The sequence below is a fragment of the Onychostruthus taczanowskii genome, unplaced genomic scaffold (genome assembly GCF_017590055.1).
Source record: "Onychostruthus taczanowskii isolate IOZ18803 unplaced genomic scaffold, ASM1759005v1 scaffold17, whole genome shotgun sequence".
Classification (NCBI taxonomy): domain Eukaryota; kingdom Metazoa; phylum Chordata; class Aves; order Passeriformes; family Passeridae; genus Onychostruthus; species Onychostruthus taczanowskii.
The window spans coordinates 9,988,694-10,060,782 of NW_024498906.1; the positions used below are offsets into that span (position 1 = coordinate 9,988,694).

Consider the following 72,089-nt stretch of genomic DNA (forward strand, 5'->3'; position numbering starts at 1 on the left):
ACAGAGCCACTTGACAAACCAAATCATCCAAAGCCTGATGTTTCTCCTGGGTACCACTTCCTCAAGTGCTTCTTGGAGCCCTGCAGCAGCAGGGAAATGGCACTCAGAGACACTCCCCCTCTCAAAGTCACTGCTAAAATTCCATGACATTTTGCCCTTGGGCAGATGGGGCTGATCTGTGTTTGCTCAGGCCCTTTCTGCTGTAGGTCAGATGAATGGATCACTTAGATTTGGATGAGGCTTTTTCTCCCCCCACAAAGCTGCAGGGATGGTGGGAAGGAGTCTACACACAGCCTGTAGATGTCAGAGTAAATGGAGCTGGATGGATATGGATTATTTTGTTAGGGCTGTTCTGCTAAGAAAGGATTAGAAACCTTGCTATCAGAAAACTCACTGTGCACACAGCAAAAAACCAGCCCTGGAAGAAAGCTAATACCTTTTGCTACTAAATTAGAAACAGCATCTCACTTTCTGTCAAAACATGGGGTGAGGCCAGCTTGGACTAAAAACAACTTGGTTGGTTTGCCTCTTTCAGCAGCGCCAGGAGGAATGGAGAACTGGGATGAGCCAGCTTGGCACTGGATACAGTCCCAGAGGATGAAGCAGTGTGTGTTTCACAGGTATTTTGACAGCAGGAAAGACCTGGACCTGCTGGTGTGGGCCCAAGGGAGGGTCACTAAGCTGATGGCAGGACTGGGGCACCTCTCCTCTAAGAACAGGCTGAGAGAACTGGGGTTGTTCAGTCTGGGAAAGAGATAGCTCTGGGGAGACCTCAGAGAACCTTCCAGTACCTGAAAGGGCTGGAAAGGGACTTTTTAGCAGGGCTTGTCATGGTAGAACAAAGGGGTTATACTAAAAGAAGATAGATTTAGATTAGATATAGGGTGAAACAAGGGAACTGGTTGCCCAGAGAAGTGTAGATGACCCATTCCTGGAAATGTTCAAGGCCAGGCTGGATGGGGCTCTGAGCACCCTGGTCGAGTTGAAAATGTCCCTGCCCATGGCAGGGGGTTTGGGCTAGGTGACCTAGAAAGATCCCCTTTCCACACCCCCTCCAACCCAAACTATTCTATGAATTTTTTTTTTAATTATTTTTTGAGCTTTTTCTAGCTTAGCTTCAGAATAGCTCATTGCTACTGACTGTACAAATCTTGCACACTAAAATCAACTTACAAAGCCTCTTACTCAGGTGTATTTTTTTACAGCTTATCTTGGCACTCAGCTGCTAACTGAAGGCTTTTGTAGCAAACTCTGCTAATGTTATGACTAGAATATCATGGCTCTGTTTCCAATGACAAGCAAATTCATGTCCAGCCTGCCTGGGTACAGGAGAGCTGTGCATTAACACATTATATGTGCAGATATTAACATGAAACATGTTAGACTCACAGAGCCCACATCATCCCTGGTGCATTTCTTCAAAGCTCAATGCCCAAGAAGTACCTAATTGCCATCAGCAATTGGTGGGAGGTAGAAGCTGCCTTGTTTGATACCCAAAGATCATCTGTGCCACAGGGCAGGGCTGGTTTAGGACGTTTCTCTTGGGGCTCTGGAAGAGCTGCCTCCTTTTGGGGCAGCAGCTGGAGGCTGAACAAGGTGCCCTCGAGTGTCTGAGAGGCACAAGGCGACTGAGTTTTGGCTCATGAGTTGCCCTCTAGGTGGGTAAATACGTGCTCCTGGCAGGAAAAGTGACATGCAAGTCAATTCCACCCAATAACTGAATTTCAAAATCCCTTCCATCCCTCCTACATGGACACAGAGAGAGAAGGACATGTCTGTAGGAGTCCTACAGTACCTGCATGGGTTCAAACAGCAGATGAGGATGAGGAGCCCCCTTCCACAGCCACACCACAGAGCAGGACCAACCTGAGAAAAAATGTGTATTTTTTCCAGCAGATACCAAGCTGTACTTTGGCTCTGCCATCCGAGGCCTATCATTCTTGGATTTTTGGTTTTTTCTGAGGCAATTCCACAGGCTCAGGGAGAATTTATCCTGCCTTGAGCCAGAAGGCAAAACTCATCAGTCCCTCCAACACTTTGGGATCTGCTCCAGATGAGCAATTGATAGAATTATACAAGACAAGAAGAAAAAATTATCCTCAGCTCTTGTAGCACTGAGTTTTGCATGATTTAGCCAAATAATTTGCACACACATCTGATCCTCTTCTAAACAATGAGTGGGATTTTTAATTGGTTTCTTGGGAAATCATATTTGTATCTTTTATAGATGTTAAACAAAATTGATTTCTTCTGTATTAATCTGTCCACATTAATTTTCTCTATGTTGGACTGATGGAAATAATGAAGCACCCCTTGGCTGATACAGTCTCTTTGAAATGCACACAAGCTTTGTAAATAACTAAATTAATAATAATACCATTTCAGTTATGTCCTCTGGGATGCTCCAGGATATGTCTGAACAAAGGGTTAAAAAGGTAGGTCAAATCTGACTACACTTTCCACCCCTCACTTCTGTGAATCACATATTTAACTATTTAAGAATTATCATTAAAATCCACATTCATCACACAACCTGCCCTCACATCAACAAAACCAACCAAACAAAGCAAAAGTTCCCCACACAAAAATCAAAGTAACATCATCACAACACAGAACAAAAATTGGCAATTTACACAAAATCTACCCCTTGTGCCTTCACCACAGTTACAGCAAAAATTCACCATGAACATTCTACTCTCTAACATTGTTCAATCCACATTTTGCCCAAACTTCCCCAATTACCATCCTTATCTGAAAATCCTCATGATCCTGGGTTTCAGCACCAAAAAGGCTGTGGGGGGTTGACCCTGGCTGGATGCCAGGCACCCAACACAGTCACTCTGTCACTCCCCTCCTCAACTGGACAGGGAGAGAAAATACAACAAATGGTTCATGAGTCAAGGTAGGACAGGGAGAGATCACTCACCAAATACCACCAAGAGTAAAACAGGCTGAGCTTGGGGATGGTAATTGGATTTATTAGCAACAAAGAGCAGAATAATGAGAAGTAAAAATAAATTGCAAACACAACTTCCTCCCATCCCTCCCTACTTCCCAGCTCTCCCTCCTCCCCCCAGTGGCACAGGGAGATGGGGAATGGGGCTATGGTCAGTTCATCACACATTGCTCCTGCCACTGCTCAGGGAGAGGAGTCCTTCCCCTGCTCCAGGGTGGAATCCCTCCCACGGGAATCAGCTCTCTATGGACTTCTGCAATGTGAGTCCATCCCACAGGAAACAGTTCTCCATAAATTGCTTCACTGTGGGTTATTTTCCATGGGGTCAGCCCTTCAGGCACAGCCTGCTCCAGTGTGGGTCCTCCACAGGGTCACAAGTCCTGCCAGGAAACCTGCTCCAGGCTGGGCTCCTCTCTTCATGGGTCTCCCATGGGTTCACAGCCTCCTCTCAGCATCCCTACCAGGGGCTGCAGGGAATCCCAGCTCCAGCCCCCGGAGCAGCTCCTGCTCCTCCCTCTGTCCTGACCTTGGTGTCTGCAGGGCTCTTCCTCTCACACATCTCACCCTGCTCTTCTCTGGCTGCAATTACATCTGCACTGTAACTTTTTTTCCTTCCTAAATTTGTTATCCCAGAGGTGTTACCACCTTTTCTAAGTGGCCCAGCCCTGGCCAGCAGTGGGTCCATCCTGGAGCTGTCAGGGATTGGCTCTGCTGGACATGGGGAAGCTTCCAGAAGCTTCTCAGATAAACCATCCCTGTAGCCCCACTTCTTCCAAAACCAGGCCATGCAAACCCAACAGAGCAGCAATGTTTTAGAGGCATAACCACTTGCTGGCTGCTTTGAGGGCTGTGAAATGCATTGCTGGTTCTGACACATTTCTTAGGGGACAGATGCTTTAGAGAGTATGTGAAGGATTAGTTGAGGGCATTTGCTTTCATTCTATTTGTGCTCCTTTATGACTTGTAATGCTGAAAGTTAAGCCTATACAGAGAGCACTGCACACTTCAGATGTTTTTCGCATGGATGGTTACACTTCCTCCAGTATTCATGGCCAACAGTTTTGTGCAACACGGGTCCCTTCCCCAAAGTGAATTTGTTCTTCAGCTCCATTATCTCTCTAGCAATGACACTGAGCTAGTGGGTGAAATTAGGTGACTTTGGTCTCTCTTTTCTTCTAGGGCTTTTATGTTTACATCACACAGTATTTGGTACGAGGTCTGTTTCTTCTTATGTTCAGTTTGAGCCATCTGCCCTATAATAATAAAAACTAGTTCTTAAGTGTAAGAGAGTTGGTCATCTATACTACTACCAAATGTGGTTTGATTTTTTATTTTAATTGTGTATTTAAGGGGTGGAATGGAGTTTTTTTGCACTGTTTTGGGGGGGTTGCTTGGGTGAGTTTGTGCTTTTTTTTTCTTTTATACTCTCCTTTTCTTTACAGAGCTTTATTTAATAAGAAAAGCTGAAGTTACCTCACAGGTTTCAGCGTGAAATGCAAAATGCTGTGTCAGTAAGTAATACCACTACAAGCAAGTCAAAAGGGGCCTCCACAAAAGAAAAGCCTCAAACAACACATGTGACATGACAATATTTATTGATTCTAATTAAGGTTAAAAAAATTTCACAGCTGTCAGATAAAAATATCTGCAGAGACTATTTAAAAGAGAGCTGAAGAAGGAAACCAAGGGAGACAGTCACCACAGAGGCACTTTAGAAAATGCTACAGTTATAAAAGGCACAAATTCATCACACACACAGCATATATATTCCTGCAAAGTGAAGTCACTCTTTTTAAATTTGTTTTCCAAAACACAGAGGCAGGCACCACTGAGCACTGAGCTGCACAGGAGCACAGCAGACACGCTACAAGCGGCAGTCTAAGACAACGCCTAAACGAATTCACTGCAGAGACACTTGGAAAGCCAGGCTGCTTTGGCTGTCTCATTTTTACACTCTGTTCTTCAACAGAAGGAAGATCAGGGTGATCTTATGGTGGTGGAGACAGGAGAGGGAATGTTAGTTCATTTGAACATAGGTCAGGGTTATTTGTGCATGTTTGTCACCTGTGATTTGAGGGGGTTTGCTTCTTGCCCAAGAGCAGTGGCAGGTCTGTTATTCAGCCTGACTCCCTAGTACTTCTGGAGGTCATACAATTCCTTTTTCCTCAAAAATATTACTTTTTCATGTCTCAAAAAAGGGGAAAAAAAATCTTAAAACTTCTGCACATCTGTGAAGCCTACTTCAGTAAAACAACAGTCTCAATGTGGACACAGAAAGATTTCTTTAAGCCCTATAGTTTCTTGTCCAGGCCATGGGTTCCAGTGATGGACAATGCTCAAAGAGGAACTTAATTACTTGATTAATGCCTTTGTATTGAGAGCAGATGTGCTATTTGGAATCAAGATCTGCACTGGGGAAAAAATGCACAAATTAAAGGGAAGACAAGGGGGCTGCCTCAGATTGCTCACATCCTTGTTTTTGTTGAGTAGTTTATGCAATTAGATTTCAAGTACTTTGGTTAACACAGATTTTTATGCCATGACCCATCATTCCTTGCAATGCACAGTGGCTATCAGAACAGTATACAAGAAAGTAAATTTCTTTTTTTTCTTTGTAAACTCTTATGAGCATTACAAAATATGCATGGTAACACAGTTCAGTTTGTAAGAGACAAATACAATTATTTCCATGGTTGTTCCTACAGTACATTTTACAAAGCTGGTAAACTCTTGGAACTTTCATGATAGCAGTTGTCTCATCAAATGTGTTAATAAATTAAGAATACAGCATGACTGGTTATCCATTAAAACAGACTTCATTCCTCTCTTCAAAGGGTTGGCATGAATTTTAATTTCAAAAATGTAAGCCAGTGCTAACAGTTCCCTCTACTCGTAGGGAAGCAGCTTGATTCTCTACCTCCATTTGTCAATTCCCTCATCACGCTGGCATCCATGTACACAAGGTGCCACGTATTCCTTTTGCGTGGAAATGTTGAGAAAACAGTGTCAAATCCTTTTTAAATCCCACAGTGGTGGTAAGTTCCACAGCACAATCATAGCAAGACATGGCTGTAAAGACAGAGAGGGCTTTCCAAAAGCTTTGGCAGTCTGAAAGGAAGAAGACAGAGATTTTAGAGTGTTAATACAGACATCACAATTCAGACCCTCCCAGCTCCAACCAGATTTGATTAGAAATTTCAGGGAATCCAAATTTATTTTTAATAAATTATTTTAAATAAATCCCTGTCTCGCCTACTTTAGTTGTGGCAGAATAAGATGAGAAATGCTTTGTGGGATTGCCTTATTTTTTTTTCCATTTTTCTTTCACTTTGAAATTAAGTATAAGAAAGTATAAATAATATTTTTCTTCAATTGGCCAATCTCATGAAAAGCTTAAGTTATGATTCAGTTCAGTTTTAACTACCTAATTTCTGGTTTTGATTGGAATTTCTCCCCCTGTGGCACACAACATGATCTTGTTAAACTGGGAAAACCTTCTGTGAGATTCAGGAGCAAAGAAGAGAGAAATACATTTTGGATGTGAATAAAACTGATTTATCCTCATTAGTTTCGTGAATTTGCTCCCCTTTAGAGAATGTGGAGCATTTCTAGGGCAGAAGCAGGACCTGAATTCCAAACAGTTTTGGCAGAAAAATCATCTGCAAATGCAGCAGCTCTTTATATGTAATGTATGTATTCACTGTCTAGCACTTACAAATATTGGGGCCAGGGCTTCAAAAATGTCTTCCCAAATTTAGGGTGCTGTGTTTATTTCTGGCCTGAGAATTGTGTGAGTTGCCAAAGCTCTGAACTTTCCATTCAGCTTTCAGTTCCTAATTCATGTAGTAAATAAATCACAGGGAGAGAAAGCCACATAGAAGCTCTCTGCAGTAGGCAAATGTCCCAGCAAATTAGAGCTCCATGTGATACAACCAGAGAGGCCATATGCACACTGCTGCACTCCTCCTCTGCCTTAAAGATCTTTATGCCTGAAAAGTTCCCCCATGCATTTTAAAAGGCTGTTATGAGGCTATTCATTTGTGATAAAATCCAAGCTGCTGCTACAAGATGATGTTTAACCAGCACATCAAGTTAAAAAGAACAAAACCTAAGGGCCAGAAAGCGAGGTGCTGCTCACAAATATTACAGCTTTCCAAGCAGTTCAGTGCATTTCCATGGGACTATTTGGAGAACAAAGTACTGCTCTACACAAGTAAGATCAGATGCTAGCCCAAAAAGTCTGCCTGGGACTGGTGATACAGCTCCTCCACCGTCTGCTCACACCAGTTGCTGATGTTATTATTATACTTCCCTCCACGGCTCTTTACTGCAATCCAATATTTTTTACGTATAAATTGCTACTCCTTGAAGAGAGAAGTGCAGCAAACAGGCTCTGAAAAATTCCAGACATCTCCAACTTCATGTGCAGCAGATCTTGTTCTCAGCCATACCTGTGTCTCCCTGTTTCATCTTGTGCACAGGTAACAACAGAAATATCTAGAACAAGGTACCAACACACTGACAAGGTATTTTGTCACTTCTGTTCTGAGATTTGGATCAAAACCTCAAGGTGATAACATTTGGTTACTCCAGAAATTCAACAACCAAGAAGTTATTGCTAGAAGTAGTCCTGGACTCTAGGAGTTCTTTTTAAATATGGATGCCTTTACTACATCCCTTCCCTCTTGCCTATTTTCTCTGTTGTTTTTACCTCTTCCTCAGATTTTGGAGACAGAAAAGTACATAACAAAAAAAGAAAAAAAAAAAAAAAGAGAGAAAAGAAAGAGAAAATCCCTTGGGAAAAAAGAGAAAGTCCCTCAATTGTGAGGCATTGAGTTGGCACCTTTTTTCAGTTTCGAACCAGAACTCCCTTTTTGTAGGCAAATAACCCAGCTGCAGCCACAGAGGTGAAGAAAGTGGAAAATCCAATCAGCTTTAGCAGTCCTGGCACAGATGGCAAGTTCCTCTCCCAGAAGGTTGTAGTGATGGGCAAAGCTGGCACATCCTGTGGGGAGAGCATCCATTACCCACATACCATCTCCACTGTGAGCGAGGATACAAATCAAGAGATCTCTGCAGCAGGAACAGAACTGGGTTGAAGCAGTAATATCTTATCAAGAAGGAGTATATCTAGATTTTCTGCTCAGTGAAAGGGAAGAACACACACAGGCAAAGGATTCACAGCCCAGTTAAGAACTGCAGCTCTTTCCATCCCTGCCTTACAGACTTTCAGATGGGTTTCAGATTTCTGTCCTCTTCCTTTTTTAGGGAAGGGAAATTTTGGTGAATAAGGGGAAGTTTATTGTGACTTTTCAGTGGACTTATATAAAAACAGACAAAAAAATTTATCTCTTCAGCAAAACAGCAGAAGAAAACCCCAATCCATTTTATCTGCATAAATACTTACAACCGATTCAGGTTCTGGCTTCCAAATTTCACTGTCTGGGATTTTCTTCATAGCAAACAGTATCTGAAAATAAACAACATTCTCAATAAGTATCATTGGTTCTTCAAAACAGAAAAAAAAAAAAAAAAGCTGGCTTCAATTGTTGTTTAAAATTGGCGTGATGACTGAGCACATAAATCACAGTGTATTCAAATTCTCAACTTTTTAAAACTTATTTCTGGGGAAGGCTGATATTTAATAAGACACTCCTCCTAGTGTCATAAAAGGACATAAGGGAACATAGAACATAAAAACAGAAAAATCTCTTTATGATTACTTAGTCCATGGCAGATCCTGGAATTTGGCCAGTCACAGGGAACAGGATAATGTGATTATGACTAAGAGTTAAGCAGACACTCATGGCAAAGTGAGGCATGAAGACACCAGCTACAAGGAACAGCTTGTTTTGCAAATTTTATCATGATGTAGGAAGAGGAACAACATCCTGGGCATGATGACAGACCACTACTTTCAGCCAGAGAAAAGCAAAACTAAAACCCTTGCAATGGGAAAGTTCCCGTTCAAAGTATCAAAGATAGCAGAGATCAGTAGGATAGCAAAGACTGTTTGAAATTATATTCAGGGAAGATAGTAAGATTAGTTTCTTCTACAGTGAAATAAAATGGAGATGGTGATAATAATGTTTTCTCTATTCCAGGCATTTGTAGATTTAAGATTTAACATCTTTTAGAAGGGGCTTTTAGTGTAGACAAGACTCATGGACAATGTGAACTTTTAATGCAGGAGAGTTAGAAGCACTGAATTTTCAACAGTTTCCTTTCATAAGTAAATAAGGAAAGGAAAATATCAAAATTTTTACCAGTCAAGTGCACTTGTTTAGTCCTCTGCTGAGGAGACTCTGCTGTAATGTCCTTATATTAGAGAGATCATGAGACCTCTGGATCTTTTCAGGAGCACCTTAGGTATAACTTTCTCAAATGGGATAATTTATGAATAATTGATCTCTGTCTCTTGGGGCAGGAGCATGGGCTAGATGAACTCTCTACATTCCTTCTGGGACAATTTGTGTTCCTTGACTAGATTTTAGCCACAAGGTTCCCTTCACCTCATAAAACAAAGATTAATTTTTTTTTTGCTGCTCCATAAACTGTAATGTTCTGGAAAACACTCAGGAAATTAGCATTTTCTCAGAAGAAAAATATCTAAGTCCTTGTTTAGTGACTCTGTGTTAAGGCTGTCTCAGTGGAACATCACTGTGTTGGAAACACTGAGGAAGGGCCTGGCTTGGTGTGCAGAGCTGCAGGACTGAGCTGTTCCCATGCTGGCTTTCCCAGAAGCCAGCATCGCTCAGTACAATGATTAACAGATTTGGGATAAAAATGTCAGGGGGACAGTTTGGGACTTCTGTAAAAGAAGAAAGAATTTAATCCTAGAAACAAGGGGAGAGTTTGACAAAATAGCCAGAGCCCTTCCTAACATTCCAAATCTAAGTGCAAAACCTGCATCCTTTTTGAAGTCAATCCCCTTTGCAGGGATGTACACCAAGATTCAGAACACCCGAAGCTGTCAACACTCAGTTCTCATTTCCTCTCCAACCACAAGATCTTTCATTTTCCACAGGACATTTTACATTTCCCCTGAGCACCTGTACCTCTCTGGCTGCTCTTTCTCCAGCCTGGACAGCCCCCTCCATGTACCCGCTCCACTCAGTGGCTGTCTCTGTGCCAGCAAAATAAATCCTGCCAACGGGCTGCCGAATGATCCTGGAGGGGGACAAGCAAAAAGTCACATCAGCTGTATCAGGAAAGAACTCAAATAGCTGGAATAAAAATGTTTTAAATGACAGCAAGCACTTGAAGATAATAGCACTGGGTGAGTGGAGCTGGAGGAGGAGTCTGGATTGCATTTAATTTCTTACAGTGAACACACCAGTGTTCACATTTTTAAAATGTTTACACTGTTCATAGGTGAAAATGACAACTACAGGTGAAAAGGACAATTCTGAGGATGAGACTTACACTACTTTGTGATGAGACTTACACTATCTCACAGATGCAGCCCGTGGCATAAGTACCAATGCCAGGCCTTAGTGCACAGTGCAGCATTCTGAAATATATCCCCACAATATTTGAAGCAATAAGTAAATAAACAAAAAGCATTGTTTTAACTCTATTTTTGCCAGAATCTGCAATAATTATCATTTTAATTACTTCATATACTAAGGCCTCCATAAGCTCTCTGTTATAACGTCTTTGTTGCTCTAAGTTACTTTTAAATTATAAGAACTTAAACTTCAAAAGTATGGATGGCTCTTCTACCACATTAAAATCACCAGTCTGAAGTAAGTATTTTTCTTCTTGGTAAATCTTATTTTCATGCAAAAACTTAAGTGGGAAAGGACTGAACACAATGGCACATTGATCACTTATATTAAGCTTTCACTGCCAAAAAGAAAGGAATCGTCTAAAGAAATCACTCATTACCATCAATGTCAGCAAGAGCTAAGTCTCTGTCAGTTTTTTAAATTATCAGCTAAAGGTGTGCTTGAAGTGGTTACAGTGATCTCAAATACCCAAAGACATTTTTGTCAGCAGACTACGGAAGCTTCCCAACTCCTTTCCAGAACCTCCTCAGCTGAACTCACCAAACAACAGGAGTGGATAAAAGCCCCTCATGATACTGTACTCATCCATCATAAATCCCACCAGAAAAGTGGAAGGTTATTCCATCTGTTTCAAACATCCCCCAGTGATCTCAAAGGTATGAAGCGAACAGTGACAGAGGATTTATGGCCCTTTCTGAGGATATTTATTAACTTGGTCTTATCTTAGCACTCCAAAGCCCACTATAAATAGACACTGTACCTTCCATACTGAGTCATTATGCCTGGTGGGAAGTAGGCTGTGTAGCAGCCCCCAGAATACTGTTCTTCACACCAGTTCTTCTCTTCATAATGCACAGGCTGTAAAACAGAGATTAATTCACTCAGGGAAAGGACAAAGTCTCAGGAAAGTTATTAACAGAACTGAGGAGAGAGCAGAGAAGAACAGTTTATCATTTGTTGCATGTCAATGTCTGACAAGATGAGCACATTTAACAAATCTCTTAATGCAGCATGAACTCAACACAATAAGCCCTGATTTTTTAAAAATAGGAATACACTGTCTAAAAAACTAGTTAATCTGGCCATTGTAGAGCATAATCCTCTTAATCTGTCAATGTTAATTTATGCTTTGTGCACATACTTTGAGCCACGTAAAGCAAAATTAACCTCCAGTGTGTGCAGTTGTAATACTTGTAATGTGTACACTGGGTACAAATATACACTGTTAAAAATGCAAAATGTGGCACTTGCATAGTTCTGTGTACAATGTCATTGTGTTGAAAATCATGTGCACTCCAGACTGGTGTCTACAACTTTGAACTCTGTAAAATTGTTCTTAAAAGTATGAGTAGCATTAATCACATAATCTAAGTGTGAGATCACACAAACTCTAACAGTCATTTACCTTTACAGGGAAGAGAAGGCAAGGGAAAGGCAAAAGAAAAACAACCCAACACGTGCAGCAGTGGATCTTAACAGCTAGTAAGAGAGAAGACACAACATGGACAGAGAGGGAAAGCAAGTCTGTCTTGTGTGACAGCAGCTGAGCTTTATGGTGGCAAGCACTGATAATACCAGCCATGGAGCTGGACAAGAATATATCAACAAAAACACCTTTAAATGTTTCATTAATGTTCATAAAGCTCATTTTTATCCTCACTGCCAAACCCAATCCAAGGCTTGCCATAATCTTCTCTCCACTCCCCTAGTGAGGGCAGCAAGTGCTCCCACAGCTGGTACCTTTCCCAAAGGTGCCTTTTCAGAGATTTTGTGCTTACATGTAAAGCTTCCTCTGATCCCAGAACCTTTGCATAGAGCTCACACAGCCTCGTCTTCCTGTGAGAGAAAAGCAACAGAAAGCTTCAGTGTGAGGAAAGAGAAAACAAATCACTTCTAATATACCCTGCTTCTAAGAGGACAAGTATTGTATCTGCTTGAATTTGAGGTTCCAGCTCTTTATGATCTCTCCCAGTTCATCAGCCTCTGGATCACTAGAAATAACCCAAGGTCCTGTGCTGTATAAGTGCTGGTTTTACAGCAGTTTTGCAAGCTGTTCTCTCAAGACAACTCCAGCAGCCCAAACCCTCAAATTACCCAAATGGTCTCTGTGGCTCTCAGGGAATCAGTACTTCATTTCTGTTTATATAAAATTTCCTCGTTTTAAGTTTATAAGTCTGTAAATCATCAAATGTACTTCATTCTGTTGCAAACCCCAAGTGCAATTAAGTTTGTTCCTACAAGCTCTTGGGTCTCGCTCTTAGCCACACTGCATTAATTCCCAAAAGCAAGAAGATCAGAATGAAATAACAATTATGGAAAGCAAACATAGCTCTGGAAAGACATTTAATTCTGGAAGAAAATCCACTGCTCCACAAAAAGCCATGCTGGGCACAGAAACACAGGAGTCCCAGCTCTGAAACTGTGAGGGCTACTCTTTCAGCTATAAAAGCATGTGAGGAAACCACACATAATTGCTGCAAGAGGCAACCCAGCTCTACATGAGCCCAGCTACACCCATGAGCAGCTGAACTCAAAGAATGCCATGGAAAGAGGATGAAGAGAAACAGGATGACTTGAAGGGCCTTGAAGGTGTCCTCACATGCAGGCTGGAGCTTGAGCAAGAAAGTGAAGGTTGCTACAGTTCAGGAAGAGCTGTGGCCCTGGGGTGGTTTTGCTGCTGGCTGGTGTAGAGCCCAGCAGCAGCAGGGGGAAGGAAACAGCCCCTTCCTTTTGCCCTGGGGCACAGGACAAGGGTCAGCCTGCTCCAGAAGCAGTGACAGGCCAGGAAGGCTCAGAGAGCTCCAGGACCTGAATATGAACATTCCCCTGCCAGAAGTGACACAAATCCAGCAACAGCCATAAGGAAAAGGGTTATTTCCCAGTTTCTCCATAAGTGGGGTGAGCACTGTGCTCTGCAGACCACCAGCACCTACACAGTGCCTGAAGAGAACAAAGCCATTTTAACAGCAGGGTCCAGCCAAGCCTTTGCTGATGTCTCACAAATGCCATCAATTCCAGGGCAGGTCAGAAACACCACAGGGCTCCACAGGAAAGTGAGTTATCACCTTGGCACCCATCTTCTCCTCCCAGCACCATGGCAGGGATGCGAAAGACCCCTCTAGACCTGCCTGTGCCCTGTCCTTTTTCCACAATGACTTGCAGACCCTCCAGGGAGCCTGGAAATGGCATACCAGTGACAGGTAGGTATTGTCACTTGTGGCCAGCTGCAGGGCTCCACAGAGGTGCAAGTTCACACCTGTGTGCTGAGTACGTTGCAAACACAGGATTAGTTCATTTAAGACAGCTGTGCAAAGGAAAATATTAAGCTTCAGGTCAAGGGCTTCTTCAGGCTCTTAAGAAGTGTAAACATTGGAAGGAATTATTCATCTGTAACAGGGTATTATTTGACAAGAAAAGAAAACCCAAATGAGCAAACAAAACCAAACCAACAGTTTCTAAAGGATTGAATTGTATCAACATAAATCAATCACTGAGGACATTACCGCTAATAAGAGCATTACCCCTAATAAGAGCAATCTTTGCATCTTGCTGGTGCAAGATGTGCATTTTTTGTCCTAGAGAAATTTAAAGAAATTCTTATTAATGGACTTTTAGTTAATGCTAGTATGGAACATAATAGCACTACATGGAATATGCAGTTAGTAAAATCCTCATTTCTTGGCTTTGGGCTCAGCTGTGAAATTGCTATAAGCACTAAATAAGAGGAATGTTATGCCTGGAGCTACCAAGGCAGGCTCCTGTTGAGAGTCCCACTGTGCCCAGTGTGGAGGAAGTGCAGGCACTCAGCTCCTTTCCTGGTCTCTGACTCCACAGCAGTGTGGGATGCCACGGCCTTCACTGCACAGCTCTGAAAGGCTGGGCACAGTCTCACCACTGGCACCTGACCTGGGAAGGCCAGCTGGGAGGCAGCAGTGAAATTTACTTCTTTCAGTCTGGCTTAGCTGTAAAAAGATTTCTATCCTCTCCCACAGCTTCCAAGTCATGATTTAGGATAGCTGCCACAGACTCTACATCCTACTCTTCATAGCCAAGGAATACCAAAACCCTCACCCTGTCCCCAGCACCATGAAGGATGTGAGAGCCCTGAGAGCCCAGGTTGTGTTGGTAGGTGAGCACAGCATCTCAGCAAGGTTCACTCTCTGCAGGGTGTCACAAGAAGCCTGTGCTCAGAACAGATCCCTCCCTGCAACACCACAGCCCTCATCTAAATGATACAAACTGGTTGCACTCTGAGTGTACAACGGGAGAAGGTGTGGGTTCACGTTCTGCCTTCTCCTGGACCCCAAATTCCACTGGAAGGAGGGCTGTACTCTTGGGAGGACAGGAGTGGAGCCCAGCAGGTTCTTGCCTTTTTGGGCTGTGGCCAAGACTGCTGGAGCCAGAGGCAGCCCTGCTCCAGGGCACAGCCAGCACATTCCATAATCATTTTTTACCAAGGCCAAGTCCCTCCTAGCCTAAGGTTTACTCCACAACAGACAAGAGTTCAAAACTCCTGTGTAAAATCTGGCTGCTGGCAGCAGCAGAGTCAGGTAATTGTGCCAGTGCTTCTAATGCCCAGGGAAAAGGATGGTGCCTTGCAAACAGCCAGGACAGACCCTAATTTCATAGAAAGAAAAGCTGTTCTCAAGGACTGCAAACATTCAGTTATATCGAATTTACACACAGTGTAAGACAACATTTGGTGCTCAGGATGGCTCAAAATTTTGGGCACACTGGGTTTCAGAGCACCTACATGACTTTTATCATATGGCACCTGCTGGGCCTCTATCTCAAAGCCTCAGTGCTCATCCATTGCTGCCAAAATTAAAAGGGCTCTGTGGTACCAGGCTGTGATTTGAAAAGGCTGGACATAAACAGCTCCATTTAGACCCATTATCCCCAGACTGCCAGACTATCTGAGATGACTGCATCTTCTCTAGTTAGACCAGCTATTACTGTAAAAATGCTTACTTGGGCACACTGCTCCTTTATCATATTTTAAAATCAAATGTATTTTCTCCCTGTCAAAACAAAGCCCTTCTCATAATCCACCGTTTCTACTTGCAGCTTTGATTTGATCAGATACAGTGAATCAGTGTGATGGAAAATAAAAAAAATCATTACTTTATAAATTCCATCTTAGTAACATACCAAAGAGCACCATTCTGTGCAGAGATTTGTTTCAAGAAGACAGTAAAATGACCTTCATCTGTGCCTGAAGGGCATTTTTTTCCCTACACTCAGGGTCCAGAGATGGAGACAGCTTTCTGTGATGCTGAAGCTTGCTCATGGCAGCTACAGGTTCAAGTTGCACTAAGTTACAGACACTGAAAGGACCCTCCAGGGTGAACAGAAAATAAAGATAAAATCAAACACAGAGGCCAAACCTTTCCCTTCTGACAAACTTTCCAAGAGCTCAAGGCACCTGCAGGAAGCCAGGGAGGCAGCAGTAGGAGGAGGAGGCTGGTCCTGGACAGTTTCCAGCAGAATATCTAAACTACTTTCATACTGAGCACCTTGGAGCTGTTCCTTAGAAAGAGTCACATAAACAGAGAAGCCTTGTGGAAAATAAGAACCAGGACCAGAGTGTTTCCAAAGGGCAAGAGCCATGTGGGAATTCTCTGGGTCCTTCATGCAAAACAAAGTAAGGCATCTTCTTCCTTAATGTCAGCTTACTGGCACAAGCTTACAGACAACTTCCTTCAAATCAGGGCATTTTTTCCCTGCTCTGGTCATTTATAACAAAATTTTGACTCCAATTCCAAACAGATCTCCAGGGTTTGTACTTACCTTTCTTCTTTTGTGAGACCTGTCAGTCTTCTGCACTTCCGAGCAAGAATGAAGCTGTAAGACCACAAAAAATTTACTCCATTATGCTGCTACATTTCCTGCATTATTTAAAATGCCAATAACTTATGATGAGATGCTGTGATTCACAGTAATAGCTTTAGGGTCTCTAATAAAAATATCCATTTCACCTTTCTGCACAATGCTCTACCTGCTGCTTGCAGGACTCATTTAGGAAGGAACCACTCTGAAATTCATGTTAGAATATTTGCATGAGCTGTTTCCCAATTACTTTAATTTCATACAGCCTTGGGTGCAGGCATATAGCAATGACACAACACCTGGGATTGAGCTGGAAATCATTTTTTAATAAAACTTTTAAGACTGATCATATTCTCTGGTTGCTAAAATAACCAGAACAAAATAAAATTTAATTCTAGAAAACAAATTTCATTTAAGAACTGAAGTACTTAGAGGAAACTTTACATTTTTGCAACCATCCTCTTTTTTCTTCTCTTTCCTTTCCTCTTCTCCAAGTTTGTACTTTGCTACACACAAAGGCAAACAATTACAGTGATAAAAAGTTGAAAGTTAAGTAGAATTTATTTTTTTTAATTAGCAATGAAATCACAGACGAAAATTCTGAAATAAAAAAAAATCATAAGACATCACCATGCACTGAGAAATTCAACTTTTACTTATTTTTTAAGTATTTTCTTTTAAAAGTATCAGGTTTTCCACTTCAATTGTTGCCTCTAAGACAAAATAAAAAGCATTAACGAGACAAGACACTTTCTTTGTCCCTTACCCTATTATGGCAGGAAAGCTGCCATCAGGCTTAGTGTCATCAAGTGTTAGACCAATTGCAGCTTCCTCATCTTCAATGATCATTGTACCACAATACCCTGGTAAGAACAAGGTGGAAAAGCAGCCATGATCCATGAATCAAAACACAGGAGCTTCCAAGAAATTGTAAAATACTCAGTCACCTCCTGCTGATCCATCCCAAGACTAATAGCCAGAACATGACTATGACTACTATGACAGGATCCAGAACCCTGAAGTTCATTTACAAAGGTGGGGGGTGGGTGATATTTGTAGGCAAACAGATGTGGGTTCATTATAGCCAATAATGAGAAGTGGGTGTTACTGCATTGCAGTTTGCCTTGGAGTCAGCAAATTCCTAAAGCAGAGTTATGATGGAAGCATTCAGCATGTCAGAGGAGCCCAGGATGACCAGCCCAGCTGGGGATGTCTCTGGGAAGGCACCTTCAATTAATGCTGACCAGTCCATCCAGAAAGCAGCATTTTTGCAGATCCTTTCAACACAGATCACTTGCACATTTACAACCCCGCACAAGTGAGAGAGGCTCATCCCACACCCAGGTGCCACCCAAGGAGAGGACAACAGAACAACCAGAGCAATAAGCAACAGGCAGGAATTCTCCCTTCATGACTTCCTTCCTCCTTTTTCATTCCCTCACCCACCCTCTCCTCCCAACTGAACTCTCACGTTTCTCTCACAGGGGAAGGCAAAAAAGGCATAGAAGAATACAATGTCTCCTTCTAAGGTTTAGCATGCTCTGAACAAAAAGTCTGTTCTGTTGCCAGGTACTCTGTTCCCTCTCTCTGTCACTACTATTCCTTTCCATTAAAATGCAATACCCTTCTTCCTCCAGAAAGTTTCCTTGTAGTACACGATGCACTTGATGACTGAGCCCATGGGGATTCTGTTGATGAGCTGGTTCCTCATTGGGGGCAAAGGTGGGTTGAAGTGAATCTTCAAACAAAGAGCTGGGGGAATGGCACTGATCACGTATTTTCCCTGGAAAAGAAATTACCCATAAGTCAAATACATTCTCCCCTACTTCAGCCCAAGTATACTGCTCTAATGGTCTTGGAGGACATCTGGGCAGGCTGCAGGGTGTATCTTGTGGAGCAATCTTGGCATTTAGCATAAGAACTGCAAAACTAAACCCTCACAAAATGCTGCTCATTAAATAACAAACAAGCATCACACAAACAGCCATCTGCTCAAATGATGGGCAGCTGCCCTTCCCCTGGTGTTCAAAAGAAAGCACAGTGCTCTAAGAGTCCACTGGCCTCCCTTCCATCTGGACTCCTCTGTTACAACTTGGAAGCAAAGCTTACAGTGTTTTTCACTGAAAGTTTGTTGCTAAATTACATTTTACACCTTTACAATTATCCTCTAATTCAGAAGGTAACTGAACACAAAGAGATGCCAGGAAAGGAAAAGTCTGAATCCACACTCTGCTTTTAAGCAGCGCTTTAAAGCTCCCACACTGCTGTTACTTCGGGACAATGAGAAACGCGCGACTTTCTGTCACAGCCGCTTAAATCTCTGCTGTATTTTTGTACAGCACTTTGGAGAAGTCAAAAAGGAAAAGCTAAAGGTTTTGTAGCCACCACTAATGACTTCTTGCTGGACATGCCATCACCTCATACAGCTCATGGTCCAGGGTCTCCACGATGACGCCGTCCCCGGTCTGGTCGATGCGCACCACCGGCTTGCGCAGCCTCACCCGCCCCCCCAGGCGCTCCATCATCTTCTCACTGATCTGCCCAGAGCCCCCAAGAAACTTCCTCTCCTGAAACACACACACAACAGCTCAGCAGAGCAGCGCTTGTGGAGAGTGTATCATGGCAAGCATTTCTCTCAGCATTCAAAACAAACCCCCTTCTTTGTTATCAAAACATTTTTGGGAATTTTTGCAGTCTCACCTGGAAATGCACCCACATTTTACTTTCTTTTTCCATCAGTTTCTCAAATCCTTCCCATATCTGACCACCATTTGAACTATAGTTAAAACTAAAAGTAATAGTAACCTTGTAAGAAAATTCTTTCTCCAAATGTGGTCTCCAAAAAGATTCTACAGCCCTGTGTGAATCAGGAAGACTTCTGAAAAGTGCTTAAACCTTCAAACCTTTCTCTGAGCTCACTCATCCCTGCAGAGCTCTGTGTAGCAGGACCAGGAAACCTGATCTTCATAATAAATACCAAGGTGTAAGAAGTAACACAGCTCACATCAAAAATGTCTGCTGCACTATGTAATTCAACCCAACTTAAACTCAAATCATCTCTAACATAGTACAGAATTCAGAATAGTACAGAATTCAAATAATATTTAATTAAACATATTTAACTTAAATTACCTACAGTAATTGCTTATCTATGTATACTTATGCATTTTAATATGGTTAATGTATTTGCATTTTTATTTATGATTAAATAATTAGTATTTCTAAAAATATATCAATTTCTAATACAATTAGTGAAATTTGCACTTCTCAAGTAAAAGACCATTAACAGAGTCTTTACTTTCTTCAAATGCAGAAGCAGCTCTAATGTACCAGATTGCAAACATTTCAAAGCAATACCCTATTTAAGCAGGGGTGTTCATTTTCTTTAGACTGATTTTAAAATCTTAATGGTGTTAATGCTTGGAAATTTGCATCTTAGGAACCCAGCTCTGGGCTACATTTTTACTATTAACTTGCAGCTGACATTGCCATCTCCATTAAGTGCTTCTGCAGTGCTAAGGATGGCTCCAGCCTTGTGACAGAAATAAGCATAAGTAAATTTTTTTCTTTTCAATGAGGATAAGCAAAGCAAATGCTTTAATCTGTATCAAAAAAAAAAATCCAGATACAAATCTCCTGATCCCTGGGGGCAATGCCATCGGTAGGGAGCAATCTTCAACACTAGTTTTGCAAGATCCAGATAAAAGAGTAAATTAATAAAAATAGTTATCAGTGTGCTACTTGCTGAAAAGTCATGGATGTCTCTGTACTAAAATAAACCATTAAAAAAATGAAATTAAACCAGGGCCTGCCAAGAGCTGCAGGAGGTGATGGCTGACAGTACCTGGCCCCCGTTGGTTGTTGAGAAAATTCGTGCTGTGCCCCCACACTGCTTCACATACCACAAAAACCAAAGGGCAGAGACCTCGTGGGGTTCAGAAGTGACATCCACATTCACAAATAGAGTTGCAAAACTCTTGGCAGCTCTGCAACAAAGACAAGAAAGCTAGTTAATTTAAAACCAGAATAATGCTGACAAGATTGTTCTTGAGTAGGCAGGAGCTGCTCTTTAGCAACCTCTTCTTTCACTGTGGGGGCAAAGGATTCCTTAATTTCAGCTGAAGTAAGGAATTATCAATTCCTTTTATGCAACATTTTTCAAGTAATCCTGCAAAAAACTATTAATGAAACATTCCTCTATTCCAGAAAAATTAGGACATTGAGAGACAAAGCTCAAGATTATATCATTTCATACTACTAATGCAAAGTTAGCCTGTCATCCTAGCCTCAGGACTAAGTACAGCAAGCCCTCCTGTCTTCACTGGACTTCAAAACCACCCTGTCCCTTGTTCCTGGGTTACAAACCAGATCTGCATCTCTGTCTGCCCCTGCTGAATGCCTGTCCTCTCAAGAACACAGCACAGAGATTATTCAAAACCCACCATAAAAAAAAGTTAGAGGTCTTTTCTAAGATAATTATCTAAGGTCTGTGGATTAGTCAGCATCCATTCATTGCCCAATCCTCTGCTCAAGGAGTTTTGCAGATGGAACACAACAAGGAAAGAAATGTAAGTAGGAAGCCATAGCAGAAGTGACAGCATTCATGCCAGAGTCTGGCAAGAAAAAGGGAAGGGTACTTTTGGTGGCTCAACTCAGTATTTTAAACAGTGTCCTGGTATCCAGTGGCAATGAACACAGAAACAGAAAATTGACCTGTGTCTGAAAAGGAATCACTGCTTCATGTCCTGTAACCTGTTCTTTCATAGCAACTCTACTGTAAATTACTGTATAAGATTTTGGGGTGCACTAAGACAGAGGATTAGTTAAGACTCAGAGAAATACTCCCCCTGTTATAAGCAAATATTCCCTCTGCCTTCACTCTGAGGAGGAGTTTTAAGAGACACAGACAGGACCAGATGATGCTCAGTTTAACTGCAATGTAATTAACAGGGATGAAGATTCTATAGATACTTCATATGCAAAGCATCAAAGCCAGTGCAGAATCCACTTCTGGTTACTTCTTTCTTTTTTTGAGTCTTCAAACTTAAAAAAAAAAAAAAAAAAAAACCAAAAACAAAAAAAAGTCTAATATACTGTTTCAAAGAACACTAGATCTATACAGGAAAAGGAATCTTCTTTCCTTTCTAAAAATGCAAAGTCCCACTCAAGTATAAAGCTGGTCCATTTTCTGAAATATGAGTGCATTGTGAATTTATTCTTGACAGCCAAAAATAATATAGTAAATTTTTATAAGTTTTTCATCTGTATAAACACATACTGTAAAATACTATAAATTCTGTGAGATATTTTGCCTAATGTATATGTATTTATTAATACTTTATAAGCAGATGCTATTACATGGTGGTTATATTCTACCAGATTCTGCCACCTTCTCCCAATGCTTTGCAGTTCCTGATGTTTTATCTAGAAATGGCAGTATGATTTCAACCAAGAGCACTCAGGATATTTCCAGCATGCAGCTCCAGCCAAAAGCAAACGTGTACAGTCTGTTAGATAAGAGGAAAGAGTAGAAGATTGCCCTTCTGGATCATTACCTTCCAGGGTGGGACATTTCTGCAGCATGCTACCTCAATCTTGAACAAACAGAGCAAATCAAGCCAAGATGCACATATAAAATCTGAAAAGCATCTCAGCTTATGCCAATATTCAGGTAAAATGTCAACTCTTATTCCATCAGAGCTGGAAAAAACACAACTGTAGTCACATGAGCTATTGGATGTGGAGTGAGCACCAGTGTGTGGTGTTTTGCTCACTTGCACAGGTCCTCACCCTGTCCAAGGCTCAGCGGGCCAGCACAGCTGTCAGCACACACTTCCATTTGGTTTTACTCAATATGGGCCATGGCACAAATGAGAAAGATTTTCTATATGCTTCTGTGCAATGGCCACTCTTGTGAGAGCGAAACCAAGAACCAGAAAATTCCAGGTTTTGGACAACAGCCTGTTGTCCATTAACAGTCACAGAACTACAGAATGGTGAAAGAACTTAAAGTGTCCTTTATCACTTCCAGTTCCATCCTCCCTGTCATGGGCAGAGAGACCTTCCACTAGACCAGGTGGCTTCCACCCTGCCCTTGGACACTTCCATGGATGGGGCAGCCACAGCTTCTCTGGGCAACATGTGTCAGTGCTTTATCACCCTTGTGGTAAAAAAAAAAAAAAATTCAAATATTAAATTTAACCCTGCCCTCTCTCACTGTAAAGTCAGAACCCCTTGTCCTATTACTAATGTCCTTGTTCACAGTCCCTCTCCAGCTCTCCTGTAGCCCCTTTAGGCACTGGAAGGTGCTCTAAAGTCTCCCTGAAGCCTTATTTTCTCCAGGCTGAACAATCCTCTGAGCCATCTTCACAGCAGAGGTGCTCCAGTCCTCAGATCATCTTTGTGGCCTCATCTGGACTCACTCCAACAGACCCAACACGAACAACAAAGGCCATGTTGCTCTCTAGAGGCTGCCTGAAGCCAGACAAATGTCCCATAAAAATGTCAGTGACAGCAGCAGTGCTAGTGGGCACTAACAGGTTTCTTCACCAAGCTCCAGCTCACGGCAGCCCCGTGTCAGATACTCAGTAATTCTGAAAAGGTTCCTGTAGAAATCAATCTGCTCTACAGCAACCAGGATTAATGGGCTTTTTTTTCCCCCCTTCAGTGAGAAGAAAAACAATCAAACTGCTGTTGAATGGCAAGTGAAGAAAAATTGCTTTGATGTACACATAAAAACAGGAAGCATTTCAGTTTCCCAATAGTGCAAAAGCTAAACAATAGAATAATGAGTTCTAAAGTGATTTAGTGCTACTGAAAGACAAATGTTATCTTTATAGCACTTTGGTAAAATCAGCTGGTCCAGCACAGAATAAATGTGTGTTGTTCCATCACGAGTTTGATTCAAAAACCTGCTGTAATCATAACACTTTTCTCTGAAAGGCTGAACACACAGTAAAGAGCAGGAAAGTGCACATAACAGATTAGGGTACTCTCCATCTCTTCAGAAACAACTCTTCCCAAATAGATTTTCTTTTTATTTTTATTTTTGACTAAAAAGTTGGGGAAATGTGACAGAATCTACTGAGTGTGCTGACAGGTGTTGTGGTCCATTATTAGAGAACTTTCTCACCCCTTTTCTTTAAAAGAGTTGTATTTTAGTCATAGCTATACCTGTTTGAAAAGCAGTAATGCTTATTTAGCTCTAAAGTATATAAATATAAGCCATTATATTTCACATTAAAAAGTTTCTTACTTTGTCCAGCATATTTTATCTATGAAATCTTGCATAGTCATTTTGTCCCATTCTTCTGCACGTGGAGCCTTCCATGGAGCTTCATTGGGAATCTAAGGAAACATAAAAAAAAGCATTTATCAGCAAGTGAATGAGCGCCAAAGAAATACAAATAATCTTGTCTTAAAATGCTAATTCAGCCTTCAAATTTCTAGTAGGCAACATTGAACTTAACAGAGAATGCTTTTGGGGGAGGGGGTTTGTTTGTTTGCTTGTTTTAACATTTTTTTTTTTAGATTGAAAAATAGAGAACAGTTTTAGAGTTAAGAATTGCCTCTAAGTTATTCCATATCTCTCACATTTATCTCGACAAGTAAAAGCAACCTCTTCTCAAATTTTGTAGCTCAGTCAATGGAAAACTGGTAAAAAACTAGAACAAGTCCAGAATGAATTCTAGACAAGCTGAATTTCAGCATAGAAAAGGGCAAATGTTTGAGTTCTGCAAGACTTAAAATACTACTTACCAAATCATCAGGAAAAGTGGTAAAAATCAATCACAGGCATAAACTTTGACATTCCCATTACCAGGAAAACAAAAGGATGTGTGCAGACAGCCTCATCAGCACAGGATTCAGAAGAGCTTGCCAGGTGGCCACTCTCAGATGTGCTCTGGCCATCAAAATGTGTGGCTGCTCTTGCCAGCACTGGGTTTGTCCAAGGCAGAGCAGCTTTGCCTGTCTCCCCCCAATCCCTCCTCTCTGCCCCTCATGGAGACAAGCTGAGCTGATTCAGCTGCAGTGCTCATGCCATACCTCCTTTCCCATCTCATCCATGGTCCTCCATAGGTTGTTGTAGTCCAGGTAGGCCAAGGGATTCCACATAGGAGGGAATGGGCCTTTAAAGGTGTAAGATTTACCCTAAAAGATGAAAAACAAACAAACTTCATTTAAAACCCCAAAAGACAACCATAATCATGGGTTCCATGTGTGGGAAACAGCACCAAAAGGTTCAGTGTTCACAAAAACCACAAATTTAATAAACCCATGTGACAGCTTCTGATGGGTCACTGTCTGTGTGTGCAGGACACAGGACAAAAATACAGGGGGTGCCTTCTGAACTCCAGGAAATGCTTTTCCATCACGAGGCTGCCTGAGCACTGGCACTCATTGCCCAGAGAAGCTCTGGTGTCTTCCATCCTCAGAGATACTCAAAGGTTACATGAACATGATCCTGGAAACCAGCTCTGGGTGGTTATTCCGTTATTCCTGTTCTTCTGCATGTGCAATTTAGTGTGATACACAGCTGAATTAGCAAGTCAGACTTCAGCAAGCCAGTGCAGAACTGATACTTTACCGTCAAAGCTTCACATTCAGCATTTCTGGGCAAATAAACTAACACCCTGCAGTGGAGTCACTAATATCAGACCAGAAAAAAATGAGATGAAACAGCATTGTTTGACTGAGTTGAAAAATTGGTTATTTGCTACTGAAAAGGAGATTATTTATTTATTTATTTAACTTATTTTTCCCTTTGAATTGTTCATGAAAACACGTGACTGTTAATTGCATTTAGCAGTTTGGGGTTGTTTTTTTTCTCCTTTCAAAATCAGACAAAAGTAGTGGTGGTAAGCTTTATTATACACTAAATCATAGCTCAGAGACCTTCCTGGGGGAAAAAAAGTCTCAGCTAACCTAACAATTACCAGCACTGCAGAAAATGTAGCATTTACTGAGTAGACTTATTCTTCCAGCCCAAGACCCCTAGCTGTAAATTACAGAGTGGGACAGTGTGACCAATCCCAATGTCCTAATTATATCATTACGTATTTAATAGTCAGATGTTTTTGTATCTAAATCTCCATTACTAGATGTTCAGAAAGTCTAGCTTAATTAAGAGTGGAAGACAATGGGTAATTTGTAGAGCTGTTTTATTTACATGGGATTTCCCTGTCTGACTATATGGATGGCAGCCTAATAACTTTAAAAATTCATAAAGAAAGGCTCATTGCATTATCTGGGTACTTGTTTTTTCACAATGCATTATGGAGTCCATAAGATAGATAAATAATAAAGGCCATATTGCATGCCACAGCTGATTTTTCAAATTTTATATTAAATTATGTATTTAAGTGCTGACTGCATGAGCATGAATGTCAAACAGTAGAAGTACTAACTTTTTATATATATTTGATGCAGTGCCACACCAATTCATCATTAAAAAAGTATTTACACTGGCTTAACAAAATCATACTGCACCAAGATTTAATATTTATAACCAGGTAGCAACAAGAAGTGTCTTTTTCAAGAGAAGTATCCAAAGACCACTTACTCAAAGAAATGTCAGGCCTGATTTGATTTAGGCTCTTTATTAATACTATGAAAGAAGGGACAGAGAACACATTACTCAAATTTGCAGGTGTCTGCAAGCACCAGAAGATACAGTAAAAGAGCACAAAGGGATCCTGAAACACTCAAAACTTGGTCTAGAAATAACAAAATGAGATATAACTTTGAAAAATGCTGGCAAATAACTTTGAGGACTTTCAATTAAAAAAAAAAAAGGATAGTAAATCAATAAGAAAAAAAAAACAAACCTGTGTGAATAAGAGAAAATTAGTTTACAAAACTCCCAAACAGATCAGAGAAAGTGAAGAATAAACTGTTTTTGCACCTTGTTTTTATGGACAGAAGACCCTAATGGAATCCTTGTCAAAAACACCAAGGCAATGAAAGTTAGGAAGAAAGCAAAATGGAGAGGAAAGGATTTAATTATCTGGTAAATGGACAAGAAGCAGCTACAAGGCAATAATTTAATTTTGCAGTGCTTTGGAGGATAAATTATGGTTTTTACTATGCCAAAATAAAATTTTCAAAAATTTTCAATCATAAGTTTTGTTACAGCCAGAGAAGATCTCCAATCACTTCATGTGCCAGAGGTACCAAGGTTGAAAACCTTCCACCTAGCAGTTCCAATTTAAGGATGGACATTATGGCACATGTTCACCCAGAAAATGGAGGATTGTCTTTATTACTTTTTTCATTCAGCATGAAATCAAAGCGCATTTCTACATTTTTTGTACTCAACTGTATGAAAATACTGGAATCAGGAAAACAAAATCTGGAATCAGGAAAATATATCCCAGCAGATGGAGATGAACAGAAAAAGTTTGCTTCATCAGAGGCATTTGGTTCCAGCATGAACATTTGGGCATTACTATGGAATCCCTTCACATGGAATCAATTTACACTGGGGCACACATCAATTCATACTTGGCTGCCAAAGGGCTGTGAGAGAAGAGCAAAACCTCTCAGACCAAGTGCTTTCCTATCTCATGTGATAACATCTGAACCATGTTGCAAATTATCTTTTAGATATTTGGGGCACATTAGAATTCCATAACTGGCCCTATGGCTTCAAAAAATCAGTTTTACTGTGGCTTCTTCTGCATTCTGGAGCCTCCACTAGTGTCAGCATCCTGTAAGTATTCCAAAGCCAGAGCTTATCAGTTTGGTTTCAAGTACCTGTTATTTCCCAAATTTAGGTTATGAAACAAGCATACTGCTGCGCTCAAGAAAACCAGGACAGCATCAGAATGGGTTATTCTAATTATTGATTTTGTTCTGAGCTTCCTGGTCTGCCAGAGGCAACCCTAACCCAGTTATCCCCTCTGAGTGAACTCAAGTCTTATGAATTCCCTGCAGTGCTTCCTCATGAGCACACGGCTGAGAGACACACAAACCATATTTCTGTTTTACTGTTCTTCTATTTCACTGCATTTGAACTGCCAAAAGCAAAACCCTGGGTATGCCTCTTGTGTAGGAATCTGGGGTGGTAAGTCTCATAAAGAACACGAACAAACTCCTACCTGAAAAAAATAAAAACAGCCATCAAAGTTAGTGAGTTTACTGTGAAAGTTACTTTCACGAGCTCCTAAGGCATCTCCTAAGGTCTTATCCTTATTTCTTGCACAAACAAAACTCCAGGAGCTGTCAATCAGAATTTTGTTTGAGAAGAGACTGCCAGACTAGGTTCTACACAGAAGCAAAATTAGCAGCAGCAAAGAAAGACTACAGATGGCTCTGAGTAGTTACCAACAAACCAAAACATTTCAGCTTCACTCGTGCTGAATTTGCATTTTTGCAAATACAAAAAAACCTTTTTGATATTTAGGCAAAATTTGCTTATTTGCTGGGAATAGCATTCTCTGTGCCTCCTGGTGGTGTGTAATCTCTAAAGAATAACAAGACACTTGCATGCCCCAAGATGCACAAAACATTTCTTTTTCAAATATTTCTAAACCTAAATCAGAGCTGTATAAAACCATCAACAATAACCATCCCTTCTAATCATCTGACATGGTATTTCAACACCAGTTCTATGATGTTCAGAAGTATTTCTTACCCTTTTTTTATTTGTGTATAAGAATTTCAAAAATGGTTTCATGATGCCACTTACAATGCCCCAAAAAAACCCACAACAGCAGCATCAGCACTTGCAGATCTACCTGCCATTGCACGGATCACTTGCTGCTCACAAAGGCTGCTGCTGCAGTGGGGGCTAAAGCTCACTGAAGAAGATGAAACTACAGGGAGGAAACTCTTACAACCCAGCTGTCCCAGGAATAAACCAGCAGGGAAATGAGAAACCCAGTGTTTGTCACAAACTTTGCAATTCCCAAGAGATTTTTGTCAGCCATCTGCTTCACGTCAACCGACATTTGCCTGAGTTATGATGGACCCGTGTAAGTCGTGCAGAAATAAGATTTCTTTATACACCAGGTCTGTTTCAGTTCAAACAGCTGACTTAAGAAATGGGTTATTACAGGGGCAAAAACCCAATAACATGGCAACTGAATATCAGCAGCCCATTGAATATCAGCCCCAGCACTCAGGGGGGCAGGGGGACCAGATCTCAACTTTCTCCTGTGAAGGTGACAGTGAGCAAATGAGAAAGGACTGCCAGAAAATATCTTAAGGCAGAGTGGGATTTTTAGGAGAAAACCTGCTTTTGCAGGCCCAGGACAACTTCAGGCTCCCCTAAACATTATGTACCCAGATAGTGCCAGAGTGAGATGCAGCACTGTGAACTGAAGCCCCTGGTGACAACGATCCATGCATTTTTCATAGCACAGTATAAACATCTTATAAATAAAGTCAGCTCTCGCTGAGCACAGATATTCCCTCAGCTAAACCATCTAAACCTTGGACTAACTGAGGCTCACTTCACCAAGACTGTCACTCTGCATGTTAATTCACAGCCAGACAAGTTTATTGGCATGTAGTGCCCTCTGCTGATTCACAGCACTGGTACAGCACACACACCCACTTTTCTCAGATTAAAACCCCAGAAATGTCGTTCATACAAAGCTCAGGAACCATAAGACCCAAGCAGTGACAAGGAAAGTCAGAAACAGAAAAGCATCACTTCAGGCTGTAACTCTGAACCTGTCTCAGATGCTGTTTCTCATATATATAGATATAATTTTGGTCTTGTTTTTTTTTTTTTTTTTTTTTTTTGGGGGGGGTGCTTTTTGGTGTGTGTTGTTTTTTGGGTATGTGTGTGTTTGTTGTTTTTTGGGTTTTTTTTGGTTGGTTGGTTTTTTTTTTTTGTTTTTAATTCATAACTTCTAAAAAGACATTTTTGAAACTAAGCCCCTCATGTAATCATAATTCTCAATTAAAAAATGGCAAGCAGCTGGACCAAAATGAGAGGGATTTTACAAGCTACTTAGAAACTGTAACAAAGATGTGCTTCAATAAAGCTCCCTTCATTGCAGAACTGTTCAGGATCTCAAATGCTCGGCTGCTTACTATACTGACAGATATTCTAAAGGTAAGAAGATCTATAGGTTAGAAAATATAATTGCAGCAGGAAAAAAACCTTATAACTGATGGTGCAAAGCTAGAATATTAAAACATGCCAAAATTTCATCCAAATATCTTTCAATATTTAATTTGAGTTCATCAGCTGTGGATGCCAATATGTCTTGGAAATTCATTAAGAAAATGAATTCCATTTTAAGTGTTGCAGAGCCAGACACAGTGGCTTGAAATATGCATTCTAAAAGGAAAGGAGCTAATTGGGAACAACTCGTTTCTGGTATTATGGAAATAAAGTCCATCTTCACTCTGCTGCACTGGTCATGCAATTTATTAAATACTTGTCATACCTGAAAAAAAACCCCAGAATTAGAGAAACAGCACTGAAGTGATATAAAAAGTGAAACTGAGGATCTTGAGGATCTGCTCTGAATTTAAAGTCTATACGTAACTATATAAATACAAAACTATTTGTTCCAATCAGCTCTGAAAATAATTAACCAACTTTCCTTCCTACTAGAATGAGATTTATTTTTTTTTTTGTTTTCAGACACTGAAAAACACCTTCAGAAAAAAAACCTTAAGGTATCTTATGAAGCACAGATTTATAGGGACTTTGTTTCTAAATACTCTTTGATACTGGGCTTGTATGTGGCTTTCAACTCCTGAATTAAACCAGTCAACAAAATGGATAAAATCAGTTGAAAACTATTCAGTATTTCTAGAATTAGTCTTAAGAAAAATTTTTCTTCCCTTCTAAAAAGCAGATAATGGGGCATAAATAAATGAAAACAAAAGAAAGGTGGAGCTTCATTTAAAAGAAAGCCCTCAAAAGAGCATCTGCCCACAGTATAACTGAGAAGAGACACAACTAGAACACTGGGTTTACATAGAACATGATTTTGGAGTCACTAAAAATATGAAAACTTACATAAAATTTTACAGACATGTGAAACCCAGTATGCCAGCCAGTTGTTCCAGTACTAAATATACATTTCTCTAATTCTGTTTTCCTGTAGACATTAATCAGCTTCACAAGGGAAACAAAAATCAGTTCTACAATCAGATGCAATGAAGCTTTTCTCCCATCAGCCTCAATTAAAAAATCTAGGTGGGAGCACAAGTCCTTTTCCTTGTCTCCACACAAACAGACCGTGGAGTCTCGGAAAGCTAAGACTCAGAAAGATTTTTTCCCCCTTAAATTTAATTAAGAAATGCATACTTTTTTCACAGTTCCTTCTTCTTACTGCTTTCATCCTCATGCTACCATTAGGTCACAGCTTCCAGCCTTCCATTCAATCTTCCTGATCAATAAACATCCTTTGCAAGACCCTGCTTTACGGCCCCCCTTAACAGAGATCACTTTGCAGATTTGCTGCCCATAATTGCTTCTTTTAAGCTGCTTTAATACAAATATCTGTATTTTAATTCAAAAAGTCCTAATTAGGAGATTTCTTCTCGCAAATACTGCTAGCTGGCTGGCTTGGAGAAAAGAGAAGATGCCCCTCTATTTACAGGGCAAGTCCAGTGAGACCAAACAAGTCTAGCTTTTCTTATATTCCTGCCAAAAGCTGCTCTTCATCCTCTGACTGAAGGATATCCCTTCTGGGGGTCTGGAAGATGCTTTCACCAACTTGAACCTGGCCAGACTCACTTCTGAAGCTACAAGTGGGTGTGACAATGACACAGCATCTTGTGGAAGGAATGTCTGCATCCTCATCTCCATTAAAGTGTTAAAATAACAGAGATCTGTGTTCCAGTAATGACACGTGACGCTATAAAGACCCTGCAGCAATTTAAATGTCTTTGAGTTTACTTGGCTTCCCTTTCAAGACAGCAGATGCCCATCTTCTTCAACATTCATTTATCCTCTTCCCAGTTCCCCAAATTCTTGTTCACAAATTGTCAGCAAAAAGGAGAGAAAACAAAAGACACAAGGCTATTTCACCTCACTTAAACTGATAGCTACTGAGTCTCACAGTCTTTCGATTCTCTGACTGCACTCTAATTGAAATATACAAAGAACAACCAAATCACTTTTATCAAGTCATTCAAAAATACATTTAAGCAGTTATGTTCTATACTACAGACTATGCCAAAAGACACTGCCCTTAGACTTGCAGACAAAGCAGGTGAAAAGCTTAAATAAATCACATTGCTTAGCTTCAGTGCACAGAAGAAACACCACTAAATTCTGCAGCTTTGGACACAGCAGTCACTTATCCAGCTGCTAATTAAATCCCAATCCAACGCCACCATCATATTTCCAATTCATGAACAAGACCACTGCAAACTGCATTTTAATAAGCACAATAGTGATGAAAATAAATGACACCCAAGAGGGCTGTAAAATTTTGTTCTGCAAGTCTACTGTAGATCAGTAGGTAACCTGGCAAAATCAGTGCAGATTTGGGTCCTGGTTAAAAGTACTGTGTGCACAGGATTAAATATTCACCTGCATGAGGTGCTGCAGGCAGGGTTCACATTATCACTCTCCCCAGAGCTGCCAATTATTTATCTTTGTATGAAAGTGGTGCCAAACTTCAAGTGGGCATGACATGCATTCAGACACCTCCAGCCAGTGCTGCTGGCAGAGGGATGAGCATGAGGAAATTCCATCCTCTTACAGGGAACTTAACTGAGGTAATGATGTGGTGGCACTTTGCCACTTTGTCAAGAATTTTTCCAGTGACTGGGGAGGGGATGCTTCATGTTTCCCCCAGCATCTTAACCTGAAAGACCCCCAAGATGAGTGCTGGGGCAATGGAGACTTTTTAGTGCTAAAGAAACAGCTCAATTATAATCACATGAGGAATGTTTCAAGTGCAACAGGCTGTGAAAATAGCCAGCTACCTCGGACAGCTGTTAGCACTATCCACAGCCTGCCCTGAGACAACACAGAGATTAGAAGGCACAAGTATTTCTACCATTTTTTATAAGAAATTTGCAGAAAGATCAATGGCATTATCCCATAAAAAGATCTGGTAGAAAATAGGATCAGAGGATGTTCACTTGGCACCACAGCTGGACAAAGAGTGGATCATCCTCACAGCACATGAAGGAATCATGTAAAAACATTCACTGGGCAAGCCATTCATACAAATAAATGTTTCCTCACAGAGACTTGGGATAGCAGAGCAAAACAGTTCCACAGTTACTTTGGAGAATGAACCTGTGTTACAACTGAAAATATGGTAAATTTGTGTTTTAAAATGCAGAAAGTTGAGATGGCTAATGAGACTCCGCAGAAGTGAAGTACAGCTTGAATTGAAAAGGAAGATTTGTTAATTAAACTGCTACAATAATTGGCACATTTTCAAATTTCATTCTTTCCAGAGACTGTTACATGGTAAAAATTACTGGGACTACATGCTCCTAGCTTTGCTTTTTTAAAAGACAAAAGCTGTCATTTTGGTGAGGAAAATAAACACCACTAGTCAAAAGTAGCAAATTTGCATATCTAAGGTGAATCCTCTCCTGGGCAGCTAAGAAGTTAACTCATTTTGAGAAGCATTTTTACAGATTTTGCATCTACCTACCAGTCCACTGGGAGAATTGTTAGGAGAAGACTTCTCAGACAGTTCTGCTTTTGCTTCTTAAATTTTGATTTATGAACCTAATTTCAGTTAGGCTATTGAAAAATCAGTGGTGTTCAGGCAGCAATTTGCCTACCAAATACTACTTACGGAGCTATACTAATTTTCTCACTAAGGCTGATGAACCAGTATTTACAAAAATGAAAAGAACATACTAATCTCTTTTCAAAGACCATGAAAAAGGCTGCTTAACAAGTGGAGGGAAAAGAAAAAAAAATGTAGGGCAAGAAACATAATTTTGAGTTTCTGTGAAGATATCACACGTAATATAAGCAAGACCAAAAATAATCTCACAATAGAACCTGGCATTAAAAAAGATTAAAGGAGAAAAGAACCATGCAACCCAATCAAGTTGGTAAAGCCTAATTAGCAGAGACCCACCCAGAGATCAACAAAATGCATTCTTTTCATTCTGTAGTACAAAGAAGCTGCATATATTACTTGTATTAAAAAGCCTCTAAAATGAATTTAATTAACTATGAAAGGCTTTATTTTGCCTTTGGGTATAAGTAAAAACAGAGGCTGATTTTGCACTGTGATGCCTGATTTTTGTGTAGCAAAAGAAGAATTAAAACCTTTAGGTTTCGGATCATTTTGTGGTCCAGAATTAATTACACTTGACCACAGCCACAAAGCTTGGGTTAGCATGTGAGTTCAAATTCACACAGGAGACACAGCCCTTTGTGTACTTTGAATCTGCAACTTGGGAGCACTGCCTAGATTTCAAGAAGCACATGAGCACTGCTCATTTTCAGGGAAACCATGGACAAGCCACATGGCTCAGAAACCTGCAAGGAATGTGTTGAAAATACGTGAAATGCTGAAGATTTGGCCACAAGACAGTGTGTGTATATATTTATTATATAGTGTGCTCACATGCCAAATGAAATGCTCAAGATTTGGCCACAAGACAGTGTGTGTGTATATATTTATTATATAGTGCTCACATACCAATTATTTAACTGTGAGCAATTCTTCAGCTATGTAAATGATTCCCCACAACTGTATAAACACAGGAGAAAAATGGAAATAAAGGATTTTAAATGAATGAAATTACAAAATGTAAAGGATGTGAAGCTGACTGTGGAATTATCTCTTCTCTTTGCCTCTTCCTTGGCTACCAGGAGTTCTGGCACACAGTTCTCTCCCTGTTCTCTTCAGGAACTCCTACAGGCAATTAATCCTACAAACTGTTTCCATATAACCTTTAGGCTCTTAGCATGGCTTGGGAGTACCCAGCCAGCAGTTGGGATCTCTCTCCTTGGAGACTTGCAACACTTGACTGGGAACAACCCCAATAAACAGTGATTTCCGGCAGTATTTTGGAATGCCACCATGCTTTTCAGGACAGCAGGCTGCCCTGAAAAGCTAGGCATCCTGACTGGCCATGTCAAGTGTTTCGCTTGTGGCATCACCTCCTATCACTGTCAGGGAGATTTGAAGGCTAAATACGGTGAACAAACAGAAAATTTGGCTTTGAAGATGATGCCAGAGGCACACAAAACAGAGCAGTGTGGAAGTATCCATTAGTTCTACTACAGAAATGGTAATTACAAACAGCCACCATAGCAAATCACTTTGAGAACACTTTTTTTTTACAACAATTGAGTGGAAAAAATAATGGAAAACATGACAGGACATTTTTTCTCTACTGCTCTTTTAAAAAACTGTCAATGTCTTTAACCTTTGACCAAACATCAACTACAAATATTTTGCTAGTCATTGTCCAATGGCTTTTCCTAAGCACATAATGAAACCCAGAGTTAACTTCCTTGGGTCTAACAAGGAAAGTTTCCCTTCTGTGCAATTGCAACACTGGTCTGTATCAGGAAAGGAGAAAGGATGCTCTTTTGGAGAATGACTACTGAGAATACGTGGGCTTTTTAACAGCTTTGCCATAGCTGTTCTATTTCAGACCATGTGGAGGCTCAGATCTGCCTCCACAAGACTGTCTGATTCCCAGAGCCTTTTCCAGTTACTATTTTGCTACTCCGTATGTTAAGTCTCCTCATCAGCAAAACCAGACACAGCCTTTCACATTTCTTTCATCAGCGTAATAAATGTCACTGGTTTAGGAAGCCCATCCTGAGAGACTTTCAGCTCCCCTGGAGATACATCCAGGACTTCTGAAAGGGATTTTCAGACTCCTTGGGCAGTGCATATCAGAGCTGGCCTGCACAGAAGAGTCACAGCTGCACTGTTCATAAACAAGGAAGTTTTTTGAGAGCTTTCAACTATGAGGCAAGACCAAAAAACAAGGCATGAAATAACAGGATGCACCCACAGGGTACACAAATAAATATGCGTGTCTCAAAATTTGTACTAGTATAGAAATCTGTTGGTGATTTCATTATCAACACACTTATTTTTGTAACCAACAAACTCAGATGCTGCATACTCAAACAGGTATTCTTCACTGCAGCAAGAGTGGAAAACAAGGAGAAAAACATCAATACAATGTTCATGTTTACAGCAGCAGCTTGAGAACATCTCTTACCTTGACATGGTGAATCAGGTGCTCAACTTCATTCACTTTGTATGTCTCTATTCCCAGCTCTTTAGAGAGCCTCAGGAGACGATTCTGTGTTGGCCCCACGTAAGCTCCTCCAAGGTCCACGTATTTAACTTGCTTATTCTGGTTTATCACACACAACACACACAAAAGGGAAGAAAAAAACCACAAAACCATAAGAGACAAGCCCTTTGTAAATAGCACTCAACTTAAAAGAGCAATCCAGAGGAATAAAATGAAATTAAATATTCCCAGAGCACTTTGGCTAAGATTCTTCTCCCCAAGGAAAACAAATTCTTTGGTAGAGTTCTGGTGTGGTGAATACTTGAGTTCATAACCAGCATGTTGATTATAATTTGGAGTTCATAACCAGAATAGGTGACCCATTGTTACATGACAGCCTTAAAAAGAGGAAAGAACCTGGCAGGCAGAGAGAGGAAAGATTCAGAGACAGCTATGCAGCTCTTTCTCAGTCAGGCACCTCACCAATGACCAGTTTAAAACACACCATCCTACAAAGCAGCACAAGCAAGATTTTCTAATGGGCAGAGTGAGAAGGGGTGTCCCATGCCAAGACAGAAAGAAGAAAGGAGTGAAGGGAGACATGGCTGTTCCAATTCTTAACCAGCCCTGACACTCACAGAGTGAGTGACACTCACAGAGTGGCCCTACACCACTCTGTATGGGCCATGCCACAGCCCAGCTCAAGACTCTTCACAGCATGGCTGGCCTCATGGGTGTTTTTTCCACAGAGATTTCTGCAGTGTCTTTCCCCAAGAAATTAATTTCAAACTTAGCTTATTTTGCTCTCCTTCCCAGACGGATGACTCCGGAGCCTGAAGATCACAGAAATATTCTGTCCCTACCATTATACCAGTCTTTCCCTTCTCTTATTGATACACAATCAGGAAATTTCCCACCTGCTGGTTCTTTAGAAATTTTCCCTCACATGGCACACACTGTAAGTATGAATATGCAGTATATAAATGGCTCTGGGGATAATTACCCTTACGGTGAAAGTTCTTCCCCCAACTCTGTCATTGGCTTCCAGCAACACCACATTCAAGCCTGACTCAGTCAGTAGCTTGGCTGCTGAGAGACCTAAAAGATAAAAAGAAAAGCAATTCAAGAATACTTTTGCGTATGCACTGCACTCATAGCTGTCCATCCAAACCCTGAATTTTTCATTCAAACACTATGCCAGAGTGGTGAGGCGGTGGAATTAAAACCCTCAAAACCCAATAATCACTAAGTGGAACTGAAGCCATCAAATTAAAGTTTGTTGTCCAGTTTTACATGTGCTGAGCAAGTTTTGCACCACAGGCTCAGAAATTCTGATGCATCAGCCAGCACTTGGTCACCCAGCCAGGCAGAGAACTTACAAACTTTACTGCTTCTAAACAGAAAGCTGCCCTCCCCAACATTTAATTGTTTACAACCCCAACAACAACAAAAAATGAAGAAGTATTATTAGGATTGTCCTAAATTTGTGAAGTTTTCCTGACACTTGTTCTATGTCTCTTCTTTCCAGTTCTGAATATTTTGAAGTACAGTAGCAAAGTTCCCACACAGTCAGGTCAGGGGTTTCATCTCCAGAAGAACACATGGTCTGACTAAGAAATAGAATGTGCAACTGTGTGTGGCAACAAGAATTAAAAGTATGGTTAAGTCTACCCCAAAAAATTGCTTTTTTCTCATCCATTTTTGAATACATTTTATTTCCATCTTGCGACTCTTGGAGCTGAGACACCCAAGTGAAGGAACAGTAAAAATAGAGGAGGCAATATCTCTTTTTAGTTGTGATGTCATAAATGCTCACAGTTGCAGTGGAAAATATCAGAGTCAAGCCCTGCAGCAAGTGTGTCAAGCTCCTGTGGGAACGAAGAGAGCTAGAAAGGGTGTACCTGGAGGGAATCCAGATCTTCTCAACTTCCTAAGATCATCTCTGACTTTTAGTTCAGCACACAAACTGAGATTTAAATAAACTGAGGTGCTTACTTTGGCCACATGTGAATTTCTAGTAGGACAGGAGTCATATTCTAGCAGGTTGTATCATCCTTTTGAACCAACAGGATGTGCTGAATAAAGTTCAGCAAGAGGCCAGGCTGGAAGCCACACTCATACATCATAATTTATCCATCCTTTCTGGCTCCCTGCCTTGTTACCATGAGAATGCAATCAGCTCCCTCTGTGTGTCCTAGTACATGCAGTTTTTGAGTTGTCATCCAAACAGATTGTTCCAAGCAGAAAGCAGCCGTGGAAGAAATGGCAAAAAGAACTGACAGCAAAAACAGATGGCCCAAGCTAACATGGCAGGACTGAATTAAATGAAAATGAGGAAAATATAACAGTCCTGGGGAGAGGCTACAGAACATTCTGGTCACCAACTCATGAACTGGGAGTAGGAGAACTCAATCCTGTCCCCTTCCCTGTAGCAAAACTGCTGCAATGTGCTGCAGTTAAGCTCTTTCTTTCCCCATTAAAAAAAAAAAAAAAATTAAAAAGACAGGAAAAAAAAGTCACAATAGTGTAGAGACCTATGTATCTAAAGAATTTGACATTTTCTGAAGAACAGCTGCAGATGTTTCCATTAAAACATACTGCCTTTTTTTTTTATCCCCCAGTTTCATGGGCTTATTTATCTTGGGTTTTCACATAAGTATTGGTGAGAAAGCCAGTAATGAAACTGATAAAGGTCTTTCTGTACTTCCTACTGAGGAAATTATATTGCAAAAACATCTGGCTGGATCAGTGGCCTTGACTACACGCAAAAATATTTGAAAATACCAAGGAAGAACATAATACAGAAACAGCCATGGTATGTAAACATGGACAACCCCTTCAAACAAATTGCAAAGAGAGATTGGCTCCTGGAGAAAAAGTAAGCAACAAATCTCCTAAATAAATCTGGCTTATCTGTCAAAGAAATAAAGAAGTTACTACTCAAAAAAGACAAATATTTCATCAGTTGGGAGACAATCAATAGCAGTTATTAATAATTTACAGAATGAATGCATAAACTGAAGGCTGTTGTCACTGAAGGTCTCTGCTGGCTTTTCATGCTAACAGGTATTGAGTAATCAATTAATAGCATTCAGTTACCAACATTGATTAAGGGATATGAGATTTGACTTTCTTTATTAAAATCTAATGAATAAACACTGCAGTGCAGCTGGGAACAAAGGCAGTTTATTCCCAGGAGCTGAACCAAGAGAGAAGTTTGTAAAAGGAAAACTCTCTAGATTCCACTGAACTGCAGCTGACTGGCAGCCCAGGTACTACCTCCTCGTTTCCTCCTGCACCTTTCATCCACCTGATTGCACCTACTTAGATTTACTCCCCATTTTGGGGCATGTGCCACCTTTCCCCCACCCCCTGCCACATTCACACATGGACCTGTTAAAGATGGACAGGAGTTTCCTCTTTCCTGAAGCAAAAACAGAAAACCAGAACAGTGTTGAGGTTTGTTATATCTCACTGCCCTGTCCATGCCCATCCTCCAGCACATCTGATCTCTACACGGGGAGGGATGTGTCCTTGGGGATTGGAAGATGCAGTCTGCAGGGTTCCCAAACTAAGCATCACCTGATCAGTTCAAGGGCTGGTGGTCCCCCCCCTTCCTCTCAGCCACTTCACAGCTCTGTTCTGGGCCCAAGTTTGGTGCAGAAATCATCACAAACACACAACAGGAAAAAGATGGAAGAAGCAAAGGCAGAGGCTCAGGAGAGTCAGAGGGCACAGCAAAGGACCAGAGGAGGTCTCCCAGCACACACAGAACAGGATAACTCAAGGCTGCTGGTGACAAATACCACATTATAGTGCAAGTGTCAGGTGGGAATGTTGCTGGTTTTTGGTACCTCACACACTGGGAATCACAGTACTGCCACATCACTCCATACCTGTTCCTGGAGCTGGACCAAAGGCCCCAAAGGGGCTCTTGGACTGTCACTATAATAACAGTGAGGGGACTGGATGTTGTGGAGGGAGAGCTCTGAGCCAAAGTAGTACAAGGGCAGGGAAGGCACTGGGAACAGCAACAAAAGCATATTAAAATGGAAATGAACACTAGAATGTGAATATTGGGGCATGAGGTTGAGGTTTGCATTTCACAAACTAACAGCTGCTGCAGAAAACCCCACAAACCACAACCTCTTTTCTGAGCAAGAGGCAGACTGGTCTCCCTGTGCCTCACTTGTTGCAGACAGAGCACACACAGTGGCTGTGAAGCAAAGCCTGGAAAAATCAGTCACACATGATATAAGGTCTCCTCTTGAGAAGTTTAACCCTTCACACGTTTCACATTCCAGCACTGCCTCTGGCTTACCTGCCACTTTAAAACATCACTAACAAAAGGCAGATATTTGATATTGCCCCCATTCCTCACAAGCAAGGCAAAGAGCTGCATTCAAATGCAAAAACCATCCAAAACTGTAACTGATGCTATTATTGCTCCTATGCACAGTGTTTTGTCACCCAAAAGCAGTTTTCCCTGCTCCCCAGGAGCATTTCAGTAGAATCAGATCTGAATTGCAATATAAGGGCTCAGCCACTTTTGCCACCACTTCACAGAAGACAGAAATTGGGTGCAGTTTCCAGCGCAGGTCAGCTTTCTCCCAGGGGCCACAGAGAGCCCTATATAAATATACAGAGAGAGATACAGCAGAAATCAAACAGTAAAGCAGCCTCACCTGCAGTTCTTCTCAGAGAACCAATAGGCAGCTAATTAATGCAAACAACAAAGAAGCAAAGATGATTATTTGAAGCCCGAGACTGAAAATACCACGGTGTTTAGAGGATGCTTAACCGGGCAAGCCTCCATCTGTCACCATGGCAACCCGGTACCCAAGGCAGCCACCCAGAGATGCTGGTGGGAGATTGCCTCCCCCAGAATCTTATAACACAAGTTCAAGTCACGAAAATCATTTCTTTCCCCATCGTGCAGCACTCTGCATTCACACAGATTGGACTCAAATGTAATCATCACAGTAACTATTTCATCTTCAGTTCCAACTTCTTTCTTTCTTGTTTGATGTCTCTGTACCTACTAAACCTCTCAAACTGCATCATTTCACTACACAGCTTCATTACAACCTCACTTCCTAACATCAACAGTATTCTTATCCTGAGAGAATGACTAATTCAGATTTTTAATTCTTTTTTAAAACAGAGAATCTTAAATATTTGTGCTAGGGCAAAGTCCAAACTGCTATTTTGTAGAATCACAGAATCATTAAGCTTAGAAATAATTCAAAGATAATAGAGCCCAACCTTCAATATATATGTTTATTTATATACATATATATGTGTGTGTTTATTTAGATTACATATACTTGTATTATATATAATATAAATATTATATTTATCATGTTTATATTTGAATTGGCAAATGAGAGAAGAGTCTCATTTTTCATCTGACCCCCATGTGCCCTACAATGTAGCCCAATGATCAAATATATTTGACTATCTAAAGAGTATTTTAAAGTATATTTTCTAAAAAAACTGAAATTTAATAACACCATTCTATTCTGCCTGGAATTAGCAATTTTACTGAAACACCCTTTAATCTTAGCATTTCAGAAAAAAAAAAACACTAGAAAGGCATGACTGGAAGTTGCATCTCTGTAAAGCTGTAAATTTCTGAAGGCGTTCCAGCTGTACTTCCTCTGTATTACTCACTACTTAATCATGTTCCTCCATAATTATTATCTCTTTTCTAGGAAAAAAATTTGCTTCTCTTATATAATTATAAAAACCATCTACAAATTCTAAATTTTAGTTCATGGAAGGAGCAAAGAAAATTCTAAGCCACAGGCATACAATTAATAGCTTCTAAAATGGCTGGCACAAAAAAAAATGTTCACCTTATAACCATAAAAAATTCCTCCCTTTGACTAAAATTATACATTGAGTAGGAAGAAATGCTGCCATTGTACTTGTGCTGTATTAACTTGCAGGTCTTAATGCAGAACTTCCTCCAATTCATGGAATTTGCCAACATTTTCCTCCCTGTATTTATTTTGACACAAAAGGTATGTTTGCAAAGGGCTTTTTTTTTTTTTTTTCCTGGTTGTCAACCTGTTCAGCCACATCTAAATGACTGAATCTGCAGAGATGTCAGGTAGCAGATGCTGCTTTGCACAGAGCCAGAGGGCAGAGCAGCCTTGGTTCAGCCCAGAGCAGTGAACCAACATTGCACCAGGCTCAGCATCAGGTGCCCAAAAATGCACCTTGGAAATGGGATAACACTCAGCCTGCAGAACAAGCGCAGCCCTCTGCCCTGGGGTTAATGGAGAAATTGTGGGATGCAAAAATGTTTCACAAGACTGACAGCAAAAAAAGGAAACATATCACAACTGATTATACACAGACAAGTAAGACTTCAGTTCAGAGTCTGAAGTAGATGAACTCAAGTATTTTTAACAGAATTATTCAATTATTCAACAGATGGATGTCCATGGATATTTAATACACTAAAACTGTTATTTTAGTATTTATTCTTTGTATTCTTCTTGATCTTGAATATAACTCTCATCTTGAGCAGAGATGCCATGAATTTAACTTCTTTTCTTAATTTAAGTGATAAAGAATCTCAAAAAAAACCCACTAAAAAATAAACCCAAACCCAAATAAATAAATTCAAAAATCCCCACCTGAAGTATCCAAAATATTAAGAAAAAACTCCAGGAAATCTGTCAAAACCTACAAAAAAGTTATAGAAACTGGTATTGCTGTAGGATGACATGGGAAATACAACTTTCCTCACTACTAGATGTCTTTGTACAGTATCCCTGACCTACCATCTTTGATGCTTAGGAACACTTGCAAAATACATACAGCAAATAAATTAATTTGGTCAAAACTGCTGCACTGTACCCAAAGAAACAGAATCCGTCTGTTAATACTGCAGAAGAACATTTGGGGAGAACATCACCAATAGTGGCCAAGACAGTTGCAGTGAATGAGGTCAATAAGAAGAAACTGAGAGGAATATGCCCCAAGCAGGTGAGGTAATTTGTGGGGGAAAGAGAAAAAACTCTCCATCAATCAGGAATTAAGTTTCAAGCACGTAAAAATTACATTGGTTAGCGGAAGAATCCAGTTTGCTGTTGCTTAGACCTAATTACTCAAAAATTCAAACAAAACTCGTCCTTGTTTATACTCAGGGCTCTCTGACCTCCTTCTAAGAAATGTCCCCACAACATCCTGCAATTCAGTGCCACCAGCATTAGCGACGGTTTCCATGTCACTGTGACCCTGGAGGGATGGAGGGCAGGAGCAGGGAGAAGACCTCACCCACAGCCAAGCAGAAATTTTGCACCAGTGGGATTTCTCCTTGGTGCTCCACAGCTTCTTCATTGCATTGCTGTGCCAGAAACTGCAATTTAATAGCCTTGGTCTTGTCTGTGCTCTAATGAACACAATCTGATTACTGCTCCACCACTGAGAGATTGAACCTGGCGCTGGTCACCTTTAGCTCCATCACTCATCATCAGCCAGCTAAAATGTTTAAATTGAAATAATGGCTTCAGACAACAATGCCTGCAAGGCATTGTAGATATGGATTGTAAATAAAACAAAAAGCAAGACAACAACAGCAACAAAAAAGCAAAACCTGTGTTGGCCCAGGGTCTGGGTGAGTTAAGGTCGTACAGGATTGTTTTGTAAGGTTCCTCACATTATGGAAAGGTCAAGGAATTTTGCTCTTGTGAAGAATACTGTGCCTTCATTGTGAAGGCAACCTTTTAACTTCTCTAATGTGGGCCATCTTAACAATAGTAATTTAGACTTCTGACTCAATCTTACCGAAGAAAATTCAAAAATTACAGTTCAGAACCTAAAACCACAGTAGACCTGGGCCAATGTAAGTTGTCACTCTCGTCATGCCTTACCTTCATGCCTAAACAGTACAGTGAAAACTAGCAAAGCAACTCTTTTTTGACCCAAGTATTTTGGCTATGGGGAGAGATACTCTGTTTTTCTAAACTGTATCACTGTGCTGCAATTAATGCCATTAAAATTAATATCACTCACCTAGAACATTACAGAGCTTAGGAAAACAACACAATTACAGTTTCAGAAACCCCAAGGAGCAAAAAGAGACATTATCAACCTATCTGCTTAAAATGTACATTTACTTAAAATATTTGTACAAAAGACCTAACATTTCTGCCTAAGATACAGCACTCTATGAGCAAATATAATTTATTTCTGTTGGCATTTCATTGTCTAGCCAAGGTAATGAGTTTTTCTGTCTGAGCTCTACTTCTGTAATTTTGTCACTGAGGTCAATATGAGCATCCCCATGAGTTAATGGGACTTCATGGCAGCATAAACTCTAGTCCCAGCTGTGATCTCCCTGCAAGAGCTCCTGGATGATCCATCCACGGTGCAGGGAGCAGCGTTTAATAAGTTCTTAAAATCAGAATTGCAAACATTCAGCCAATGCTTGTCCCAGGCATTGCAGCTGGTTGAGTGATACAGAGCCTGGGCAGATATAAGTGGGCTGACCAAAGTTGTGGGGTGTTAAGCTCAAACTCTGCCAAGCATGGGATTAAGACAATTTGTGGCATTTGGGTGGAAACCCAACATCTTTGGTTCAGTCATACCCAGGCTTAAGCACTGAATGCACAGCTGTTCTGCCCAAGGCTTCCCTCGTTTCCACTTCACTTTTACATCTGAAGTTCCCCTTGAAACTTCATACTGACAAAACTGGGCACTCCAGATTTTCAAAGGTTGAGTATTTCTAGTATCAATCATTTACTGTGTTCTCTTCATTTAATGGACTTGTCATGAACAGCCATGGCCACCTCACACTTTACAGCATGTCAGAAGTCTTCTTCTAGGCTTCAGTCAGGTAAAAAACCCAAACACATTCTATGTGTCCTTTGTTAGGGCTCCAGGACACACTGAAAACGTTAATATTAATAATAATATAAATAATATAATTGTCATTTATACTCTGATATTATCACACACCCTCAGTCCCAGGGCCTCCTTTAGCTTAGGCATCCCTTTCTGCTAGTTTACAATCTGGGCTGCCTTGAAACACAACAGAAAAAAATAGAGGGGAAAAAAAAGGATAGAGAGAACTGAAAGTGCTACAGCAAACAGATCATAGCACTGGATCAAATAAAGCTGAGCACAGTGAACTGGCTGAGGGTCTATACAGGCACTTTCCTAAAGGCATCCTTTTAGGCATTACTATTATGAAGAGATCCACAAGCAAATAAAATGCCAGTCAGATTTACTCTGAAGAATAGTTTTGTCTTCCATACACAGCAATGTGGGAAAAAAAAGGCTAAGCTGCATCTGGAAAATTTTGTAAAATTATGCAACAGTTGCCTCAGAAGAGAAATGCTTATCTGTTTTGCCAAGTCTTGCTTATTCTCAAGCAACAATTTATTTTTTTTTAGTCCTCTGAGAAAAGTAAATGCTCAAAAAACAAAATCAACTGGAAGAAGTGAACTTAAAAAATAAACAGACTATCATTCTCATACCTTGAAATTAAAGATTAACATGTAATTTCCCAGATTTCTCAGTATCTAATGACTCACAGGTGTTCACCTAGGCCAGGCTGGGCAACAGCAAAGCTCAGCAGACTCATCATGCCCTCATTCCATGGCTGCCCATTTTGTTTCACATTTTAATTGATCTTCAGCTAACTATTTTCACACAAATAGCATGTAACAATTACAGATTTATATTGAGCACCTCTCAATGCCACTTCCAAACAGCCACACCCCAGAGACTCTTTGGAAATTCCTATCATCATCACAGCCCACATATACAAGTAGGTGTGCACACACTCACAGAGGCTAAATTGTAAAGCCTACAAGGATTTGTGAACATTTTATTTATTTGATCAACCAAAAAATTAAGATGAACCCTGCTGAAAGCCCAAATCATTCCCCAGCTGAGATGCCAAAGGCTGAGAATGTACATATCATCTAGAGAACCCCAAAAGAGAGCCAGTAAATAAGATGACTTGTGACTTCCATCCATCCATCCATCCATCCATCCATCCATCCATCCATCCATCCATCCATCCATCCATCCATCCATCTCTAAGTGCAGGCAGGAGGAAGTTTGAGCCAAACAATTCATAAAAACATCACTGCTATGAAAGAAAAACTGCTACCACTAGAATTGTACCATTCTGATAGAATGTGTAGGGGCAAAAATGGTGAAGGAAACATGAAAGAATAGATAAATATCTAAAGTGAGGGAAAAAAAGCATTCACACCCTTTCCTTTCCTCATTTGTGCTCATTATTTAGCATAATGCACTGATTCAGCCTCTGGCCAAGCCACCTCATAAAAAATTAATTCATATTGGAACAAAAGAGGTGTCTTGCTGCAATATTTAATACATTCAAACATAGATTTATCACTCAAGCAAAAATGAGCCCAGTTTATACTCAAGCTATCCTAGTAATCCAGGTAATCATGGTGCACAGCATGAACCTGCTGTTTGATCAGCTGTTGCTGTGTGCAGTCAACTGAACAGACTCAATTCAATGTTTTATATATGAATTATACTATCAAGATAAAGAGCAGCTGCCTGGGAGGCAGGAGGCTACAGGGGCATCTTTCCTCCCACCCTCCTCACTTCCAGCTGGGTGAAACTGAAAAGCATGAAACAGTCGAATAGTACAAAGTAATATCTGTAAGATGAGCAGCTTTAAAATGAATCAAAACTTCAGCAAACTTTGTAAACACCTGAAAATGAAGTGCCAACAGAAGCCAGGTCACCACCATAACTTAATCTTTGCAAGACGCCCAAGCCTCTAATGAGCCAGAGCCAGACTCTTCAGTGATAAAAATTAATGCATCTGTCATTTATTTTGCCAGATGTGCCAGCGACTAGAAGTAACCCACAAGGTCTCAGACTTTCTAGACTAGAGACCACCCATTCTTCCAGGGATGGTTTTCACTTTGCTTTCCCCCATCCTATCCCTTGCTCTCCTTTCCTCTACACAATCACACACAGAGCCCCTACAAAAATCCCGATGCCCATCATTTCCCTGGGTGGTTCCTTGCTCTCCAACCATTGCTGCTGCTGCTCCTGATGCTGTTAAGAGCCCACAAAACTCACACAGCTGAGTCCTGGGGAGCTGCAGGTGGCACAGAATCAGAATCTCTTCCCATAAATAATATTATCAATGTTTCTTGACTAGGTCAATGCAACTCCTCTCTGGCTTGACAGGCACTTTTCAGCACCTCTTCTATTACTAACTTATCCAGAACTCAGGGTCTCCCCAAATGAGACCCTGATGACCATTCTTCTTTCTCTTCCCTTCCAACCCCAAACTAAACAGTGGTTTGTGGAGAAAATATGGTTTTCCAAGTGAACTTTATACTGATTTTTCTTTTAAGCAAGCTGTTTCAACAGAAAACTGACAGGACAGAGAAAGTTGTGCAAAATACAAGAGCATGGGTGTGTTATTTAGAAGAATGCTAGTCATTCATGGTTTAAATACCAATGGCCTGCAGTGCAGCCTCACTGATCACTGAAAACAGCAAAAAAAATGTTGAACAAGAATAATGCAGCATTACAAAATTATAAACCTTAGACATTAATCAGCCCACAAAGGAAAAAAAAAAAACCAGTGGATTAGATGAATGATCCCATTTTGACCATCCTTCAAGGCAGAAATGATAATAACATCTGACATAAGTTTACAAGGATGAAATAAGTTATCTGCCCAGAAGGAAAATCATGTTAAGTTAAAAAATGGCTATATAAAAATTAAATGATTGAAACTTGATTGAGATGAATGGAATTTCCTCAAGAAACCAAATCCTGGCTGAAGCCCTGGAGTCCTCACCACAAAAAAAGATAAGAACCTCTTTCAGCAGGTCCAGAGGAGGCCCACAATGATCCAAGGGATGAAAGACCTTTCCTATGAGGAAAGTCTGAGAGAACTTGGGCTGTTCAGCCTGGAGAAGAGAGGTCTCTAGGAAGGCCATATAACAGCTCCCAGTGCCAAAAGAGGTTTATCAGAAATATGAGGATGAATTTCTTAGTAGGGCCTGTCACAATAAGACAAGGGATAATGATTTTTAGACCAGAAGAGGGTAGATTCAGATTAGAAAGTAATTTCTAACAATGAGGATGGTGAAATGCTGAACAGGTTGGACAGGAGAGGCAGTGGAAACATTCAAGGCCAGGTTGGACAGGGCTCTGAGCAACCTGATCTAGCTGAAGATGTCCCTGCTTATTGCAGGGCAGTTGGAATAGATGACTTTTAGAGGTCTCTTTCAGCCCAAACTGTCCTATGACTACAATTCCCCAGGAATGATGACTGATTTTAGAATCATCCCTGAGTGGTTTGCAAGGACATCAAGACACATTGTCGGCAAAGGAAATGCAAAGGAAGGGCTTCAATAATCTAGGACCCTGCTCAGTAAACTTTTATAAGCATGATAAACTTCAGTGCTGTATAAGTGCACTCTGTGAAATAACTGCTGCAGAACAGAGACAGAACAAAAGGCAAACAACTCCTCTTTTGGGAAGGGGTAGAGAGACAACATGGCTTTTTATCATGAAATAACATAACTATTTAATTACAGTTGTCAGTTGTGTTAGGGAGAAGGAAACCGTGGCAGTGGGAAATGTGCCAAAATCCCCCAGATTGTTTACATACAGAATAATAACTTCTGAAGAAGAAAAGCCTTCTGAATTGATTAAATTAAGCATAAGGCCTAATGCATTGTCATCAGCTTCTGCGAAAGATATGTAAATATAGAGCAAACTCTCTGCTGGTTTATAATAATACAAGCAGCACTGGAAGTTTACCTCTGGGACTGTCAGGGCTGTGTAAGCCCACACTGCTCAGGCTGCCTCTTAGGCAGTGCAAACATGAATACACAGCTTTTTGGCACATCTCTCCAGCTTTGGATAAGGCTACATACACACAACAGTAAGAGTACTTCTAGCAGTCAACAGCATCCTTGTCAACACACTCCTGAGATCATCTTAGACAGCCTGAATGCTCCAGGATGGAGCCAGAGCAGAGGGCTGCTCTTCACAGCCACTGGGACCACAGGCACCAGTGTTTAACAGAGACCTGTGTCCCTGTGGTGTGTGACATCGTGTGGCTTGCTGGAGACTGACACTGTTCAATCCTTACAGCAGGGGAAGCACAATGAATTGCATTTCTCTAAAATAACTCCTGAACTTGGTGGTGCCAAGGAGTAAAATGAGCAAATCATGATTCACAAGTACGCAGAATGTGATCTTTTGGCAAACTCTTGATGCTACAAGAAAATGAAAGAAAGAGAAGTAGGCAAGGAGAAAACAGAGAGGATGGACACAGAGGATGCAGGTGCACATCTCTGGTCCAAAGATGACCAAGTAAATAATTTTTAACTGTGCCTTCATGGAAGAAGAGCACAAAATTGAAGTACTCTTTCCATGTCACTATCTTTGATCAAGGAAACTAAGTTTCCCAAGACAACCAGCTGGAAATATCTTTGTGAAAAAAATAATGCAGAACATCACACACTTGATCTGAACAAACTCCCTAATGCAGACAAACACCACTCACCACCTCCAGTGTGATTAGGCTCCAGTCAAGTGCTGGACCAATCTCTGACAAATGTCACCAACTCAAAGCACCCTTGCAGGTGGCTGTCCAAGCAAACAATGCACAGAACCTGCTTACAAAGAGCATTCAGTCTCTCCTGAAAATCTGGTTAGTCCAAAAAAAAGAATAAAAAAAGAAAAAAAAAAGAAAAAAAAACAAACAAACAAACAAAAAAAACCAAAACAGCTATTCAGCAGCACAGATAAGGAAATCCTGTGGATTCTCCCGTTTGTAACTTTAACACCCACTGCTGCACATAAGCTTTGGTTCCCTACCAGTTATTTCCCTTAATAGCTAGACATATTTCCCATAATACATACAACAGCAATTCCTTTCCCAAAATTTTACCATCCTAACTTACCTTTTTTCCCCTTCCATGGTAGTTTTCACATTTTGCTGAACAGACTGAATGAGCTTTCCCTAACAACACCCTTCCATAATGGTTAAATAAGCTAATGAAAAACCTTTCCTTAATGAAGCATCACCCTGAGCCTTGTGAGATGAGATGGCTCCTGCAGGTAGGCTGGAAAGCTTCTTATCAAATCAACTCTCAGACCAATTAGGAGGTCTCAGATGGTGAATTACAAGAGCTGTCCCTGCTGCCTAGGCTACCCAACCATTTCACAACATTATGCAGCTGCTTTCTGTTCTGTTTACTGTGCATTGCCAAGTTTTTTTTTCTGTGAAATGTCTAAAAGTCAAATGCAGATTCCATCTAACTGGCTTATACTGCTTTAGCCATGAGAGTGGTTGAGTACAAAAGTAATAATTCTTGCTGTCAGACAGAGAGACAGGTGACTGAAAATGTGAACCAAGAGCTCCATCTCGCCAACTGACAGGAAAATGTCCTGGATCCCCTTTGGCAGAGTGCATCCCAGAGAGGGTGACATTCCCTGGAGAGGGTCAGAGTCCTCCTACTGACTGATCCAATCTGGTTCATCATGAACAGCTGTTCCATCCATGCCTCAATTTTGGTGTTGTGGGTTTTTTTTCTTCTCCAAATGGACATCTAGCATAGGATTCCCAGCTAGTAATGTTCTCCAAAAAGATTGTCTTGTTTGGTAAACTATCTTTTCAGAGGAGGAGTATCGAGACATTGTAATTTACTACCAGAGGGCAAAAAGAAACAAGTATCTACTGAATATTATGTATTTCATCTATAGTTTTTTAACAACTTGTCCCAGATTTGTTTTAAAAAACAATCTTGCCCTCTGCATCAGTCTATTTTTAAACAGATAGAATACCATCAGATAATAGCCCTCAAAACACCTGGTCTGTTTTGGAATGTTTTGGTTTCGTTTTTATTTTTGGAGTAACTTGACAGTGGTTCACAGCTGCAGTGAGAGCTACTGTAATTATACAGCACATTAAATTGTCACACAAATTGAAAGTGAGGCTTAAGAACAGTAGAGAGCATAGTGGCATCAATATAATGCAAGAATAGACATGGAAATATTTTTTAAACCCAACATAACAATAGAATTACTTTATTTTACATTATGTTTTTGTTCTAAGCTTACAGGAACATGACAGGAACAGCAAAGAACCAAGCATACTTCAAACAGTATTAATTTTCTTACTATAATTAAGAAAAGACTTCACCTTTAAGGAAAAAAAATTCAACTACCCTCACTTTGATTGTAAAATCTATGCACTAGAGATTTAAGAGATGCAATTTTTTAAGCATAAGATTAGAATAAAATCTGATAAACTAATTGAAAACAAAACAAGGAAAGCAGTTCCCAAGGCAAAAACAGGGACAGGAAGACATTTTTGAAAACAAAAGGAGAAAGTCTTTAAAGAAAATATCTGAGCAGATTTCAAGATTTTATTTGAAGTCATTGATTTCTCAATTAAGAAGATAAACAAGTTTGATGTTGCAACTGTATAGTTTTCTAATAGTTGTTTTGATCCTCGTGCTAAAGGAGCCCTCCAAAGTAAAAGTGAGCCTCCAAGCAAAGAGAAGAACCTGTCACGATGCACATTCCAGCTCTAAGAGCCTTTGTTATGCTTCTGATCTAAATATTCTTGAGTACCAGGCATACTCACGCAATGTGTGGCTAAGCATTTTCATATATGTTTTTTGACTCTGGGAAATTTTCTTTTTAAATATTTCTTTTTCATCTGCACCATCTGCAAAAAATTTCCAAAGCTTTTGCTGAAGTTTTACCCATAAAACAGAATCTACCCTTAGTAAATCCTCCTGTTCCTCAAAGGTCTTCATTATCATCAATATTATTGAGATTACCTGACAACTTCAGCAAAGCCACAGACCATTACTTTGACTTGAAAGAAATTAAGACTAATTTTGAGTATATTTTCATTACATAAAATTTAAATTGGCCAGTTCCTTAGTTTTATTCTTCCCTTTTATCAAACCTGCAATAAAGGACACTAAAAATGATTCAGCAAAGGAAGTGGCATCTTCAGATAAAAGAACAGACTGCCCAGGGTTGTGAAGACCTCTGCACTGTTATTTTATGATCAGGATTTCAGTCTTTACATTTTAAACCCTACTAATTACATCTGGATAAAAAGACAGGCAGAGCTGCTGCCAAAGAGGGTCTGAGCCTGCAAATGCTCAGACCAGCCTGCAAAAGCTCAGACAGCTTGCTCTACCTGCAGAAATAAAGAGAAAGGAGATGGCCAAGTGGCAGCTCTGTGACACTTGTTTGTGTGCATGCTCCTGCTGGCACAGCAAGTCTTTGTTTGCTCTGCAATTCCCTGCTTTGCTGGGGCTGGAGCAGGTGGCTGGAGCACACCACAATGTGACAGGAACCTTCTGCTGTTTTCACAGGCAGCAACCACAGAGCCTTGGTCACAAGAGCCTCAGGCAGCCCAAATCCAGAGACTTTCTGAAGGAACACACATGAATTGTGGAGCAGCAACAAACCAGTCTCCAAGGGGTGCCTCATTTCAAAAATCATACACTTTACTCTCTGGTGGACAGGAGAAGAGATCTCAGCAGCAGCTGTGCATGTTAGCAGGGGTTTTAAATCAGTGCAAGGAGATCTAAAACCACAGTTCCATCATCTGGCTGCAAGTTCAATGATTTACAGACAGTGGGAATCAGAGGTGAGCAGGAGCTGTACGCACAGCTAAAGGAAAGGGACTGAAGAGGGGTACTTTAAAAATTTTTGTGCCTGTATATTTTTCCAACCTTTGCGGGAAGACAGCACAAAACAGGAGCATTTTGCTGGGTATTTAGTGTAGAGGGAAGTAAACAGATAATTGGTTCACCCTGCCACTTGCTGCTGTCTACAGGTGGCAAAGAGTGAAGCACACGATTGACCAGAGCTCGGCACTGCTCCTCTGTCCTGATGCTCTTCCAGAAAAACCTAAGGCACACAATTGACCAGAGCTTAGCACTGCTCCCCTGTCCTGATGCTCTTCCAGAAAAACCTAAGTGGGCTGTGCAGGCCTGCCACGAAAATATTCCCATGGCAACCGGGGATAACAAGGGTAGTTTAAAAGCTGTTACACTGACTCTTTCACTCCAACTCATTCAACAGAGGGAATGTAGCACCACTGCTGTACAAAACCATGCCACTGGAAATGTTTTTGTTTACAAGGCATGAAAAGACATTTACCATGGGCTGATTACTTTAATTGAGTTTCACTGTGACACAGGGTGTAAGTTAAAAATTAGCCGTAACACTGTGTTCAGAATCCACTGTGCTTTATAGAAAAGCAGTGGTTAATTTTTGCTGTTTGTATAAACATACTTGAAACATTCCAACATTATTAAACAGTTTGTTATCAGAGAATAGTCCTTAGGAAATAATGCCTATGATTTTGTCTCTGCATTTTGTATATCATTCAAATGGCATGCTACACACCTTCACATGATGGTTAAACACACACCTAGAATTATATATAAGGAAATAGTGGAAATTAAAAGCCATATGAAAAACAGATGGACAAAATCACATTTTGTAACAGATCATAAGTAATTAGTGGTTTGGCAGGAGATACTGCTGAACCTGTGGATGTATGCACACTCTCTGCTCTGAGGAGATCACGATTGGCACAGGAGCTGTCACTCTATACCTCCCTATACTAAGGGACCAAAATACAACTGCTGATATGCCAAAGGCACAGGGGAAAAAAAAATCTACTGCCCATGCACAATTTATGTGGCACATGTATCTCGGAACAAAACGCACAGGGGAGAGATTCACTGTGGGCAGGCACAGAGGTTTTCTAGCCCAGGCTGGGTTAAAAACAGCTGATTACCACTCAAGTGCAAGAAGGCTCCGGGGCCCCAGCGCTGTCTGTCCATTCTGCCAGGCTGCTCGTGCTCTCAAACCCATACCTGTGCTGAAAGGGGAGCTAGAAACTTCCTATCCACCCAGCTGATTTCAGGCATTTTTCATTTATGCCTCTACCTGCGCTGAACAAAAGGCAGCCAAGGATTTAAATTAATCCCATGTGACCGAGGGCCTCTACCTAACACCCCTGCACTGGGTGCAGAGGATGCTGAGTGCTTCTAGCCTTGCTTGTCCAAAAGACCCAGGGGTACTGGAAAAAACTGCACAGGTTCAGGGGACGCCAGGACTGGACAGTGGAAGAACCAGAGAAATAAAATGTAAATCTATAAAATGAAATTGAATTTTTAAAAAAATTTATTAAAATGAACAATAGCAGTAAAAATGAATGGTAATGGATATAGATGATAATTTAAAAATTAAAAATTTTGGAATAAAATAATAAAAATATAAAAGAATCAAATAAAATAAATAATAATAAAATAATAAAAGAATAATAATAAAAGAATAAAATAAAAATAATATTTCCAAAATAATGGAAATAATAATAATGGAAATAAATAATAATAGAAATAAATAATAATAGAAATATATAATAATAGAAAAATAATAATTTAAATAAAGAATAATTTAAATAATTAATTATAAAATAAATAAGAATAAAAATAAACAAGAATAAAAATCAATAATAATACAGCCAAATATAAATTATACAATAAAAATAAGATAAATTAAAATAACACTACAATTGCCATTACTAATAGTTTATAATAACAATAAAATTCTGCCTGCACCACCCGGCACTCCGTCCGAGCGATGGGGCTGTGCTCAGCCGGTTTTACCGGGCCGGGCGGGGGTCGCGCATCCCCGGCCGCGCTGCCCCGCGCCCTCCCCGCCGCCCCCGCACCCACCTGAGATGCCGCCCCCGACCACCACCACGTCGCATCTCTCGGCCATGGCGCTCCGGGGCCCGCTGCTCCCGCGGCGGCTCCGGCCGGGCTGTGCCGGTCCCGCCCCGCGCTGGCACCGCCCCCGCTGCGGGGCCCGGCCGGAACGGTGCTGCAGCTGGGGCCGGGCACCGACCCACGGCCAGCGACCGCCCTGCCGGGCTCCCTGCTGCCGCCCTCACCATGGGCAGGGAATCGGGCCCTGGTGGAGCAGCGCGGCTGCCAAGGCGCGGCAGGCGGGGGCTCGCTGCTTGGCTGTGTTGGAATCCATTCTGCAGCCACCCTGGGGCCTGTGGCTGCCGAGGTGGGCACTCTGAGGTGTGTCCGTGCTTTGCAGGCCGGCCTCCGAACACAGAGCGGAGTGTGACCCCCAAGGCGCTCGCAGCCCCACAGGGCAAAGACTGGCTCCTCCAGAAGCCACAGTGTCATCAAATCCGCCGGGCTGGTCCCCTACACACCCAGGGTACTGGAAAAAAAATTGCACAGGTTCCGGGGATGTCAGGACTGGACAGTGGAGGAACCAGAAAAATAAAATGTAAATCTATAAAATGAAATTGAATTTTAAAATAAAATATATACTAAAATGGGCCTTCCAGTGCTCAGGTTTCTATTTTACTGTAAGGGTGGCACCAGGAGAAGTGGCTTTGGGGATGCTTAAAGCATGAAAATAAGTTTGATCTGGTTTATCTGTAGGGATCCCATCCAGCAGTCGCGTCAGTCGTACCTGACCTCCCACACCCAGCAGGCTCAAGGCAGAAGGTTCCCAGCTCCAGGACATCCTCTGAGCCAATGTTCCCAGCTCCAGGACATCCTCTGAGCCAAAGTTCCCAGCTCCAGGACATCCTCTGAGCCAAAGTTCCCAGCTCCAGGACATCCTCTGAGCCAAAGTTCCCAGCTCCAGGACACCCTCTGAGCCAAAGACACTTGTTCATTTTCTGTCATTCTCCATGTCCTCCAGATGTACATTGCAAAAAGCAGCCCTGAGAGAGAGTCTGGAGAGGGCTCCCTGTCCCTCTTCCATAATGTCTCAAGTGAGAGTTTATGGAGTTCAAAGACAGGAAGCTGTGATGAAAGTCACTAATATTGACTACAATGGGCACAGTCCTGCAATTTTAGGCAAAATGGGAGGGAAGAAAATTAAAGGTACAGAAAATAGATTAAAACTGAAATACATATTCTTACTCTGAAAGAATCTGTCTGATTAAATCAAACTCCAAGACCTCTTTATCCTGAGACAGACACAATTATCAAATTATCAGAAATAATAGTTGCAGAGACATTTCAAATCCCTTATGAAACACTGAAAATTGGGTAAGGATATTCCAAAAGCAGAAATGGATAATTTTACGGACTCTTGCCGAGGTTAGCTATGGTTATATTTATGTACTTAATGCCAGGTGCCACAACCTCTTAATGTTTCCAAAATACAACGCTTATTCCTGGGATTCTTCTGGTTCCTATTTTTCTCTTGGGGCTCTAAGAATCAATATATTTTTTTAATTTACTTTATAAATGGTGTGTTTGAAACAGAAGGCTGTGTTGCCTGCATTTGAGGGAATGTGGTGCACGTCCCATGAAGGTCCATGGAAGTGTTGGAGGGCACAAAGCCCTCAAAAGGCTCCTGTTAAGACACAATAGAGCAAACATCAGTGTCATTAAGTCTGTTTCTGTATGTTCATGGACACATTATATAATCCTGCTAGTGAATAAATCCAGCACTGTCTAGAGCAGGCCAAACTTCTCCCAAAGCCAGGTTGGTGTTTTTTCCCTCCTCTCTCCTGCAATAAGTCTGGTTCAAAGGTTCTTTTTTTCATCTCAGTAGCTTCTGCTTCTGAAGTGTTTACACCATATGTGATGGTAACCCCAGCCAGTACAAAAGCTAGCACACCATGGTACATTTAAACAGGTTCTGTATTCCCCTCTTTGCTTTTCTGTTTGCAATGTTGTGATGCTTGTCAAGCACTTTAGGATCCTCAAATATTGGGATACACCTTTGCTGATCCTAATAACAATTTTATATGCAGATCCCAGTCCAAAAGTGTCTGTCTTCAACAGGTATGAGCAGAATGGTGTACAGAACTCTAATAAAGTAATAATTAAACTCTAATAAAATAATAAAAAACTCTAATAAAATAATAATAAACTTTATGCCTCTCTAATGGCATAAAGTTTTTTTGGTTTTTTTGGGTTTTTTTTGTTTTTTTTTTTTTTTTTTTTTTTTTTTTTTGTTTTTTTTTTTTGGTCTGGAACCCTCACATCTAATCACATTAGGATTCAGTTCCTGGTTTTTATGGTTCCATTACTTCTCTCATCCCCTGTAGTTCTAACTAATTAAACAGATAAAGTGTGTTCTGCCTGGATTTTGGCATATTATCCTTTGAATGCATGATGTTAAAAGCGGAGCAAACTTTCTGTGAAAACACAGCAGCTGAGAGCCTACACATTTCCTCACCTCAGACTAGAGCTTGTCTGAGATAAAATACATTGTTTTAATAAACTTTCTTAGGCTCTCTGACACTGTGGCAATGAAATGGCACAATAGCTATGCTGTCTGGTAGAAAATGTACCAACAGCCAGGGACTAAATTTTGAGGATTTAGTGGAAAGTTGATGGAGTAGGAGTCACAGCCAAAGATCTCCACATTTACAAAGTGTAAGAGGTAAAATTTAGGCACATAATTCATCACTGACTGGTCAGTGGCTGGTAAAACCACTGTGCAGCTTTTTAAATTACACATACTCTCAGTTTCTACTCCTTAAATAGTAGTGCATTATAAAAACCCAGTTTTTTGTTGTTTATGTGCTACAGTTTTTCTTCAACGTGTTCAGAGGGAAAATCTCTTCTTCAGGACAAGATGGTTCACATCTCTGAAACTTCCTGGCAAGTAAATGGATATTAACATCACCTTCAGTCAAAGCATCAGAATGGATTCCTCTGTTACCTGCAGACTATATTAGCACCTGCTTCAGGTGCAGGGATGTGATTGAAGCCAGGAATTCTTCTAAATTCCTGGTCTGAATGCAAAATCCCACTGTGCCAGGTCCCTGTCAGTGATCCCTGGGTGTTCATCCTCCTCCCACCCTTTTCCACCCCTGTCCTGACATAACCTGAGCATGCTCTGAGCCTTGGAGCTTTCAGGCCCCCAGTGAATCTGCTGCTTGCACTTCATCCCTGGTGGAGAATGCCTCAAAGGAGGGGCGAACATGGATTGACACCTCCCTCATGGCAACCAAGCCATGCTGTTCTCCTGCTTAGTGCCTTCGTGCTTGCTGAATACTGAGGTTGCAGAAGACAGGCAGATTTAAATATGTTGCTAAACATATATTTTACACAGTTTCAAATTTCCCTCATGCAATCAGTGCAGAAATTGTGAAAGCATGCCAGTGCTTTTGAAATACTGCACAATTAAATGAGCATAGGCTGCATACCAGGCTTTCCACTAGGGAAAAACTGCTGCAAGGTGTCTCAGCAGGTTGTCTGCTCTGTCCCTGCACTCCACAGTGGCATCAGCCATGACTGAAATGTATCTTGATTAGCAGTGAATGTTAACTGGAGAGGTAAATGATAACAGCCAAGAGTTTTAACCAGCATACACAGTCTGACATTCACCTACAGCTAATAAGCAAAAATTGAATATTTTATCAATCAGATTGTGTTCAAAGTAGGACTGATCATTAAATGTAAAACCTACAAGATTAGGCCTATTAGTAGAAGCAATGAGTGAATGCAAACATTCACATTCTGAGCACACCCAGAGCCGCAGCACAGGAACAGAGCAAGGGTCTGACTACCCTGATGCAGCCAGCCTGGAGTTCCCTGGGGGTGGGGGCAAGGATCATGGGGACCCCCAAGGGAGGGTGAAATCCCAGGCCTGTCCCATCCCCAGGCAGGAGCAGCTCCCAAAATTAGGTCCCTACTGATGCCATAATTATTTAATACAAGTGCAAAGGTTTTAGAACAAAATAATTTTAGCTTTCTTATTATTACCATTTGTCTGTGGATTTAAGGATCTTCCTGGTCCAAAGGGTATAGAGGCAGCCTCCCATTCAGTGGAGGGAGCCGTGTAGGCTCTAAGACAACAAGGAGTCAGTCACATGTTCCCTTATTAGATCTCACAGAGAAGCCATTCATCAAGACTGTTTGTGTAATGATACCCCAAGAAGGAGTGGAAGAAAACTGATGTGATGTCTCAAAGCATTCCAGATATCCTACTTCTTCTGGTTTCTTTTCCATCTGTTTATTCTAATGAGCCCACTTTTACAAATCTGTGACTGGTGTAACCACCATTCTGATGGAAGGATTAAAAACAATAATGGTAATCATGCAAATACATGCATACTTACTACTGTAACCAACAAAGAAAACAACAGGGGAAAACCCTTAAACTAACATAAATTAATTCCCCAAAGTCAAGCTCATCCTTCCACTGTAGCTAATTTCTTCCTGACGATTAGCTGTTCAGGCTGATCCAATTTCCTATTGCTTCTCTTTTTTTTGCAAAGTTTTCCTCCAAAAGAACTCAATTTTCAGGTTTGTGGTGGTGTTCACTATTGTTATTAGCATGAATACCTGCATGCAGAGGTGCTTGGCACTGCCATGGCATCTGTGATGTGGACTTGTGCCAATTTCTAAAAGCACTTCACATTTGTTCATGGGCAATGTCAGTCCTGCCATGCAGAATTCCTGGGGAATGGGTCCACAGGTCACCCATACAGGCAAGGATAATGACAGAATGGAAAACAAGGTTTTATATAGAAGTAAAGCAGTTAGAAAAATTAAAGTACCTTAGAAATTACCATGCTGCTGCTTCAGACAGACTTAAGAACTGACTTAATCAAAGAGTGTTGCTCAAAAATAATCAGTGTTTTTAAAGTAGTGACCAGAAGACATGTTCTGAACTGAAAGCCAACAGTTCTTGCTATATAATACCTATTATTTTACTGACCCTTGTTTAAAATCTGTTTGAGCTCAATTCTTTTTCTCTTGAACTAGATGAGCAAAACCTAAAGATGCAAGGCAGATGAGAACAGTGAAATTCCATCTCCTACCTCTAAACAGACAATGTCCTGTGCAAATGCACTGGCATGCCTCAGAATACATGAGGAAATGGAACACTTTCATCCCTTTAGCAAAAAAAAATCGACCATGTCCTTCACCAATAACCTAATCTGAAGAATTCCTGAAGAGACAAGTTACGCATCTCGCTCATGCCAAATGTTTTCTTGTGAATAATGGCTGGTGACATTTTATTTTCTCTTGATCATGATGGTCCTGCTGCTTTGCATCTATGGAAGTCACAGCACACTGTTTCCATCTGTCACTTGAAAGATAACCCCCTTCCAGTCTGTCCACCACCAGCCTTCATTATTAATTCATTGCTGATTTATTTCACCTTTATGGGAGTCAAAAGAAGTTTCTAGGTTTGCATTCCTCTGGCTCCTCATTCTCTTTATCTTCCCCCCCATGTTTCTTCTGCCTCACTCCCTAATTTTTAGCTGTGACAAAATAGCCCATCATCACTAGCAAACCTCATGTTATCCTGAAGGAAAAAAACACACAGGAAGATATTCCAGAATCTCCTACAGTGCAAACTTGGGAAAGAATTAAAGTAATGAACAACAGGACACAGGCTATCATGTATTGATAAGGAGGTTATTGTGCACGTATTAGGTGTTACAATGTGTGTACGTGGCAATGCTGCTGTGAACAGTGGGGGGATGTTGTTCCCTGCACATTTCCACAGTCCAAGATGGCCCTGTATAAGCTGGAATGGCTTCAGTGAAAAGCCCTGAAAATAATTAATAGATTAGGAAATATGCTTGCTAGTGAAAAATCAAAATTTAAAGAGGAGAAGGTAAAGATGTTATTGTTAGTACAGTGGGATTCATTTCATCTTATGCTGCTCATCTGCACTGGCTCTCAAGATCCCTTCTCTGGGCCATGGGAGGGACAGGTAGTTCTAGAGACTGATTTATGCTGTACTAGAGCAGTTAATCAAGACAGGCAGGACAAGTTTCCTCCTGAGATTCCTGGTTCTCTCAAAGGACACTTAATTGACCTGGCCTGAATAAACTTTGAGATGATTAGAACCAGTGAATTCAGTCCCACCCCAGCTATGTGCTTGAGGAGCAAAGAGCTACTCATGCCATTCTCCAGTGAAGGTGACAGAAGTGTATCTTAGACTTCTATCTTAGGAGAAAGGGAGAAACCAACACAAAGCTTTCCTGGAAACTTACTACTGGATTTATTTTGTATAAACCATAGGATCTTTGCTCCTGAGAAGCAGCAGGAGGCTGTGAGCTCAAGATGACCTGGCTCCTTGCTCCTTCAGGAAGGTTGGGACTGCCTTGCAAAGGTCTGTGTGGTCCTGCTCATCCTCAGTGTCCCTCAGTGCCCTGGGACAAAGCTGAAACACCTTCCTGGATGGGCACAAAGGACCCTTAAGCATGGGAAGGCTGGAGCCTTTTTAGTGTCACTGCACAGATTTTATGCAGCCACAGACACAAGCAACATGAGCTGTGTGCTGGACCAGAATCAAGTTTTTATCTTATAATTGCCCTTTAGACACTGTGTTTTCTAAATACTCAAAATCCCAGCATTGCCAAGTGCTGATTTTAATCCAAATCTTTCTGTGCTAAATCTTCTGAGGTCAGGGCTTGATCCTGTTCTCTGAGGTTTCGTTTAGATTTTCCATGCACGTTTTTTATTATTTTTTATTCTATATACGGTTTTCATTCTTTTCAGGCCTAAACTTCATCCAAAATCTTTAATTACCCTATAAATTCCAAAGTCCAGCTCCTCATCAAATTTTCCTTGCATACTTCTTTCTTAAACTCACATCCATAAACACAGACCTCCTCTAAACAATTTAAAAATTTCATACATATCCTCTTACTAGATGTACAATAGTTTAAAATTCATAGAATCTGGATCTGACAATAAGCAGGGCTTTTCATATTCGTGCTATTTTTAGTCTCTCAAAGTATTTAGGGCTAACTTTGCATAATGTCTTCCATTTTATAGGTGTCTCCTTTTGAGGTGCTTGGTTATTTTGATAAGCTGAACTTGCAAAGGGGCTTTGTTTGTACTAGCACTTCTGTGTTGGGCAGCTAGGATCACACATAAGTCTCTTTGTTTTCTGCAAAATGAGGCCGCTGTATTCATTTTATGTTTACACATCTCCTGTTGAAGCCAATCTTCTAGTATCAGTGTGATAAAAATGAGTTTGGATACATCAGAATTTTAACTACTGTCCATACAGTGAACAATAGTTTTCAAATTGAAATATTATTCAATCTTCTCTCACATTTCTCATGATCAGTATTTTGGTTTCATGAGGTTGCCAGCACACAGTTAGTGTTACTGTGGCTTGTATTTTACAAATAGCAGATTGTAGAGGAGATGATTAATACCAAACAGGGTATTTTAAAGTGCTGCTACTTTACAGATGTGATCAAGAAGCCAAACAGCATCAGGGCCCTTGTTTTGTCCCATTCCTCAGCTACAGGACATATAGTTTCTTGTTGTTGCTGGTGACTGCATTGAATGGAATTGCCAGGGCCAAGGGCAGCTTTGACTATTTTACCTAAAGACCTCACCTGGCCCTGGCTCTGTCTTCATGACCTGGATCCTTGAACCAGAATATCACCTAGAATCCAGAATATCACCTAGGATCTCTGATATCAACCATCTAAGTTGCAATGTGAAAACAGAAGTTTGTCATGTTCAAATACCTGACCCTACTGTCCTCAGGCTTGGGAGTAGAATTGCAGAGATCCTCCATCTTCTGGCAATTTGCATTTCATGACAGATGGCAAAAAAAAAAAAAAAAAAACCAAACAATCAAGGTGAGTCTTCTGCTTTCCTCTGATAGGATCAAAGTCTTGATCCTGAGCCAGTGTGTGCATTTTTCTGATTGACTCCTTTCTACATGGAGGGGCTATGGCTTTCCCTCATGCCTGTCTAGGGAATGGTTGATACATGCTGGGGATGTGTCAGGTATTTGTAAATCTTTGTGTGCAGGCACTCAGCAGTAGGGTACTCTGCAGGGCTATTTCCATCCACTTTCCTAGTTCAGACACTGTTTTATTTTAAATCTTAGAATTGTAGAATATCCTGAGTTGGAAGGGACCCACAAGGGTCATCAAAGTCCAACTCCTGGCCCTGCTAAAAACAGCCCCAAGAATCCCACCATGTGCCTGAGAGCATTGTCTAATATTCCATCAAAACTCCAATTGATGCCCTGGGATCAAACCATGCACTGATTTGGGTCTGTACTCTTTTTGAAGTCTTGCCTGCTTTCCTAACATGCTTTTGGTCTGTTTTGCTTTGCATTATTTACTTCTGGTTCCACATTATTGGCATTCTCTCCTTTTGTTGTGTGAGCCTGAACTCCTTCAGTCTTTTCTCTCATTCCCTGTATGTATCTGCAACATAAGCACAGTGGTTGGGAAAACTGCTGTGGCATTTTGCTGAGAGCAGTGACACTCCTTACTGTTCTTCCACTTGTGGTTTGTTCAGCTGAGGGGTGATTCATCCTCCATGTTTCCACCAGTTTGGAGATAAGTCACAAAATAAGTTTCATTGTTGGGTGTTTTTAGAATTGCAGACTGTGGTGGGAGGGGCTGGTTTGTCTGCTGCTTCTGCCACATATTTTTGCTTGACGTGTGCAGATCACTGATGTATTTTGCAATCTTGTTCTGGTGATGTCAAGGGTCAGTGGAGCGATTCTTGCTGCTGTCAGGAACTGCTTTCTGAAAGCTTCTGTTACAGTTTTTATTGCTATTCTAAAACAATTGGGTGTGGAAAAAAACCTGTTTTTCTTTTCAGGTATGATTTTAAATGAAAAGAACCTTAACATGTGCAAACAGACAGACATTTGTCTAAGTCACAGTGCTTTCTGGAACTGGTGCCTGTTCAGAAATACCTGGACAAAGGTACAAGAAATATCTCACTTGGTAATTCTTTTGACAATTAAATATCACTTTTAATCTATGTCAGTCAAGTAAAGCAATTGAAGCAGTTCTGTCAGTCAAGTCCTCTGAATTCACAGTCATAAGTGCCTTAGCACTGAGGTAAGATTTTAATAAACCAAGTGTATTTGCATACTTTCATACCTGAAGAATGTGTATAGACAACACCAGAAAGAGCTGGTCTTTTGAATATTGGTTAGTGATTTCAAATACCTTGAGTTCATTAGAAAAGTCAGCATTTCACCTGGGATTGACTGGCCAATGAAAATGGTAGACATAAGCAAAGTAAACACACTATGATTAATTATCAAATATATTTGGTATTTTGTATTTCTGAAAAAAAAGTCCTGACATTTTCATACGAGGCTCTGGGATTGCACATTATATAACTATGAGGCTGGCTTAATGAAGGAGGGTATTCTGAAATGAGATACTTCGATGTGCCTTTATCTTTTAAATCAAAATAGCCACATCCCCATGAACACTGGCCTTTGTTGCATTATGAGATCTCATTCCCTTGAGAAGCAGGTATAGCTTTCCCCCTGAACCAGGGGTTGCACAACATGGAACAGCACAGCTCCTGGAGGTCACTGTGCATCAAACCCTCTTCTAGGTTCAGCACCTCTGCAAACTGTGTTGCAGAGCTGGGCTGGTCAGTAGTGCCTGTATTTACTCAGGCTGATGAAAAGGCCAGGGATAAATTGACCTTTAAACCCATGCAGGCCTCATGTGAGCTCTGTGCTGGTGGAGGGCCATGCCTGAAATTACAACAGACTCCTTCCAGGGAACTCTGTTCTACCTAAAAGTTTGGCTTTTCTCTCCCAAGTTATTGTCTGGAATTTTCCATAGCTGGTTTCCCTTTGTGCAATGTAAACTGCAACCATGCCTTCTAAAGTGGATTGTGAAATTTTGTTGTCTAGCTGTCATCTAGTAGTGATATGGCAGTGCTGCTGAGCCTACACCCACTGTGGTTTGCTGCTCCTGAGGAGGAGCTGGAAGATGTGCAAGACTTTGGCAGTGAACAGCACATAGGGTGATGGAGGTAAAGCTGATATATGAAAGACAGGAACACAGGTGGCAGGAACACAAATGCTGGCACCTCTGCAGGTACTGTAGAGGAGTGCAGGTAGTGACATTTAATTGATCCAGATGTGGAATATTGTCATGACAGCTGTTCAGCGTTGACTGATTTCTTATTCAGGAATAGCTGTAATTTGTATTCCCTCTCCTCTGAGAAGTGTTGATGAAAATAGCCTATGCAAGGTGTCCTGAGCTCCAGATGAGAGTTGACCAACAACTGCAGAAAAGGGCATGGCACCTGTGAATAGGACATGCTCTAATAATGCCAGGCATAGGGAGGTGGAAATTTAAGGTCCCTTCCAACACAAACCATTCTATGATTCCACAGACCCAGGACAATCTTGCAGGCAAGCAGCAAATCTTATCTGGCCACTTTTGGATTTGAGGACTTTCCTAAACTTGGGAACATTGGAACCTGTTTCTGAGGTTCATATTTTAAGATGGCATTATGCGTTCATGATAATTCTTCCCCAAATGACCAAGTCTAGATAATCATAGAATCATTTAGGTTGAAAAAGACCTCTTATGATCATCAAGTCCACCTGTTTTTATGCTGTAATAGACAGGAACTGTATGATTTCTATAAAACAGTTTCTAACATTCATAGCCTGCCTTCATCATTCCACCAGCTGTAAAGTGCATCCTGAACAAGGACCTGATAATGGCATTGCTTCTTGGTCACCAAATATTCTCATTCTGAATTCTGAAGGCTCCAACCCTGACCAGGGGAAATCTCCACTCCTGCCCCTGGCACAGGGAGCACTGCCCACAGGTCAGGGGAGGTGATCCCCCAGGAGAGGTGCCTGAGCTCTGGGGGAAAGTCACCATCACTGCTGTCTTCAAAAGGGGCAGCAAGGAGCACCCAGGAAACCACAAGCCCGTCAGCTTCACCTTCATCCCCAGGAAGGTGATAGAACAACTCATCCTGGATGTCATCTCTAAGCCTGAGGAGTCATCACGGGTCAGTAAAAGGTGAAGGTGCAATACCAGAAGTCAATGAAGCTGCCCAGAACCCTCCTGAACTGGGATCTCAGAGCTGCAGTGCTTTGGCAGGAACATAAACCCAGGGAAACCCCTTGGCTCTTTGCCTTCAGAAGAGACTCCAGTCACCCCCACAGATCTGCCCTGGGGTTTTAGCTCCCTGTGCCTGTTCTCTATGGAACCAGCATTTGCCTCTTTTTTTTTATTATTATTTTTAGTTCTATGCTCACCACTACCTTCTCCACTAAAATATTTTTTCTTGGACTGTTTTGTGAAGTTTCAAAACAACTTTCCCCCTGCTTTTTATAGCTTCACATCTATAAAGCCTAAGCCTCTTATGGTCTGGACACTGTACTTCAGACCAGTGGCACAGCTGTTTAGAATCATCTCTCCTGAAAAGAAAAAGTGGGGGAAAAGGAGTAAAATAGAGAGGCATCTTCAACACTATGGGTTCAATCTGTCTCAGGTCTACAGCCACCTGCAGCAGCACTGAGAGTTCATGCTCACAGCTGCAAGCCAGAGCTAGATTTTCTCTGGCCAAAAAACAGGCAGAAAAAATAGGGTGCCTGAGCCTACACTTTAGTGTGCCAAATGTTGCCAGCCTGCCCTGCTGTGTGAAACAAATTCACAGTATATTTACTTTTTCTAAATACTGTAGCTCTACTGTCTTTTTAGCTCAGTTTTGGTGGCAGCTTGCAAGTGATTCTCCTTTTCTGCTTCCCAGTCAGAATCCTTTTGATGTAATTTTTCTGCAGCAGCCCCTCCATCAAGGACACAAACCTTGAGTTCGTCTGCTTAGTTTAGTGGCACAATTGTTTTAACCCTCTCCTTGGAGGTCATGCATCATGAGCTTACCCAAAAGAAAGATATTATGATAAAAAGGTCATGATGCACTGTTACACACCAGGGCATGGAAAGAAACCTGAGGAGATAATTTAATTAACTGCACCATCTGGTGGCAGGATTGGCTATACCTAAACATTTATCTAAGCTTCTTAAAGGCACCTAAGGACGCGTCTTAACAGCCACCTACTGTATTTCCGTGTTTTCTGTGCAAGAATGTTTCTTTCATTATGGATACTGTGAGTTTAATCCCTGCAGCTGCTTATGTTAATATTTTCAACAGATTTTTCCCTTATCCTTTTCTTCTCTAGACTGTATAGCCCAATTCCTTCAATTCTTTCTTGCAGGCAATGTTTTCCTGCTCTCTGGTTATTTGAATTTCTCTCCTCTTTACTTTCCCCAGTTAGTGAACATCTTTTTTGAGCTCAAAATGATCCCACTAATCTAGTTGAAACATCCCTAACACTGAATAAAGTGGAAGGGTTGCTGCAGGTACCTCACAATGCTGCCTAGTATTGCATTTAGCTTTCACACAACAACATAATGTTGACTTATGCTCTGCTGTGACCCACCATAATCCCCATATCTCCTCCTGGAGAAGGTTTGTATTTGTACTGCTGATTATTCTTTCCTGTCTCGCCGCATCTTTCAGGTTTCCCTTCTGTTTGCTTTAGGCAGTGCCTTCCATTTGTCAGGATTGCTTTGAATACTAATTTGTATGTGATGCCCCTCCTGCTAAATGCCACATGCAAATACCAAAGGCATCCTGTCTATTCCATCATCTCAGTCAGCAGAGGAAATATGAAGGGCTTGAACTGAGGCAATCTCACACATGGACAGTGTTTGTGAGGAGCTACTCGTGGTAGGTGCTCTAGGTGTTACTTACTTCTCAGAATATCCATCTAGACCATGTTTCCTCATCATATTTGTGAGGATATCAGCAGAGAGACTACATTAATAGCATCTCTGTGGTTCTTGTTGATTGCCACAGCTGCTGTATGGCTGTACATGGATCTGGGTTCTTTGAGTTAAAATTCTCTTCTTTTTTTTTTTTCTGTACTGTATATAGATCTGCATCTGTGACTTTCTGCTATAAGAATGATAGTAAAATAATAGATTAGAGTGATGGAATTATTCCTCCTTTTTTTTCTTTTTTTTTTAAAAAAAAAAAAACAACAAACAAGCAAACAAAAAAAAAAAACACCAAAAAAAAAAAAAAACAACTAGGTTGATTCAGCTTGAAGTTTAAAACTGGAGAGGATATGTCTACCTCTGCAATAGCTGTCTAATTTCCTGTTATAGATCACAAGTATCTAGTCAGAACAATCAGTCTAGAAGGCTGCTCAGCTCACCCAGAGATATACACTGAATGTGAGTTGGCTTTAGGCTCAGTTGTCTCACCTGGATCTTCTCCACCTGCAGTAGGAAGTCTAACACAGGCCTGATTCTGGGCCCCTTAATTCAAGAGCCACATCCTGCCTGCTAAATTCTGTATAACACACAGAATAACATGCTGTCTTCAGGATGTTCTAGTCAAGTTTTGCTGAACATTTTTAGAGTGTAGAAGAAAGCTAGAGAAAGGATAATATTTACAGTGCAAGTTGGAGTAATGCTGAAGCACTGGAATTTGTTATTGCTGATCTCAATAGATGTTTACAGTGATGGGTAGTGACCTGTAATGTGAAAGGGGTAGTGAATCTTCCTAACTGAGCTAAGAGATCATCTTAAATTACTAATGATGCTTACAGGCACGGTAATTAGGCATTGTCCTTTAAAAAAACCAAGGAGCTGGGGAGAAAAGTAAAGTAGTAACAGAATGAGAAGCAACACTGTTAAATTTGTTTCCCGTGTAACTGGATTTCCTTTCAAAACATCTTCTCTTAAGTACATGAGGAGGAGTTCAGAATGCTGGTTGTGAGAGATCACAAAGTAGTGGAGAACTTTTGGCACAGATGTAGTTTCAGCTGACCAAGTCTTTATGGGAAATGTTACTAAACAATTTGCTTTTTCACAGATCTTCAGAAACATTAGGTTGTTCAGAGGTACAAGCTGGGACTTGTACTTCTTGCATGAATAGAGAAAAAGATGAGAAAGTTATGAGAATCCAACTGAAACAAGCAGGCACTAAAAAGCAAGAAAGAAAAGTAGCACCTCCTGATCACTCTGTGATATCCATGCAAGATCCTCACTATCCCACAGCTGCCAGCAGGATGCCCTCAGTGTAAAGTTGTTTCCATGTAAGTTTGCTGTCCCAAACATCTGTTTACCCCAGGAAACCCTTGAGTGTAAAAACATGGTAGGCAAAATTTGAGGTTGCGTCATGATTTTCTGTGAGTAGGGTGTGATGTTGCTGGCAGCTTCATGGGTAAGAAAAGTGGAATGCAATGATTTGGCCTTTTCATTTTTCACACATTTAAGCACCATTCCTGTCCCCTACTGCAGTCTGGTGCTTTCCCCTGATGCTACCAAGGGCACTCTCATTCTTCATCCTCCTAAGCTGACACAGGCCCTGCCTGTGATGCCTGGTAGCACTTTCGCAGTGTGAAACAAATGGGCCTTTACAAACCTGGCTTTGTTAGACAAAGTGTGACTAATTGCAGTCCCCAGTTGATTTGGGGTTTGCTGCTAGCACAGAGCTTTCATCCACTTATTCCTGCTACTGCTCGCCAGCATGCCAGATCTCACAGAAAGGATGGAGGAATTAGGAACCACACACTTTGCAGCTGATTCCCCATGCTGAGCACAAATCCTGCCCTCCTGTCCCAATCACAGTCTGCCCTCCCTGTCCCACAGCCCAGTGCAGCCTTCTGCAGCCACACAATGTGCTGGGTGCATCTGCTGTCCTGCGCTCCCATGCACACAACACCTCCAATCTCATTTTTTAGCTTGTGAAGAACCTGGCTATTAACCTGAGCTGTGAAAATCAAATTATTTCTGCTTTCGCTCCTTGTAGGGTTGGCCCAGGCCAGCTGTGTCCAGCAGGAAAAGCAGTGGTAAGTGAGCTCCACCTAAAGGCTTATCCTCAGCTCTCTCCCAGAAAGGAAGGAGGGATTCACAGCGATTTCATCATGCCTGAGCCTCACGCTGTCTTCCACCTCCAGGGGAAAGTGTAGGTTACTCAGCAAAATCTAGGAGCAGTCAGTAATGCCTTTTGCCTCCATTGCAGCCAGGTGTGCTGCTGACCTAGCCTCATTTTATATCTATCACCTTTTATTTTATTGTTTTCAAGATCATTAATGCAGTTATTTTGTCTGACAGCCATGGCACTATTGAGGCTTAAATACATAAAATTATATTCATGAATATGTAAAAGTAGGGTAGTGCCTGTCTCTGTATGTTTCTCTTTTATAAGTCATCAAAAGACTGCAATATAAATAATTTCCAAAAAAGCTGTTAGTATCCAAGTCAAGGCAAAAAACTACAGCTTTTTGCATCCCACAGCAAACACTGTCTCATCTTCCCTGTGTGTGTGCACATACATATCATATTCCTGTATCTATCATTACAGTTTAAAGGGAAAATATCACAACGTTGTGTGCTGAAGTTCATGGTGCCTGCAGATGAAAAGCCACAAGTAACACATATGTTTCCCCCTTGAGGCTGTTTCCAAGAAGAGGAATACAGATGAAGAGTATTGAACTATCTACTCCTCATCGTTCAAGGCCTTCCTTAAAGGAGGAATCAAATATAAACAAAGAAACAGCACAGGAGAAATCAGGGAGCACGGGGATGGCTTCTCCCAGTGCAGGGACTCTCTTGTGCATCAAAGGGAATGAAATATGTGAGGCAGTAGCAATTCTAATCCCTGGAGTGGTAATATTTGAACATATGTAGCTCATATAAGATTAGATCTGCTGTAAAGTTTGCACAGCCTTGCTGCAGCAGGTCACACTTCCAGTTACTGGGAGTGTTTGGGCAGTGTGGAGATGGGTCTGACATCAGCTGGGTGATTGTCCCCACATGTTAAGAGGTGCAGGGTAGGTGAGGAGGAGCGAGGTAGGCAAGAGGGGTGAAGAAAATGAATATAACTGTGTTTTCCTCAGTTATGAGCAGCTGACTTGTGAATATCTGATGCTGAGGGCTGCCAATATCCTGAGCAGGTTCTTTGCAGGAATGGATCCTTCCCTCCTTGCCTCTCTCCTCAGCCTCAGGCATGAGGCTTTGCTGGCCAGGCTTTGCTCTCACTGAAGTTGCTGATTGCTCCTTTTCTCTGTGAATGAAAGCAGAGTTAAGTCAATATTGAGCACCCTTGAAAAATCCCACTCAGAATTCATTTAGTGTTTGTTCAATTGAGTATTAATGGTGGGATTTCTTTGGCTAAAGAAAATTCTTTACTGTCTTTTCATTGAAGTCTACAATATGGTGTCTTAGTTCCCTCACGCATCCTCTTCTGAGTTTCATCTTCTGATCTATTTTTGCCCAGTTACAGTCTGTAGAACTACCTTTTTAAATATTTTTCCAGATTTGAGAAATGGCACGATTTCTAAACACCATAAAACAATTTTGTTGAAGTTCCAATAATCTCTTTGTCAGTGCTCTAAAGGAGAACAATACAAGAGTTGGGAAAATTTGCATTTAAAAAGAATCAAACCCATAAAAAGCACAGATGGGAAGAGTCAACACAGACATGCAGTTTCACATGGGATCACCCTGATTCCTTTTCTACAAAACATGATGTCTGGAATGTTTATTTGGCTCCAATGAGTGACCCCTGATGTGGCCACAGAGAGCTGAGGGACCTGGGAGGATTTGAGCACCAAGTGATGTTTCACTTCAGGAGGATGAGGAGTGATTCAGGCCACCTGCTCGCTAAATTTTGTCCATCTTGCAAATAGTGGTGAAACACAGCTGCTTTCTAAGAGCAGTGGAGAAGGTCTAGTAGAGGATTTTGCTCTTCTCCAGGCTTTCAGAAATGGTAGAGGGCTGTGAGGCTGAAGAGAGTTGTCTGTGAAATAGAGACTTGTTCTGTATATGCCTATGCACATATACATATACACAGGAATATGGCACAAAGATCAGGAGTTAGTACTTCTAATAGTACCAAACTGCATCTTGGTAAAGCTATGGGGCTGATTGCTCTTGTGTTTGAGTTCTGTAAAACCATTTTTAAGTCATTTTCAAAGAACAAAGACAGTGAGCATGTGATTTCAACACTAAAATACTATTAGTGTAAGTTCTTCAAATCTAATTTCTAATTCACTTAGACACATTCCTGGGATATTTTCAGCCTCACAGTTCTAGATAAAAGTCTCTTTGACCAGCAGAAGTTGTCTCTGCCTTTCCTACAGGGACTACCTGGGAAAGTGCATCTGCAGAAAACTCAGCAAACTCGAGTGCAAAGAGCAGCTTAACATTTCTGCCAGGCTGGGAGCCTGTTTAGCTCGCTCAGCCTGCACTGCATCACTGACAGCTGCTCCGGTGATTCTGCCTCCGCACTTATGCACAGCTTCTGTGGGAAAACGTGATCAAGACAGTGGAGACTCATCACAGACCCATGTCCGCTCAAATGAGGGTTTTGATCCCCACCTGTTGTAGAGTTGATGACTGAAGATTTCAGCTCCAAAAATTATTTTGGAGGCAGAACAAGATCCAACAAGTTAGAAGCTCTAGTGCTTAGGATAGGGAGTAGGGAGCTGGGGTAATTAATCCTGGCATAAAACTTACTGCAGCTCCCCAATTTAATCTTTTTTATGCAGTGATTGACTACAGTACAAAATATCAGTGCAAACCTCCATTATTTTTTATGTCTGAAAAGCCTCAAAAGAATGGAAAATTATCAAGTCTTGAGATCCATGTAGAACTTGGAATATCAATTGTGCATCTGAATGAATACAGCTGTAACTCAGGATTTGCTCTTCAGTTCTTTCAAGAATAAAAGATCACATTAATATATGTAGATTAGCTGGGAATATGATTAACTATTTTAATATTTCATGGGATGCACTGCTGGTTA

The 72,089-nt window shown here is 41.0% G+C and overlaps 1 protein-coding gene across 2 annotated transcripts; it reads right to left on the reverse strand.

The window, feature by feature from the left end:
* Positions 1 to 4,534: 4,534 nt before the first annotated feature.
* LOC121333527 (amine oxidase [flavin-containing] B-like) lies at positions 4,535 to 54,319 on the reverse strand. Of its 2 annotated transcripts, none has more exons than XM_041399945.1 (16): positions 54,225 to 54,319; positions 36,464 to 36,558; positions 35,443 to 35,580; positions 24,343 to 24,447; positions 23,552 to 23,643; positions 20,141 to 20,282; positions 18,714 to 18,863; positions 17,920 to 18,079; positions 17,063 to 17,159; positions 16,258 to 16,311; positions 12,246 to 12,303; positions 11,228 to 11,325; positions 10,015 to 10,126; positions 8,364 to 8,426; positions 7,800 to 7,961; positions 4,535 to 6,064 (listed from the first exon to the last, which is right to left on the reverse strand). In XM_041399945.1, exons 1-15 carry the CDS (start codon positions 54,268 to 54,270, stop codon positions 7,806 to 7,808), a joined length of 1,566 nt encoding a protein of 521 aa, XP_041255879.1. In that variant the 5' UTR covers positions 54,271 to 54,319; the 3' UTR covers positions 4,535 to 6,064; positions 7,800 to 7,805. The 2 variants fall into 2 exon arrangements, with proteins under 2 accessions (XP_041255879.1, XP_041255881.1); XM_041399947.1 differs by lacking the exon at positions 54,225 to 54,319 and adding an exon at positions 49,407 to 49,578.
* Positions 54,320 to 72,089: the final 17,770 nt, after the last annotated feature.

Excerpts from the sequence above, each read along its gene's own strand:
- LOC121333527 (XM_041399945.1), bottom strand. The coding sequence starts at position 54,270 with ATGGCCGAGAGATGCGACGTGGTGGTGGTCGGGGGCGGCATCTCAG. Across the intron at positions 24,448-35,442 it reads ACCTGATTCACCATGTCAAG|GGTAAATCTTACACCTTTAA; the intron begins GTAAGAGATGTT and ends TTCATCTTTTAG. Across the intron at positions 12,304-16,257 it reads GGTCTCACAAAAGAAGAAAG|GAAGACGAGGCTGTGTGAGC; the intron begins GTAAGTACAAAC and ends TTTCTCTCACAG.